This window comes from Phaseolus vulgaris, chromosome 8 (genome assembly GCF_000499845.2).
Source record: "Phaseolus vulgaris cultivar G19833 chromosome 8, P. vulgaris v2.0, whole genome shotgun sequence".
NCBI classification, from domain to species: domain Eukaryota; kingdom Viridiplantae; phylum Streptophyta; class Magnoliopsida; order Fabales; family Fabaceae; genus Phaseolus; species Phaseolus vulgaris.
In genome coordinates this window covers 29342719-29414807 of record NC_023752.2, presented here as the reverse complement: position 1 = coordinate 29414807, position 72089 = coordinate 29342719, and the positions used below count along the sequence as shown (strand labels likewise).

Sequence of the window (72089 nt, the reverse complement as noted above, 5' to 3'; positions counted from 1 at the left end):
TATCTTTTCAGTAGTTGTTTTTGTTCTCGCCGGTTGACTCAATTGCCGGTTGACCCGAACGACAGCTTCAGGCCCCGCCTGTCTCCTCCTTAGGTGGCTGAAGAACACTTTCCTGCAAAGACAAAGGGCGCCCTTACGGTCGTTTGCACTTTGACGCTCAAGTCAGTAAGGGCTAAAGAAACAGTAGTGTGTGTAAAGCAGTTTCAGTCTTAGAAATGGCGTACCTTGCTAGGGTTCTTACCACCCTATTTATAGGTTGTGTCTAGGGTTACTTCTGCGATGCTCCCACGTCTCTTAGTGGGCTTAGGATTCCTGGGAGAATGTCCTTGCGCCGCTAGCACAAAATCTTAATGTAATCTGGCGCATAGGACTTCCCTTTTCTAGAGTGCATAAAGCTAATAGCGTAGCCGCCAATGTACCTACTCACGAACCAGCGTTGCGGCATCACTGTTCTTTTGGTGCCCTAAGTATTCACGTGCCATGCATGCAGTCTTTCCCTGGAAACCCTAACCCTAACGGTCCTTAGCGCCTCCAAGGAACACTTGCTTGTGTCGTACCCGAATGTACCATACACACCCCATGCATGATCCTCTCGTGACTTAGGTCTCTTTTGATATCGGCGTGTTAACTCATACTGTTTACGGGGCCCAACTTACATGGCCCATCCTTATTGTCAGACCACCGATGTCCAATGTCCGATGTCTTTCTCTCAGGCCGATGACCGAGGTCTGGCCTGTACACAAGCCCCCCAGTTTCGAACTGTAACTTGTTTTAGTGAAGAGACTAAGTGATCACCCACAGTGACCTACGTGGCATTGGGGTGACATGATGTGAACAGTGCATCAAACTGACGTCTCACTATACTTTTTTAAATAGCGTACACGTGGCAATATCAACGGCTAAGACTCGTTGGTGCTTGCGTTTCTTCGTATACGTTAAACCTTTCAAAACCCCTATGCTCGTTCACTGTTTCATTACTTCACTTAAGCAATTCTCAAGCATTTCCTGCTCTCAAACGCTCTCTCTTCTCGTTCGGCCACTTCAAACTTCAAACCCTAACTATCTAAAGGTATGATTTTTGATTCATGATCGTCCTTGCTTTATGATTTTGATGCTCATTGTTAGAATATATGGCTTTAAACTAGAGGGGGTGAATTGTTTAAAGAGAGTTTTCGTATACTTTTCAGCCTTAAATGAAATTACTTCAAGAAAACCTTGATTAAGAAATCAGTTTTTCAAAACATAAAGCAAAAGGCACAACACTAGTAAAAACAATCGGTTGTTTATACCAGTTAACAAATATCAAAACTGAATTTAAAGAGTTAGGGATAGAGAGAATGCACACAAATGTTTATACTGGTTCACTCCAAATCCAGAGCTACATCCAGTCTTCTCAAAAACCCTCTGAGGAAATCCACTAAGCAATCACAACTTGATCACATACACCACAACCAAGAAAGTGACCTTGAACACCTCAAGACACACACTCTTCTTGGCCAACACACCAACACTAAGATTGTTGATCTTGATCCCCTTAAGAACACACAGCCAATCTCAGCAAACACAGAAACGAAACTTGTTCAACAGAGTACAAGGATTACACTTGTTACAGAAGATAATCTGAAATCAATACAAGCAGAATCCTATTCCACACACTTTGATCAATCACAAACTCTTAAGCAATCTCAGCTCTCTGAAAAACTCAAAAACTCTTTTCAAAATCTTGTAAAAGATTGTTACTCAAATCTATTATTCTGAATTTATTCAAAGATGTTGTTTGTTATCAAATCTTAACAAACTCTTAAATTGCATTAAAAGATTGGTCAAAGCATTTAATGACTGGAGCGTAAGCAGTTAAATCATTTAAAGCTCAGTCAAAGATAAAACAGTTTTTCTGTTATGGTCCCAAAATGAACAATCGGTTGTTTCCTCGAATCAATCGGTTGTTTTGGTTTTAACAGCTCAACCATTTGAAAAACAGTTTTCAATCTTTTCTCAAAACATCTAAGTATAAACAATCGGTTGTTTCAACAAAACAATCGGTTGTTTTAACTTAGTTTGAAAAACATTTTACTTTCACAAAGATTGAGAATGCCTATGCTTTAGATTCGATCAAGGGGTGGATTACAACACTCAAACTACCCCAAAACTAAACTAAACCAGCACAGCAACAACAAGCACAACCAAGGCTTCAACATCCTTCAAAGGGTTTGGATTCTTCAAAGCTTGAACACCACTTGGTTCAACACTCATAGCATGCCATAACTGTTCTGAGACTGTTTATATTTATGCACTTTATGTTTTCTGCTCTTTCGCTTTTACGCACTCTCTGTTTTCTGGGTTTCTGAGTCGCGCCATCTTCTTCCTCTGAAGCTTCATTTTCTCTCTTTTTTAGCTTCCTTATTTAAGATGGCTCAACCGAATCCTTCTCTGGCCTCAACTCCAAATTCTACCCCAACTTCAACTCCACCCTCGACACCAAACCCAACTCCTTCTTCCTTTGAGTATAGGTCTTTGTATCGTTGGGCACCCGATAATCTTCTAGAGGAAACTTCCAGTTTTACTTCCCTTGCGAGCATAGCTGCTTATATGAAGAAATAGACTTGTCATAAGTCTCGTGTCTTCGGCAAGGACCACGATAAATATGTGAGGATTGTGCCCTGTAGGGTAGGTGAGCCTGTGTGTTTTGACCAGGCATCGAACCCTGAGGGCCTCTTTTGCTTTATCTACTCCACTTTTTTTCGAAGACTTGGCCTGCGCCTCCCCTTCACCCCCTTCGAGCAAGCCCTTCTGACTGAGGTGATTGTTGCCCCCGCCCAATTGCACCAAAAGAGCTGGGCGTTTGTGAAGGCCTTCGCCATCCTGTGCCACTGTCTTGGCCATACGCCGTAGTAGACGTGTTCCTGTATTTCTTCGAAGCGAAGAGCCCGGGCCTGAAGCAGTGGGTTAGCTTCAACAGTGTTGCTGAGAGGGTGTTGCTGACACTCTTCCAGCAGTCCTATAAGGGCTTCAAGAAGCACTTCTTCAATGTTCGATGCAACAGGAGGGACCCCACATTTTTGGACGGGTTCCCTCTTTACTGGGCGGAGAACCCAATCTCCAGAAGCCCAGGTGCCTCGAGGACCTACCTTCTCAAGAACGGGAGGTGTGCAATCTCCTTTCTGGTTTTCAAGCAACGTTTAACACGGTGGAGCTGCTCAAGCTTGAGTTCAGCCCTAAGGCTCTCAAGGGTTATACTGGTACCTTGTTTGACTTTGCTCTTACTTATCTACTTGCATACTGTGTTGGTTTTCTTATGCATTGTTGTTTTCTTGTACAGGCATGGTGCTTAATGCGGAGAAGAGGAGGATGTTGGCTGAGGCAGCCTCCAAACGTAAAGCTGGTGTTGGCCCATCTGACGTCAATGCCTTAGCTCCTCTGTTGACGCCCCCACTGCGGCTACCCATGCCCCTAGCTCTTCTGCTCCAACTCCTGTGGATCAAAGGCAGAAGGGGATAGTGGAGGCTACTGCCTCTGAGGATGAGGTCATTTGCTTTGGCCTTGTCTTCAAGAGGAAAAAGGTTGCGGATGTCGCGATCCTAGCCGAATCAGCCTCAGACGGTCGCGCCTCCTCCTTCAGAGAGAACCCTTCAAGCGCTTCTTCTCCTCGTGTCATGGTGGTACACGAAGGCAGGGGGAGAGTGCCCCTGGAGCCGATTACAGCACGCCTTCTGTTGTTGAACTTCTTGCTTTCCTCCAATAGGCCTTGCAATGTTTCCAAGACCAGAAGATAATGGAGAGCCTGGGCGAAGACCCCCTACCAGGGCGTGCAGCCAAGGGCCTTGGGGAGTTCCTCGTCGCGTCCAGTCTTGCCTTTACTAAGGTGCAAGAGTTGCAAACTGAGATGCAGGAGCTAAGGGAGGCAGTAGGTCGAGACGCCCTCCAGATCAAGAAACTCACTCAGCACGAAACCGCATTGCATCTGGAGTTGGCAGACCTTCGCCAAACTGACAAGGAGACCAAGAGGCTCCCATTCGAGAAGTCTCTGAAGGCCCTGAGTGCTCATGTGAAGGTTCTACCTCTCCGAAACAAGGTCATCGCCTTGCAGGAGAAAGCTGAGGAGTCACAGGCTAAAATGGCCAGGCTGGAGGAAAGGGCGATCCAGCAAGAGGTGCAACTAGGCCAGCTGGAGGGAGAGCTAGTCCGCAAGGACGAAATCTTCAACCAGATAAAGGAGGAGCTCACCGAGGATGTCGTTGGGGCTTACGGTGTTGGGTTTGAGGATGCCATGGCCCATGCTGCCTGCATGCATCCTGGGGTGCACCTATCTCAAACGAGTCTGACAAAGAGAATCGTTGATGGGCAGCTGGTCAACGCCCAGGAGTAACTCCTTCCTTATTGTAACTTAACTGATTAACAAACAATTTCAATAACTTGTATATATGTCTGTTTATCTATGAAATCTGTTTTTAACTTGCTCTTCTTTCGTTGTTAATTGTTTTGCCTGTCTCGCTTAGTCTAACAACGCTTTAGGGCCTTCACGACTTTGGTAGCACGCTTCTTTACCGCTCGCTTGACTTTATTCTTCATCGTCTTAGGGTAGAGGCAGTGCTCCATTCGAATTCCTTCTTTGCCCCATCCTTTGCCAATCAAAGGTAAGGGAAATGTTGCTCTCAACCTTGGCTCATAGGTCAAGGGAGACCTTTAACTAGGTACCGCGTCACTCTCAACCTTGTCTTACAAAGGGAGACCTCTGGCTGGGGACCATACTTCTCTCAAACTGGTCTCACAAGACGAGGGAGAGGTTCACTTAGTTAGACTCAACCTTTCCACACAGGGAGAAGGGAGACGTATAACTGGAACCCAAACTAACCTTGCCTTACAATACAAGGAAGAGGTCCTTCTTTTTGTCCACGCCATAACCGTGTAGAGGCAGGGGAGGATTTTAACTGGCAACTGTTTTGTTCTCAACCTTGGTGTTCCCACACAAAGGGGAGGCTCACTAAGAACCATGCTACTCCCAGTCTTAGTGTTTCTAACCCAAGGGAGATGCTTGTTTTACCGACATCGTCCATGCCACATAGGGGCAGGGGAGGGTTTCTTTGGTGAACCATATTGTTCTCAGCCTTGGTGAACTCACACAAGAGGGAGGCTCATGAGGAACCATATTATTCCCAATCTTGGCGAATCAAACCAAATGAGAGGTTTGTTTTACTGACCTTTCCCTAACTATACAAAGGTATGGGAGGATTTTAACTGTTGAACCATACTGTTCTCAGCTTTGGTGAACTCACACAAGAGGGAGGCTCACGAATAACCATACTATTCCCAATCTCGGCGTATCAAACCAAAGGAGAGGTTCGTTTCGCTGACCTCGCCCTAACTGTACAAAGGTAGGGGAGAGTTTTAACTGTTGAACCATACTGTCTCGATTTCGGTGTTCTTACTCAAGAGGAAGGCTCACAAAGAACCGTACTATTCCAAATCTTGAGGTTTCTAACCCAAAAGAGAGGTTCATTAATTGCACTGTACAAAATATTTCTCTTTAACTGAATAACTGAAATATTTATTGGGTGACCTCATTAAAAAACCCTTATGAGGAAAAAGTGTGTCCCCTAAAACTGCGTACAATGTCATAATCTTAACTGAAATAAAACTTAAGGTTGGTTGTGTTCCACGTACGAGGGATTGCTCCACCTTCTAGAGTCTCGAGCCTGTATGCTCCATTCCCAATGACCTCTGTCACGCGGAAGGGACCAGTCCACTTGGGAGACAACGTGCTTTCTAATTGGTACGGGTGGGCTTTCCGCATCACCAGGTCGGTGACCTGGAACTGCCGACCACGATCTCCCTCTCAAGAACCTCTTCTGCAGGCTCGGGTCGCTGCTCCCGGGCGATCTCGAGATGGGTGACCACTTCTTCCCTTGGAGGTTGGATGGTGACTAAACACACTTCTATCTTTGTCTTGAGGCTGTTCTCATATCACCTCTTGGCCTCCTGCTTGTCAGACTTCATAGTGATCACGACTCCTTCGAGAGAAGGCAACTTCATCTTCATATTCCTTAACGAGGCTACGACTCCAATCCTGTTCAAAGCAGATATGCCTAAAAGAATGTTATAGGCTGAAGGAGCATTAACAACGAGATACCTGATGTTGGCGGTGCGGGATGCGGCGCTGTCAGTGAAGGTCGTCCTCAACTCTATGTGCTCCCGCACTTCCACCTGGGGTCCCGCGAAACAATACAGGCAGCCAACGTAAGGCCTCAATTGGTCATGGGACAGTTGCAGCTTGTTGAAGGTCGACCAGAACATCACATCGGCTGAGCTTCCTTGAACGCCTTCGTCAGGGCCCCCTGTGGCTCTTGCAAGTAGTCTTCCAAGAAACCACCTCTTACCAGTTCATCCAACTGGAACCCCAACGCCAGACAGCTGTGTAGGTTATGGCCAATTGCTTGGTGGAATTCTCACCAAGCGGTCTTACTGGGCCCTAGCCTCTTATCGATTTTCGGCAGAGGCTTTAGTTTGCTGGCCACGTCAGAGATGGCGATCAGCTCCTTAAGGTCCACTTAGAAATTGTGCCTCGGTGGAATGTTCTCTCTTGTGCGCACCCTGGTTTGGGGCTTCCTTGCTTTGTATGGCGGTTGTGCTTCTAGGGCCTTCGTTTCCGTCGTGGCCTCATGTACCCTCATGGGCTTTGGACGAACTGTTCCTCGAGGTCGGACAGCGCCAACAGTACTGCGTTTTGTTGTGACCCGATCCTCTGCGACAATGTGTGCCATAACCCGACGCCTAATCTCGCAAAATGTCTTCGGGCAACATCTTAATAGTGAGTCGCTGAAGGCGTGCACCGTCATGCCTTCGTCCTTGGTGTGTAGCCTCACAACTTGTACCCCAAACCTGTTTAAGAACTCTTTCAAGGACTCTCCCTGGTATTGCTTTACGTCAAAGAGATCGTAAGAGATCGGAGGGGGAACCCTGTTGACAATGTAATGTTCTCTGAACAACATTGAGAATTGGTCAAATGAAGTAATGTGTCTGTCAGGGAGACTGACGAACCAGTCCAATGCTACGCCTGCCAATGTGCTCATAAATAGCTTACAGTACACCGCTTCAGAACCTCCTAAAAGCATCATCTGGGTATAGAACATCGTGATATGCGCCTCTAGATCCTCTACACTTGTGAAGGTGACCTTCGGGCCCATGAACGGGGCTGGTATCACGATGTCCATGATTACCTAAGAGAACGGAGTGGAGGAAGCCTTAACTAGCAGAGGCAGAGCTCGCTCATCCATAGTGTGTTCTCCTACATTCAGCAAATTCTTGCACAGTTCCTCATTGGTTCTGCGCAGCTCTTCATTGTTTGCTTGCGATATGGCCAGATCAACCTGGAAACGATCCTGGTCGACTCTGGACGCTGTTATCGCCTCCTGAAGGGCGCGTATGGTCTCCATGATTTGTTGCATGGTTACGTTGTCCTCTTCTGAGGGCGCAACAGATCCTTGCCTCGCGCTCCTCATGTTGCTGGTGGCTCTCAACACGATTGCGAATGAGACCTAGTTTTATCGGGTCCCACGGTGGGAGCCAAATGTTCTTGCCGGTTGACTCGATTGTCAGTTGACCCGAACGACAGCTTCAGGCCCTGCCTGTCTCCTCCTTAGGTGGCTGAATAACACTTTCTTGCAAAGACAATGGGCGCCCTTACGACCGTTTACACTCTGACGCTCAAGTCAGTAAGGGCTAAAGAAACAATAATGTGTGTAAAACAGTTTCAATCTTAGAAACTGCATACCTTACTAAGGTTCTTAGCACCATATTTATAGCTTGTGTCTAGGGTTACTTTTGCGATGCTTTCTTGTCTCTTAGTGGGCTTAGGGTTCTTGGGAGAATGTCCTTGCGCAGCTATCACACAATCTTAGTGTAATCTGGCGCATAGGACTTCCCTTTTCTGGAGTGCATAGACCTAACAGCGTAGCTGCCAAGGTACCTAGTCACGTACCAGTGTTGCGACATCATCTGTTCTTTTGGTGCTTTAAGTATTCACGTGCCATGCATGCAGTCTTTTCCTAGAAACCCTAACCCTAACGGGCCTTAGCGCCTCCAAGGAACACTTGCTTGGGCCGTACCCGAATGTAGCATACACACCCCATGCGTGATCCTCTCGTGACTTGGGTCTCTTTCGATATCGGGGTGTTAACTCATGTTAACTCATACTGTTTACGGGGCCCAACTTACATGGCCCATCCTTACTGTCAGACCACCGAGGTTCGATGTCCGATGTCTTTCTCTCAGGCCGATGACCGAGGTCTGGCCTGTACAGTTTTAATGTCTCTATTGACACTTGTATAATTTTAAAGAATGTACTTCGAATGATTGTTAGGACTAAGATCCTTTGGATGTCGCTCAGGCTTTTGAATTGCTTTATAATTTTGAACGCTGAATGTATGCTTGAATCAATTTAACTTAAATAAGTTGAGCCTTTAACATATTGAATGTTGACCTAATACTAGAATCAATATATGTTAAATAATTTGAGTCTTTAACTGATTTAATGTCGACCTGATACCTGAACTATTATGATTTAAAGAAGTTGTGTTGAGCTCTAAATATGTTGAATATCGGTCGGGCATTGAGAATTGTTGTTTTAAGACAGTTTCCTTAACCGATGAAAACTTTATTTTAACCATTCGGGAGGGTTGGCCTCATGGGGGAAAAGCTTCCTTAGTTGAAGGGTATACATTTAGGATATCGGTAGGGATTTTTGTTTTAAGGAAAAACTTAACCATATCGGCTCAGTACACATTCATTTGGGAAGGGTTGTTAATTGTTAAACAAGTTGCCTTGGTCGAAGAGTTGCATGTAGTGTGATTCTTTAACCGTATCGATGCATTACATGTTTGTTCAGGAAAAGCTGTTAATTGTTAAGTAAGCTACCTTGGCCGAAGAGTTGCATGTAGTTTGATTCTTTAATTGTATTGACACATTACACGTTTGTTCGGAAAGGGTTGTTAATTGTTAAGCAAGTTGTCTTGGCCAAAGAGTTTCATGTAGTTTAAACCTTTAACCGTATCGGGACATTACATATCTTGGCCAAAGAGCTTCTACGTGTCACTTTTGAATTGTATCTTTTGGTTGCCCGAATCTTGCATGTTTCCTATCTGATTCTGCTATTATCTCTATATTCATTGATTAGGTCTAGGTTGACTGCTAGGCTCCCTTGATTTAGACTAACATCAAATAGTTGACGCTATAGGGAAGGTTCCCCAATCTCTATTGGGATCATGGCTTCAGTACCATACGTCAGGCTATATGGTGTTTCTTGAGTGGTGGTTTGTGGTTTACACTGGTAAGCCCATATAAATTTTATGAACTCCTTTGTCCTCTTGCCTTTCACTATACTGAGCATTTTCTTTAATTCATTGAGGATTACTTTGTTCGCGACCTCGACTTGTACATTGGTTTTGGGATGTTCCACCAAACTGGTGATGTGTTTGATGTTAAGCTTTTCGTAAAACTCTGCTAGCGTTCAGTCAATAAACTGTCAACCGTTGTCAGTGATTATAACATGAGGTATGCCAAAACAACATATGATATTCTTCCATTCAAAATTTTGAACATTCCGTGTTGTAATCACCGCTAAGGGTTCAACCTCTGCCCATTTAGTGAAATAATCAACTCCTACTAAGAGAAATTTGCATTGTCCTTTACTTGGGCTGAAAGGCCCAATGATGTCCATTCTCCATTTTGCAAATGGCCAGGGGGAGAGGATGTACTGAAGGTTCTCGAGCTTTTAATGGGATAATGTGTCATACTCTTGGCATTTCAAACATTTGCGTACAAACTCGACGCAGTCACTCTGAACGGTCGTTCAATAGTACCCTACTCTGAGTACCTTAGAAGCCATAGTCTTTTCTCCTTAGTGACTACCGCATATTCCTTCATGGATTTCTCCCATGACGTAGTCGGTCTGATCTTTAGAGATAAATTTCAACAAAGGTCGAGTGTATCCTCGATGGTACAGGTCATGACCAATGAGGAGGAATCGCGCGGTTTGCTGCATTATGGTTGTTTCCTCTTGTGTTCCACACTCACAACTCTCTAGGAAGCGTCAGATAGGTGTCATCCATGTTTCTTCTTCATTAATGGTCATGCACTTGTCCATTTTGACACCAAGACTCTTGAGAACTACATAGATCACCTAGCGGTGGAGCCCTTTCTTTTTAGTTGTAGCTAACCTAGAAAGCATGTAGGCTCTGACGTTATGCTCTCGTTGATTATGCTCAATCTGAACCGACTCGAACTTGGTGATAAGATTCTAAACAAGGTGGCAATAGTTTTGCAATAGAGATTTTTTAACCTCGAACTCTCCTTTTACCTAACCAACTACTAGCTGACATTCGCTTTTACAAAGTACCCGACGATCTTCTATATCATGTCCTAGTGTCAGTCTGACCAAAATAGCTTCGTATTTTGCTTGATTGCTTGAAATTTTTAAATCAAACTTAAAAGATTGTTCAAGGAAGATCTCACCCATGCCCTCGAGGACTACTCCTGCCCAACACGATTAGTCATTAGATGATTCGTCCACATGTAGTGTCCACTGAAGAGCTTCATCTTCAACCGATTTAGAACTAAGTTTGGCCATAAAGTCATCAAAACTTTGAGACTTGATTGCCCCTTGGTTGATACTGGATTTCAAATTCAGATAGTTCGACTACCCATCCTATCATTCGTTCGGCTAAGTCTAGTTTAGCTAAGATCTTCATGATGGGATCGTAAGTCTTGAGAATGAAGTGATGATTTTGGAAATACATTCTCATCCGTCGAGCGGTGATTACAAGTGCCAAAGCCACTTTTTCAATCATTTGGTACCTGACCTGGACACTATGTAGAACTCAGCTGATGAAATAGACTGGGCGCTCCTCTTTCTCTACATCTAGTGCTGACAGCTTCTTTGGAGATCAAAAGATACACCATTACTGGACGTTGTGCATCCAAATTTTGTATGACCAGAGGTGCTGTCAAAAAGGTTTTGAGGTGAATGAATATATCTTCACACTCGGTCATCCAGTTGAACTTTGCTATTTTTTGTAAGAGTAAGACGATAGGCTTTGCTTTTTATGTCAGCTTGGGCACAAATCTTGATAGGGTCGTTAACCGGACGATTAGTTTCTGATTCGTTTGTCTTTTCAGGGCTTCACATTTCAGTGATTGCCCTACATTTCTATGGATTCGCTTTGATGCTCCAATGTGTGAGCATGAGGCCTAAGAATTTCCCCCTTCGACCCCAAACGTACACTTATCGGGATTCAATTGCATGCCATGATCTCTTAGTGCTTTGAAAACTTCCTTGAGATCCTAAATGATATGATTCCAATAGCACAATATGAATGATTCTTGACATTCTTAGGAATCATCTTGAGTTGGATATGAGATAGACACTTTATCATAGAATTGGATCAAGGTTCTATGAACAAGAACTCACCAAGACTAGTACCAAAACCCAAACTCATATGGAAGTTCCAAGTATTGTCAAATTGAACCGATTAAAATGGAACAAAAGGCAAGATTACCGAATAGAAATGCTGGAAACTTAAAAGCACCGAACCAAAATCAAACAAAAGAAGAACAGCCAGCTGAAAATTGAAAAAAACCGAACCAAAAAAGGCAAGAACACAAGCTAAGACATGAACATAAAAAGAGAAGGAAGGAAGGAGAAGAGAAAACTCATGAAGATGGAGGAATGGTTGGATGATCACGCCACTTAGAGGATGGTGACTCCAAGATGAGTGTGCAAGCCGCCACTTGAGGTAACCATTGAACTCTCAAGATAAGACTAGTGAGGAAGGCACAAAGCTCTCTAATGCTCTCTCAAAAATTGAGTATAGTTTCTCTAATCAAAATTCAAATTTGAATTGTACAAGCTAAGCACCTTTATTTATAGCCTAGAGGTGCTGAAAAATAGGTGGGAAAATTCAAATAAACTCATTTGAAATTCCCACCAAAAACAAGTCACATGGGAGGTGTGACCTTTTTCTACTATGACACCTCCTAAAAACTACACCTACACCACTCTCCTAAGTCACATGGACAATGTGACTTTATTTTACATTTTCACACTCCTTTATTTAATAACCACACCTCCTAAAACTATACAAGAGTATTTTCAAAGCTTGGCCTTGCCCCTCATGGGATGGACTTGGGCTCTTTGGGCTTTGGCCTTCTTGGGCTTGGGCTTGGGCCTCATCTTTATTTTATGTCTTCTTTTAATTTTGAGAAGACTAGAAGGAAGAACTTCAAATGTGAGGGTGGATGTCCTCTTCCTCCATTAATAAAAGCCTCCTTTATTTGATTCTCATCACTAAATGTGTTGTGTGCACGAGTCATATTTCACGACTATATCGTCACGTAAACCTCGACATTTTGATCGAGCATTCCCTTGAATATTTGATCCATTAGTCATTGGTTGGTTGCTCCGGCATCTTTCAGGGCAAATGGCATGAATTCATAGTTAAAGTTATCAGAGTTAGTCATGAATGCAATTTTTCCTTGTCCCTCAGATGCATCAAATGTGATTATAACCAGAGTATGCATCTAAGAAACTCAAAATGTGGTGATCGGCTGCTCCATCAGCTAAATGATCAATACTCCACAATGGGTAAGCATCCTTCAGATAAGCCTTATTGAGGTTAGTATAGTCCGTGCACATCCTCCTTTTACTGTTGGACTTTTTCACCATAACCACATTTGCAAGCTAGGTGATATATTGTTCCTTTCTGATGAAACCGACTTTCATAAGCTTGTCTATTTCATTTCATACGGCGTTGAGCTTCCCTTCGCCCATCTTTTTTTTCTTTTGGGCAATAAGTCCTGCCTCTTTATACGATGTCTAATAATATCTGGACTTACCTCCGACATGTCGGAGGCGGTCCAAGCAAATAGATGAGCATTTTCTATAAGTATTTGACTTGCCATTCTATTGTCGGTCAATGTTAGTGATGTACCCATATGTATTTAATGTGCATCATCTAGTAGAGGTAATGGGCAGAGATATGCGCCAGGCTCGATACAAGCATCATTCAATCTTGGATCTAGATCCACTAGTGATGGCATTTCATGAAGTTCTTCTTGAATCAATGTGGAGTATGGGGCGGAAGCAATGAATGAGAGTGAGCAAGATCCTCCTAAGAGTGGTGTTGATCTTGTAGGTGCATGATAAGTGTGGGTATTGAGTGGTTCGGCCAGCTCAAGGGAAAAGATGAAGGAATTGAAGTTTAGAGCCTAGGATTCTAGGGAGAAGCAAAGTTGAGCACAAATTGGCAGCATAACTTTACTCACAATAAACTTGAAAATACAAGGTGTAGGCTCCTCCTTTTATAGGCTAAGGAGGACCATAATGCAACCCTAATGCTAGCCAAATGAAATGTAAATGTGAAGCACATGGGTGCACAAATGAGCACATGGGGAGGGGTGTGTCTAGTTTTTATGCTCACCCCCCTCCATGGTCTTTCTAGAATGTTCACACAAATATGCTTTCTACACTACTCTAATTACTAAGCACCCCTAATGGGCCTTTATGTAACAATTACAAAGGTCTTCTCTTCCCAAAACCGTAGCTTTGACCCATGTGTATGTGAAGCTAGACGGTCTAGAAGGAATCCTCATCATGGCCTAGACGCTCCTTATGTAGCCGCTCCTCATCATGGCCTAGACGCTCCTCTTCATGGGCTAGACGCTCCTTTTTTAGTCTAGACGCTCCTCATCATAGGCTAGACCGTCTAGTCTTGGAGGCTTGGCTTTCATCGTGTGGTGAGCTTGGGCCCTCCTCCATCAACTAGAGCAACCATGCGCTCCTTCCTGGTAGCTCTCAGTTCTCGGGACCGATATCTGCTCCGCCCTCGAGATCTTTGCGATTCTCATATGCGATCGCGGGATCTTCCCCTTGGAGATTCTCTATGGTGGGATCAGTTGGTTGGCTCGACCTTTAAGCTGACAACACAACACTCTTCTGCAACCTTTTCATCCACATGTACTGTGACTATGTTGCCCGAAGCAGATGGAAATTTCATGGCAAGATGCAGAGTTGAAACTATTTCTCGAAGATGATTTATAGACAACCACTCGAGCAAAATATTGCAGGAAGTATTGGCATCGACAATTAGATACCTTATCTTCATAGTTCGGCAAAGGTATTCATCGAAGGTGGTATATAAGTCAATATAGCTTAGTGTGTCCACTCGTTCTCTCAAAAAGCCAACGATCTGGTTATCGTAAAGTTGAATTTCGGTCTCTGGAATCCTTATATTTTTTAAGGTTTTCCAGTAAATATTGTCGACCGAGCTTTCTTGATCTACTAGTGTTTTTGTGATGGCAAAGTTTCCACTTTCAACAGTGATGACCATGAGATCATCTTGTATTAGGTCAATAGTTGTGAAGTCATCATTGTGGTTGATTGCACCGATTGAATAGATTGTAGATGTTTCTTCCGAGAAGAGCTTGAGCACCCTTCACATGCAATCCTTCAGTTATTCACCTCACAACTGTTTCTTCGTGAAGGCTCAACCCTTCTAGGGGTTTCACTATTTTCTTATTGCTTTGTAGGGCGTCGGTCATTGTCGTGATGAGGCCAAGAGTAAGGTTCCATTCATTCACCCCTTCAAGGATACTTCTCCCTCTAAAGGGCTCTATGAAGACTCATGTTCGTACCTTGGACGAATTTGTACAAATGGTCAGCTTGAATGAGCTCTTCAATCTTGTCTTTCAATACCTGAAACTCTTTGATCGTGTCGCATTAAACGAGAGGGGGGATGAATTGTTTAAGAGGAATTTTTTAAAACTTTTTCAGCTTTAACAAAATTCTTTGTGTGAATCCAGAACAGGAATCAAGTTTGACATGAATTTAAGCAATGAAACAGGAAAGCAACAGAAAAACAATCGGTTGTTTCTTCAAAAAAATCGGTTGTTTATATCAACAAAGCTTAAAACAGTAATTAAATGAGTTCAGAGTAAGAAAGAGATACACCAACAGTTTATACTGGTTCACTCTTAAGCCAAGAGCTACATCCAGTCCCCAAAAAACCACTAGGTAATCCACTAAGCAATCAAACCAGATTACAACACACAAACCACCAAAGTAACCTTGAACCCTTCAAGAAACACACTCCCTTTGGCAAAACACACCAAGAGTATTGATCTTGACCACCTCAAGAACACACAACACTCCTTGGCAACATAACACCAGAAATACCGTAAGTTTAGAAGGGATTACACTTGTTCACAGTACAAACTGAAATCAATACAATTGTAATCCTATTCCACTCTCTTTGAAAACCCAAAGCTTGATGTGAATGTTCAAATCTTAGAATCAACTTTGTCACACCTGAAAAACTCAAATATGTTTCTCTTGCTTGTTTGAAAACATAAACAAACCATTTATATTTTCCAAAGATTGCTCAAAGCAATTAATGAAGGAGCATATTCAGTTGAAAAACATTTAAAGCACATTCAATCATTCAAAACTGAATTCTATTAGGATTTTCAAAGAAACAATCGGTTGAAACCACGAAACAACCGATTGTTTGGTTTGACAGTTAATTTAACCAAATTAAAACAATTTCAACCTTTTCAAAAACTCCTAAGAATAAAACAACCGATTGATTCGACAAAACAACAGGTTATTTTTCACTTAGTTGGAAAAACACTTGATTTCAAAAAAAGGTTTTAAATCACATCAGTTTTAGATTCAACAAAGGAGTGGATCACATTCTATTCTACCCAAATCCCTTCCAAACACAGCAGCAACACCATCCTTTCATCAAACACTTTGGATTTGAATTCTTCAAAGCACTTGATCACTCTTGATCAACAATCACTACCTATTTGATGAAAACAATCTATGGTTTCTTGTGTTGATCTTGATTGAATCTGAAACTGCACCTGCAAAACAAAAAATTATGCAATCCAGAGCATCTCTCATAGCAGGTTATGATCATATATCAACTAGTTTTCAGCATAAATGAAAAAGCAAAAAACCAGCAAAAAAAAACAACTATATCAGACAAACAACCGGTTGATTCCTCGATTCAATCTGTTGTTTTTATCAGCAGAAGCAAAAACTGTTAGAATGTATGGCTTTAAACTAGAGGGGGGGTGAATGGTTTAAAGGGGGTTTTCACAAACTTTTTAGTATAGAATGGAATTCTTTGCAAGAAACCAGATTTAGGAATTCAGTTTGCCAAGAACAAAGCTCAAAACAGAAAAGCAACAGAAAAACAATCAGTTGTTTCGCAGAAACAATCGGTTGTTTATACCAGTAAAATAACAGCAACTGAAATTAAAGAGTTTAAGGAAGAGAAAATTGCACAAACAGTTTGTACTGGTTCACTCTTAACCCAAGAGCTACATCCAGTTTCCCAGAAACCACTGGGAATCCACTAAGTAATCAAATCCAGTTTACATACACACACCACCAAAGAATTGACCTTGATCCCTTCAAGACTTACACTTCCTTTGGCTCAGCACATACACCACCAAGAATGTTGATCTTGACAACCTCAAGAGCACACAACCCTTCTTGGCTTTACAACACCAGAATGTACACAAATCACAGAACGAATTACACTGTTACAGAATCAACTAAAATCAATACAAAGTAATCCTATTTCACTTCTCTCTTAAATAACCTAAGCTCAAAGTTCAAACACAAATGCTTCAAAACTCTTTGAAAAACTCAAATCTATTTTTCTTTCTTGTTATTTGTTATAAAACATTAACAAACTATTTATAGTATTTAAATCTTGGTCAAAGCATTTAAAGCAGGAGCGTATTCTGTTATGAAATCAATTAAAGCTCTTTTAACTAACAAAATTGTTTTTGTTAGGATTCCAAACAAACCATCGGTTGAAATAGCGAATCAATCGGTTGTTTGGGTTTGACAGCAAGTCAACCATCCAAAACAGTTTTCAAACTTTTTCAAAAAACACCTAAGTATAAAACAATCAGTTGTTTCGACAAAACAATAGGTTGTTTTTCACTTAGTTTGAAAAACACTTTAAACTTAAAAGATTTGAAAACACTTAAGCTTTAGATTCAACAAAGAGTGAATTACAAATATAATCTACCCCAGATTCTATTCTAAAGCACCTCAGCAACAACAAGCACATATAGCCTTCCATCAAACACAAAGGATTTGGATTCTTCAAAGCTTGAACACACTTGATTCAACAATCTCCCCCTATTTGATGAAGAGAAATCCCTGGTTGCTTGTGTTGGACTTGTTTGAATCTGAAGCAGTTCCTACAAAATAAAGTTTAAGCAAAGCACAATATTTCTGATAGAAGGTTAGATCAGTAAAACAAAACATGTTTTCTTTAACAAAAACAGCATCTAAAAACCACTAGAAATACCAGCATATCAGCAGCAAAGCAGCATAATTAAAGTTCACTTAAACAGAACATAGAGTTTGCAGAAAATCTCCCCCTATTTGTCTTCAAAAATAGACAATAAGAAGAGATAAAAAAGCAATTGTTCCAGATTATACAGAATTTAAAAGCAAAAGCACTTAAACTGATACAGGACAAAAACAATTGGTTGTTTCGATCATTCAACCGGTTGTTTTTCCTTCAATCATCCTTGTCATACTGAAGTTCAAAGATCTGGTTTTGAACACCTTCAATTTGTTCATCTAGGGTCATAAACCGAGTTTCCATGTTATTGAATCTGTTGTCAATGCTCTTGAAATTGGTCACACAAAGATCATGGAGATTTCTTTGATTTTCAGGAAAGCCGTCAAGCCTATTCACTATGTATATTTCAAAAGAAGACATAGAAGGCATGTCATCTCCTTGATGTCCTGCACTTGTTCCAGCTTCAAAGGTAGTTGCAGGATGATCTTCATTGTGAATATCCATATCAGCAGCTTGATCTTCTTCATCAAAATCAGCAGCTGCAGCACTTGATGAACCACCATGATCACCATCTTTGCTCATCCATTTTCCACTTATTTTGGCGAATCTCATCTTGTTAGAGAGCCATTGTTCATTTCTTGTGTTGATTTAACCAACTCAGAGGTCTCATCTTCAAGATTCACTTCAAAATAGTGCAAGAATTTAGAGATTAAAACAGCATAGGGATAGTGGTAGTCACTTAACCTCATGGATTTTTGCATATGTTCTTTGATGATATGAATCCAGTTGATCTTGATCTTCTTCATGATGCAGTAGATGTATACAAGATATTCTTCTGTTAAGACAGAATGGTTGCTCCCTCTTGGAATTAGAGTCCAAGTAACAATAAGAGCAAGTACCCTTTCATCCAACTTCAAGCCTCCAACAGAACAAGTTCTCACTTGGGCTTGTTGATTCTTCAAGTAACTCTTGTAGTATTGGACTTTGTTGAAATCCTCCACTACACCAAGATTTCCCTTGTTAATCCTTAGACCAACATACTTTAAACCCGTTACTGCAGTCCACACATCATGGTTAATCTCCATGTCTACACCTTTCACATGAGAAACAAGGTTGTTTCTTTCAAACTTAAGGTTGGTGTAGAATACCCGAATTAAATCAGGGTATATGTTTCCCTTCATCTCCAAGAATCTTCTCAGCAACTGATCTTTTAGAAGCTTTCTCACATTGTCAAGCTTTTGAATTTTCAGCCAATCAAAGGAAACAACTTTGGGGTTGTTGATCACCTTTATGCTTGTTTCAAAATGATATCTCTCAATGAGCTCATTATCCCCTAAAAACCAGCCCTCAAGTCTCCCTGCAGACCTCACAACTCTTGTTTTGATCCTCTTTGATGTAGGAGGAGTGGACTCCCTGATAGCAGAAAAAGAGGCAAAGGGTCTCACACAAAGAGAGCAAAAGATGTTGCAAGAGGTGGCTCAATTGATTGTTCTTGTAGAGAGAACAGCTGCACCAAAATTTATAGAAAAGTTGAACCTTACTGCAATCAATTGATGTGAGTGGGTTTCAGTCTTCAAAGAGAAAAGACTTGACCAAGACCTGCACAAAAAACATCATAAAAAGCAGAAAACCACATGGTCATCACATGTGATCTTTGACTAGTCATAAAGGCTCTTGAATTTTCAAGATTATGGAATATATTCCTTTATGACATGTTGTAACTTCCTCCATAACATAATCAGGCTTTCAACACAGCTTTATTGACTCAGGATCCTTTCATAATTGAGATCTGCAATAGAAAAAATGCAAAAAAGAAATTAAATTCATTCTTTCACAATGCTGCCAGAGAGGAAACAATCGGTTGTTTCGAGAAAACAATTGGTTTTTTTTCTACAGCTAGTAGACAGATTGAGATTTTTCAAATATTGACTTAGAGGTATTCAAAAACATATGTAATTATTCAGAGAAAGCGTTTTTAAACATGAAATAGTAATTAACAAATCAAAGGCAGAGTTAAGGAAGGTCTTATCCTTTTATGAGGTCCCTTGAATGAGTCATTTGTTTGTGATCAAAAAGCTTCTTTTGACTCTTGAAAAGACTTGGACTGGTACATAACATTGATTCAGTTCCAGTGTTAATCTTTTCCTTCCAAGAACCTGATCAGATGACTCAGAGCATCATTTTCTTCTAGATTCCCTGCATAAACATAAATTCAAGCAATAAGGTTTGGTCCCCTTACAAATGTGGGTCCATTTGATTTATTTTTATCATTTGAGACCTCACAACCTTTGGGAATCCATTTCATAAAACCTCTGGGAACAGAATATTTCCTTATTTTGCAGAATCTGACAGAATGGCCTCTCTTCATGCAATAAAAGCATGTAACAACCGGTTGTTTCAACTTAACAATCGGTTGTTTTACAGGCAGTTTTGAAAATTTCTTTGAAAAATTATCTTGCTTGTTTTGTGGATTAAAACTTAATCCAACTCTTCCAAAAACACAATTTTGAGATGCCAAGACATTCTCAAAGTTGGATTTCCCTTTTGAAAGCTTATCCACATTACTAACAAGATAATGTACTTTCTTTTCAAGATTTTCACAATTTTCACAAACTAGATAGTCACACATATAAGAAGAGTTTTTGCAATGATTTTCCAGATTTTCAAAATCAATTTTTGATTTTTCCAGCTCTTCTTCAAGTGTCTGAACCCTCTTTTCAAGCCAGTAGTTAAGCCCTTTCAAACGGTTGTTTGAGAGAACCAATCGGTTAGCTTCTTCATGTGTTTCTTGAAAAGCTTCAAGCAATTTACTATAATTTTCAACATTTAGAGAAGCACATGAACTTACATCACTTGAGCTACATGACTCATCATCTTCTTCTGCAATCAATCATATGTTTGCTTTTTCTTCTTCAATTGATGATGAGCTTGATGAGGAGACTTCATTCTCATCCCAAGTTATGTATGCTCTTCTTGACTTTCCCTTTTTCTCCTTGTGGCTTGATTTCTTTTCATTGCTTTCTTTGTTTGGGCAATCTGCTTTAATGTGCCCTTGTTCACCACAACCAAAGCAAGTATAGTTGTTAGAATTGAAATCACTAGTTTTCTTATTGCCATACTGATATGATTCCACTATCAAAGTAGAGATGATTCTTTGACATACTATGGAATCAACTTGAGTTGGAGATACCTTAGGCACTTTTAATAGAATTGGATCAATGTTCTATGTTTCAATAACTCACCAAAACTTGCACCAAACACCAAACTCATATGGAAGATCCATCTATTGTCAATTGAACCGAACAAATTGTGTATAAAATCAAAAGGACCGAATAGAAAGCTACAAAACTGAAATTGAACCGAACAAACAGCAAGAAATGAAGAAGAAACAACTAGGTACAGCCAAGGCAAAGATGAACCAAAGCAAATTCAGAAACAAGATAGAATACCGAATGAAAATGCTAGAAAAGTAAACTAAGACATGTTTTAGCTTCAAATGAACTAGGAGATTAAAGAAAGAAGAACTTATGGAGATGGAGGCTTTGGTTTGATGATCACGCCACTTGGATGGTGAAGGCTCCAAGATAAGTGAGCTAGTTCCGCCACTTGAGAGAACCAAATGCACTCAAGATAAGACAAGGTGAAGGAGAAGACAAGTTCTCACAAATTCTCTCTCAAATTGAGTAGAGTTTCTCTATTACTAATTTCCAATCTGATTTTTACAAAGGCAAGCACCTTTATTTATAGCCTAAGAGGTGCTGAAATGAAAAACTAATTAAACTCAAATTACCCCCCAAATGACATAAAAGTGGCGCCAACTTAGATCATGAGGAAGGTGTGACTTCCTTTCCTAGATTGGCACCTCTCTATTACGTCTACACCCCTATACTAAGCGCACACCCCCCAAGCTTCCTATAATTTTCCTAAACTAAAAACCTAAAGATGCTTTTACAAAAGAGGTGTCTTATGTTTCCCTCTAAGCACCTTCTAACACAAAGATATTACAAAAAGAGAAAACAACCTTCCATTATTTCCTAATGCCTTGAATTGACTTCTTGTAAGCCTTTGAGGTGGGCTACCAACTCCTTGAGCGTCTAACACTTGAGCCTCTTCATCTTCTTGTCCTTGAGTATTGGCCTCCATTTGGTCTTGATCTTGATCTCCATCACATGCCTTTCTTTGTTGGCTTCTTTGTTGCGATTTCTCTTCAAAAATCTACTAAATTTCTTGGACAACAAATTAAGGTTTTCTTCTTCACTTTCATCACTTGATTCTTGCTTGCTTTTGCGTTTGACAGCTTTCAAGGCAATGCTTCTCACATGCTTGTCTTCACTCTCTTGAACATTGAGTCTATTCATTTCTAACTCATGTTCTCTAAGCTTACCAAATAAAGAAGCCGTTGTCAAGGATGTCAAATCTTTTGACTCAGAAATTGTTGTCACCTTTGGTTGCCATGATCTATCATGACACTTGAGGATCTTGATATTTAGCTCTTCTTTATCAAAGGTTTTCCCAAGGCTCATAAGGTGGTTGATGATGTGTGTGAACCTCTTTTGTACTTCAGCGATTGACTCTCCATTAAGCATTCTAAATATTTCATATTCCAGAATTAGAGTATGCTTTCTAGCTCTCTTCACATCATTGGTTCCTTCCTGAGTCACCTCCAAAGTGTCCCACATCTCCTTGGCTGAAGAGCATTGAGAAATCCTGAAAAATTCATCCAAATTCAAGGCAGATGTTATGATGTTCTTAGCAATACAATCAAATTTGGTCTTCTTGTTTTAAGAATCAGTCCATTGAGACCAAGGTTTTTCAATGGAAGATCCATCTTTTTCAAATTTTGGAATAAAAGGACCATTTTCAATTGCATCCCAAATTCCCTTGTCAAGAGATTCAACAAAGATTTTCATCCTAACTTTCCAGAATTGGTAATTCAAACCACAGAAAAGAGGTGGTCTGTTGACTGATGCACCCTCTCCAAAAGGTAGTTTTTCAGCCATTGAAAAAAGATTTTAGGATCAAACTTGAGTATTTTTCAAGTACCAAGCTCTTGATGATAATTGTTAGAATGTATGGCTTTAAACTAAAGGGGAGGTGAATGGTTTAAAGGGGGTTTTCACAAACTTTTTAGTATAAAATGAAATTCTTTGCAAGAAACCAGATTTAGGAATTCAATTTACCAAGAACAAAGCTCAAAACAGAAAAACAATCAGTTGTTTCGCAGAAACAATCGGTTGTTTATACCAGTAAAATAACAGCAACTGAAATTAAAGAGTTTAAGGAAGAGAGAATTGCACAAACAGTTTATACTGGTTCACTCTTAACCCAAGAGCTACATCCAGTTTCCCAGAAACCACTGGGAATCCACTAAGTAATCAAATCCAGTTTACATACACACACCACCAAAGAATTGACCTTGATCCCTTCAAGACACACACTTCCTTTGGCTCAGCACATACACCACCAAGAATGTTGATCTTGACAACCTCAAGAGCACACAACCCTTCTTGGCTTTACAACACCAGAATGTACACAAATCACAGAACGAATTACACTGTTACAGAATCAACTAAAATCAATACAAAGTAATCCTATTTCACTTCTCTCTTAAATAACCTAAGCTCAAAGTTCAAACACAAATGCTTCAAAACACTTTGTATTGAGGGGAATCAATCGGTTGAAATAGCGAATCAATCGGTTGTTTGGGTTTGACAGCAAGTCAACCATCCAAAACAGTTTTCAAACTTTTTTAAAAACACCTAAGTATAAAACAATCGGTTGTTTTAACAAAACAACATGTTTTTCACTTAGTTTGAAAACATTTTAATCTTAAAAGATTTTAAAACACTTAAGCTTTAGATTCAACAAAGAGTGGATTACAAATATAATCTACCCCAGATTCTATTCTCAAGCACCTCAGCAACAACAAGCACATCCAGCCTTCCATCAAACATAAAGGATTTGGATTCTTCAAAGCTTGAACACACTTGATTCAACAAAAACAACTTCAAAACAAAAATTAAAGAGTTATAACAGTTTGTAGTGAAATACAAAAACCATATTCTCCCCATATTTGTCTTCACATAGACTTTAGGAAGAGATAAAGACAAAATAGTCCAAAATAAAGCAATACAAACATAGAAAGAACAATAAAGACTTGATTCCTCAACTTCACAATCAGTTGTTTCGTGATATCAACCGATTGTTTTTCTTCAATCTTCTTTCCCATATTACAGCTCAAACAATTGATTCTGAACAGCTTCAATTTGTTCATCAAGGGTCTAGAAACGTGTATCCATGCTTTGAAATCTATTATCAAAGTTCTGAAAATTTGTAACACAAAGATCATGAAGAATCCTTTGGTTTTCAGCAAAGCCATCTAGCCTATTCACCATGTAGCTCTCAAAGGAAGACATTGAAGGAGTCTTATCTCCTTGATGTTTTGTCCCAACACCAAAATCAACAGCAGGTTGTTCTTCATCTAGAACATCCATATCAGCACCTTCAACAGCTTTTTGATCTTCTTCACCATGTTCAACATGAAAGCCACTTGAGGAACCACCATGTTCACCATCCTTACTTACCCATTTTCCATTGATCTTGGTAAAACCCATCTTGCTTAGCGATCCATTGTTCACTTCAAATGTTGATTTCACCAACTCAAATGTTTCATCCTCAAGGTTCACTTCAAAATAGTTTAAGAATTTAGAAATCAAGATAGCAAAAGGATAATGATAATCACTTAACCTCATAGATTTTTGCAAGTGCTCCTTGATGATATGAATCCAATTAATCTTGACTTTGCAAATTATGCAGTATATGTAGACAAGATCTTCCTCAGTTAGAACATAATGGTTGCTCCCTCTTGGTGTTAGAATCCAAGTGACAATGAGAGCCAACAACCTTTCATTCAATTTCAAACCTCCAACCGAGCTTGTTCTTACTTGTGCATGAGGATTCTTTAAACAAATTTTGTAATATTGAATTTTGTTGAAGTCTTCCACCACACCAATTTTCCTTTTTTTATTCTCAAGCCAGCATACTTTAGGACAGTCACAGTAGTCCAAACTTCATGACTGATCTCCATATCCACACCCTTGACAAGAGAAACAAAATTGTTACCTTCAAACTTTAAATTGGTGTAGAAAACCCGAATAAGATCCAGATAGATATTCCCTTCCATCTCTAAGAACCTTTCAGCAGTTGTTCTTTAAGAAGCCTTTTCACATCATCCAGCTTTTGACTCTTCAACTAGCTAAAAGAGACAAATTTTGGGTTGTTTATCACTTTTCTACTTGTTTCAAAGTGATATTTCTCAATCAATTCATTGTCTCCTGAAAACCAGCCTTCAAGACGTCCTCCCAATCTTACAGCTCTGGTTTTAATCCTTTTTTATGATGGAGGAGTGGAATCCATGAAACCAGAATGTAAGAAATCAGAAAAATAGAGGAGGATATGAGATGCAGCAAGAGATATGCCAATGAGTTGTTTTTGTGTAGAAAAACAACTGCAGAGGGTTATATAGCAAAACAAAAATCCTTTTTGATCCTTTGGCTACAATGGGTTTCAGTCTTCAAGAAGAGGAATTTGGTCCAATCTTGCACAGAAGCACGTCAGCCCTTACCAGAAAATCACATGGTTACCACATGTTGTTTTGACTAGTCATAAAGGCACTTGAATTTCCAAGATATGGAATATATTCCTTTTCTGACAAGAAGAAACTTTCTTCTGGACCAAATCAGGTCTCATGACTGCTTTATTGACTCATAATCCCCTTAAAAAGAAATCTAAAACAGATAGAGTGCATAGAGAAATTAAATCAATTTTTATGCAGTGCTGTCAGAGAAGAAACAATCGGTTGTTTCGAGAAAACAATCGGTTGTGTTTCTGCAACAACAACCATGTTCAGGGTTTTTAAAACAAAAACAGAGAGGAATCAAAATGTAATTGTATACACACATATAGATGAAGATTTTAGCATGAATTTATAACAGAGAAAAAGAAAACAAAGACAAAGAAGGTCTTATCCTTTTGTCATGAAGTCCCTTCAATGAGTCATTTATTTATGATCAAGAGTGCTTCTTTTGGCTTTCAAGACACCTTGAGCTGGTACAAAATCTCAATTCAGTTCCAAACAAACTCCTTTTCTTCCAAAAGCTTGACCAGATAACTCAAGACCTCATGCTTCTTTTAGTATCCCTACAACACAAATAAATTAAAGCAACAAGATTTGGTCCCCTTACAAATGTGGGTCCTTTTGATTCAGCTTTATCATATGAAACCTCACAACTTTTGGAAATCCATTTCATAATACCTTTAGGAATAGAATATTTCCTAATTTACAGAATCTAATTGAGTGGCCTCTTTTCATGCAGTAAAAGCATGTAACAACCGGTTGTTTCGATCTTTCCATCGATTATTTTTCTGACACTTTTGAAAAAGGCTTTGAAATCCCATTTTTCTTGTTTTGAGGATAAAACCTCAAACCAGATTTTCTAAAAACACATTTTGGGATGCCAAGACAGTTACAAAGTTGGATTTACCCTTTGAAATTTTATCCACAATTCTTACAAGATAGTGGACCTTACTCTCAAAAGTTTTACAATTTTCACAAACTTTAGAGTTACACAAATGAGAAGAATTTTTGCAATGCATTTCAAGATTTTCAAAATCAGTTTTTGACTTTTCCAATTCTTCTTCAAGAGTCTTGACTCTATTTTCAAGTCAGTTATTCAACCTTTTCAATCGGTTGTTTTAGAGAGTCAATCGGTTAGCTTCTTCATGAGTTTCTTTAAAAGCTTGAAGTAATTGACTATAGTTTTCAGCATTTAAGGAAGCACAAGAACTAACACTGCTTGAGCTGCTTGAATCATCATCTCCTTCTGCCATTAAACACAGATTGGCTTTTTCATCTTCACTTGATGAGGAGCTTGATGAAGAGACTTCATTTTCATCCCAAGCAATATAGGCTCTTTTTGATTTCCCTTTCTTTTCCTTATTGCTTGAATTCTTTTCCTTGCCTTTTTTATTTGGGCAATCAGCTTTTATATGCCCTTGTTCTCCACAACCAAAGCAAGTATAATTGTTAGAATTAAAATCACTAGTTTTCTTTTTTCCATACCTTTCTTTGTTATATTCTTTGTTGTGGTTTCTCTTCAAGAATTTGCTAAACTTTTTGGACAGCAAGCTAAGATTTTCTTCCTCATTTTCATCACTTGAGTCTTGCTTATTCTTATGCTTGGCAGCTTTCAAAGCAATGTTCCTTACATGTTTATCTTCACTTTCTTGAACATTGAGTCTATTCATCTCCAACTCATGTTCTCTAAGCTTTCCAAACAAGGAGGTTGTAGTTAAAGATGTCAAGTCCTTTGATTCAGAGATAGTCGTGACTTTAGGTTGCCAAGATCTATCAAGACACTTGAGAATCTTGATGTTTAACTCCTCTTTGTCAAAGGCTTTTCCAATACTCATTAGATGGTTGATGATGTGAGTGAATCTCTTTTGTACTTCAGCAATTGATTCTCCCTTGATCATTCTAAACATCTCATACTCTTGTATTAGAGTATGTTTCCTTGCTCTCTTCACATCATTTGTTCCTTCATTGGTGACCTCTAGAGTATCCCACATTTCCTTAGCAGATGCACATTGTCAGATCCTGAAAAATTCATCTGAATTCAAAGCAGAGGTTATGATATTCTTGGCAATGCAATCAAACTTGGCCTTTTTATTTTCAGCATCAGTCCATTGGGACCATGGTTTTTCAATAGAAGATCCATCCTTTTCAAATTTAAGAATAAAAGGGTCACTTTCAATTGCATCCCAAATTCCTTTATCAAGAGATTCAACAAAGATTTTCATTCTAACTTTCCAAAAACTGATAATTTAAACAACAAAACAAAGGTGGCCAGTTAATTGAGGCACCCTCCCCAAAAGGTAGTTTTTCAGCCATAGAAAAAAGATTTTAGGATAAAACTTGAATATTTTTCAAGTACCAAGCTCGTGATGCCAATTATTAGAATATATGGTCTTAAACGAGAGGGGGTGAATTGTATAAGAAGGGTTTTGAAAACTTTTTCAGATTTAAAAAAATTCTTTGTGTGAATCCAGAACAGGAATCAAGTTTGCCAAGAATTTAAGCAATGAAAAAACAAAGCAACATAAAAACAATCGGTTTTTTCTTCGAAACAATCGGTTGTTTATATCAACAAAGCTTAAAACAGTAATTAAATGAGTTCAGAGTAAGAAAGAGATACACCAACAGTTTATACTGGTTCACTCTTAAGCCAAGAGCTACATCCAGTCCCCAAAAAACCACTAGGTAATCCACTAAGCAATCAAACCAGATTACAACACACAAACCACCAAAGTAACCTTGAACCCTTCAAGAAACACACTCCCTTTGGCAAAACATACCAAGAGTATTGATCTTGACCACCTCAAGAACACACAACACTCCTTGGCAACATAACACCAGAAATACAGTAGGTTTAGAAGGGATTACACTTGTTCACAGTACAAACTGAAATCAATACAATTGCAATCCTAATCCACTCTCTTTGAAAACCCAAAGCTTGATGTGAAAGTTCAAATCTTAGAATCAACTTTGTCACACCTGAAAAACTCAAACTTGTTTCTCTTGCTTGTTTGAAAACATAAACAAACCATTTATATTTTCCAAAGATTGCTCAAAGCAATTAATGAAGGAGTGTGATCCTGTCGGTTGACCTAGCGTAAGAGCGTTGCCTCGTCCCGAACCTCCTCACCAGCTTGACTCCACGTGGCTCTCAAGTTCGCACCACAGAAAATCTCTCTGAGAACCTGAAAACACAAGGTGGCGCTCCGACGCTCAAGTCAGTGACAAGAACACCCAAAAATCAGAGAAAATATGCTCTGTAGAACCGTACTAAAGGCACACAACCCTAGCAAAATGAGCCGTAATGAAAACATACCTCTGCAAATTCTGTTAAGTTTACCTTTATAGCTAGGTTTCTTCTCTCTCCAGGCCGTTATGCTTTTGGACGCGTGGCTCGCATCCAGCCCTGCACGTGTCGCCATCTGGGCTGGGATAGCAGGTAGCGCCCAGCCCTACACGTGTCATCATCTGAGCTAGGATAGCTTGAGCGTCATTTCTCAATTGCATCCAACCTTACACGTGTCATCATCTGGGTTGGAATAACAGGTAGCATCCAACCCTACACGTGTCGTCATCTAGGTTGAGGCAACTTGAGCGTCGTTTTTGTGTAGTAACCAGTCGCGCGGCTAAGTCCTCTACTCAAGGAGTAAGCTAGCACGCGACATGCTCTAGAACACCACCCGACAAGGCGAGTATCGGGTGCAGCAAAGTGCACCATCCCTGTGATATCGCTTGTCGCTAATGGCATCCTCCTTATCGCCGCGCCATGCATGTTCTGGCTGAGGAAACCTTGCCATCAACGAATGTCCATTCTGGGAATCCTGTCGCTGATAGGCAAGATGTTCCCTTCAACCCACACGCCCTATGCTGGCGCAACAATCACCTTACCGAAGTTATACGCTTGAACTTACTCTTCTGAGCCTTCAGTAGCTTCAACTGAGTTTTCTGGGAAATCCGGCGATGTGCTCCTCGCGGCGGCGTCAGACCACCTGATCTCCCATTGCCAAACACGTCGATGACAGATAAACCCAGCGACAACCGACCATGTTTACTACAGAACGCCAGTTCCCTGAACCAGCGACTATGCTCACCTCTGAACCATCCATCTTTCTCTTGCCCACGTGTTCCGTTGAGCACGCCCCACATAGTCACGTGCTAGACACGTCATCACACCCGATGACCTGGTCGGTACAGAGCGTATTCAATTGAAATACATTTAAAGCACATTCAATCATTCAAAACTGAATTCTGTTAGGATTTTCAAAGAAACAATCGGTTGAAACAACCGATTGTTTGGTTTGACAGTTAAGTCAACCAAATTAAAAAAGTTTTCAACCTTTTCAAAAACTCCTAAGAGTAAAACAACCGGTTGATTCGACTAAACAACAAGTTGTTTTTCACTTAGTTGGAAAAACACTTGATTTCAAAAAAAGGTTTTAAATCACATCAGTTTTAGATTCAACAAAGGAGAGGATCACATTCTATTTTACCTAGATCCCTCCCAAACACAGCAGCAACACCAGCCTTTTATCAAACACTTTGGATTTGAATTCTTCAAAGCACTTGATCAACAATAATGGTATTGGCATTGCCTGGACATATCAACCTCCTTTGGGCTTTGTAGCTTTTTTAGTTTTGGGATGAGATCGGAATTCAGTGCCTCATCCATAATTTTCCCCTTATCAGCATTCAAAAGTGTATAAGTGTGAAACTGAGGACCTCAATTTTCTTTGTATCTGTTGGATCTTCCGGGCGCATGTCCGCCACCTCTATCCCTATCTTTTCCTTTATCTCCACCATGGTCTACTCAGACATTATTGCGATAATCACACAATCCTTCTAGTTGCATGATATTAGTCGCATGTTGCCTTCGTTCGTCTAAGTTTTTTGCTAGTTTTTTACATAGACTATCAGCAAACAAACCTGATCTAAGTGCAGTGACCAAATGATGCATGGCCACATCTGGGTTGAGGTTCCTGATGTTCATAGATAATTTTTTGAACCTCTCCATTAATGCTTGGAGTGATTTTCCTTTCTCCTATCATATGTTGATAATGTTGAATCAAGTGTGTTCAAGCTTTGAAGAATCCAAATCCTAAGCATTTGATGGAAGGCTGAAGTTGCTTGAAGTTGCTGATTTGCTTTAGCATAGGATCTGGGGTAGATTATATTTGTAATCCACTCTTTGTTGAATCTAAAGCTTAAGTGTTTTCAAATCTTTCAAGTTTAAAGTGTTTTTCAAACTAAGTGAAAAACTACCTGTTGTTTTGTCGCAACAACCGATTGTTTTATACTTAGGTTTTTTTGAAAAAGTTTGAAAACTGTTTGGATGGTTGACTTGTTGTCAAACCAAAACAACCAATTGATTCGCTATTTCAACCGATTGTTTGTTTGGAATCCTAACAAAAACAGTTTTGTTAGTTAAATGAGTTTTAATTGATTTCATAACTGAATACGCTCCTGCTTTAAATGCTTTGACCAAGATTTGTATACTATAAATAGTTTGTTAATGTTTTATAACAAACAACAAGAAAGAAAAACATATTTGAGTTTTTCAATGAGCTTTCACTTTGAGCTTTGGTTATTCAAGAGAGAAGTGGAATAGGATTACTTTGTATTGATTTCAGTTGATTCTGTAACAGTGTAATTCATTCTATAATTTGTGTACATTCTAGTGTTGTAAATCCAAGAAGGGTTGTGTGCTCTTGAGGTTGTCCAGATCAACATTCTTGGTGTGTGTGTGCTGAGCCAAAGGAAGTGTGTTTCTTGAGGGGATCAAGGTCACTTCTTTGGTGGTGTGTGTATGTAATCTGGATTTGATTACCTAATGGATTCCCCAGTGGTTTCTGGGAAACTGGATGTAGCTCTTGATTTAAGAGTGAACGAGTATAAACTGTTTGTGCATCTCTAACTTCCTTAAACTCTTTAATTTCAGTTGTTGTTATTTTTACATGTATAAACAACCGATTTTTTTTCTGGTGCTTTACTGTTTTGAGCTTTGTTCTTGGCAAACTGAATTCCTAAATTTGGTTTCTTGCAAAGAATTTCATTCTATCTTAAAAAGTTTGTGAAAACCCCCTTTAAACCATTCATCCCCCTCTAGTTTAAAGCCATTCATTCTAACAGATAAGTGTTATGAATCTAAGAATGGTCGGCTTGTTGCAAAATGAGTGCCGAAGTTAGATAATAATGTTTTGAAGTTGTCCATCGAGTCAGATGGAAGTCTTGTCAACCAACTGAGCATTCCTCCCTTTAATGAGGTGGGAAATACACGACACCACACCAATTTTTCTTATGTGTAGAGGCTCATCTCCATTTTGTATACGTCGATGTGCTCGTCTGAATCTGTGGTACCGTCGTACCGATCGATAACCATTTTCTTCCAGTTAAGAGGGAGTTATGCTTCCATGATTTCATCAGTAAAAGGGTGTCCTTTTGGCTCGTGTTCTATGATGATCGTGCATTCTATATGTGGTCTAAAAGACTGATAAGTCTAAGTTCGAGTTGTAGTTGTTCTCTCCTGATTTTGTGTGTTCACTCCTCTGAGGAGGAGTTTGTCTACGCTATCCACACCTGGCTACGAGTATGGGCTCGGCCAGCTGCAACTTCATTTATTCATTTTTCTCCTTAAGGATTTGCATCTCCTCTTCGTTTTTTCGACGAAGGGTGACCTTCTTTTTGTTCTTTTGGCGCATTTCTTCCTTTTCTTTTTGTAGAGCCTAGAACGTAGCGATTTAGTTCGCCTCTAGCATCCTACCGTTTGTCATCTATCTTGTTGAAACCATTTGATGTGAGTTGATTTTTAGATGTTTTCATTTATGGTGACATTTTTACTTAAGGTTGAGATTTTAACAATTAGAGGTGAGGACCTAAGGAAGATTCCCATTGGACACGAACTTAACCAAGTGGTTAAGTAAGTGTGGATGTTCACTTCACAGAGGCAAATATAAAAAAACAAGATAGGGTGAGGATGAGATGCAATTACGGAATTGAAATGGGCAAAGGCAAACATTAATGGTGGTCATGGCCTCCCAAATGATGCACCATACTCATGATTATGAGTGATACGCAAGAGCAACAAAGAAGAGAAATTAAGAGACAAACACATAAAATGGAATGGAGAAATGGAAGGAAAATGGAATGAGAAAACTTATGATGGTGGGTGAGAAATGTCACGCCACTTGGAGGGTGATGTGCTCAAAGATGAGTGTGTTGGCTGCCACTTGAGGCTTTCCAATCACTCAAGATAAGACCTCAAACCTAAGAGGACATAAGCTTCACTAAGAGTTCACACAATTTGTGCAGAGTTTCTTTACTTCATTCAAATTCAACTTGTCAAATACAATGGGTAGGCCTCTTATTTATAGGTGAAGGAGCCTTGGAAAACAAGCAAGAGGGGTAGGATGAGAAAAGGGAAAAATGGGCAGTCTTATGGTCTGACTAAGTCAAACTCGTACCCTAGGCTTGTTTTTTTAGAATCTAGGTCAAATTGTCTTCCTAAAGGGCTAGGAACAAGCTAAAATGATAACTACACCCCCTGTTACGCTAAAGGCACCTTATTCTAGCCTATCTTTGCTATTTGGACCCCTAAAGTGAGCCCAAATTATTTACAAACATATTCTATTTGTTAAGAAGACCAAAAGGAAGAACTTCTGATATTCGGGTTTATAGCTTCTTCTTCTTTTGATGATTCTTTCTCGAGGCTTGGTGGGGCCTGGCTTTGTATCTTGAGATGACTGACCCTTTTGGGAAGTGCTTGTTGTGTCCTTAGTTATCTTTCAGTTTGTATCACCATTGTTGCTTGCTTTGACTCTATCTCGACCCCACGGTGAACTTTAATTGTACTTGTATAGACAAAGCGGGCCTAGATAGTACCTGAGATTTACCGTAACAATTGTTGTTGATGTTAGTCGTACTCCAGTAGTTGCGTCTTTGATCGTGCTCCCTTGTACTCCAGTTCTTTAAACTCTTCTACTCCTTTAGACTCCAACCCTTCAATTCCTCAGCTCCTTATTGCTCGGTTGGAAGTAAACCTACAGAAGGTTCTCCAACTATCAAGTAAGTACTCTGTATTGAGGGTGTATGATATAAAACTGATAAAAGCGTACCTTACTCCTTTGTAAAAGGCTTATTTATAATGTTTGGTAATGTGTCATTTGATTCATGGGTCATATCTAACACATATATTCAATAAATCACTGTTAGCTTATTTCTTAGGGTGTCACCCAGATTTGGCGGGATGTGGTCTGAATTTACAGGAAAGTTACCTTGATTTATAAGATGTTTCCTTACTTGTCATTTACTGTCAATTTGTTCTTTAATGTAGTTGATCACTGGTACATTACTTTTTTTCTATAAAATTATGTAATATATTTAATTTTTTATTATAACATGTTTAATAATAAATTTTATAAAAAATATTTATAATTTTCTTTTTAAAAAATATTTAATAATTTTATAATAACAAAAACTTATATATCGAAAAACACAAATTGGTTTAGCTGTGTTAAAATTTTATATTAAGACTGAACAAAACTGAGATAATTCTATGTAGTTTAGATGACATTTAACCCAATGGCGTGATTATGTGTACCTACTGCTGTTTGTGATTTGTCCAGTAGTGCCATGGTTTTTAGATGCTATTGATGCATATTTATAAGTAGGAATGTTAAACAAATTAACTCATATTTTACCCTTTTGGCTGAAACCTTCTCATCAAAGAACATTCCATTATCTACAATGAGTGTCAACATAGAAATGTGCAAAATGTTGGACACTGTTTATTCACTAGTCAAGAGAATGGTAAAATATGCTATCTTTGGTACAAAGAGATATTCACTAGTCAAGAGAATGGTAAAATATGCTATCTTTGGTACAAAGAGAAATCAGGAACAACAGCGGCTACCTGGTCGTATTCTATTTTCCATCTTGGACTAATGAAGCTCCCAAAGAAGGCTAAAGGAAAGAAATGGTGCAACTTTTTCCCAAAATATTAAAAAAGACAGAAGATAAGTTCAACTATATGAAATTTATACTCATAGACAACTTCAACTATATGAAATTTATACTAAATCGTGTTATACATCTAAACTTTTTAGAATTTTTTTCTATAAAAATTATGTTATACATGGATGACATCTTTGCAACTATTTCTTCAAAGTTGGGTTTCTGCCTCACAACTTTACCTATTTTCGTAATAAAAAAAAATCTGTCTTCTGCATTTGTGTGCTTTTGGCCCCAAAGAACGTCAGGTAACAACACCATAAGTTGAATGATACAAAGTGAATGTGTGTAGGGCTAACTCTCCATTCAACCTGAAAAATTGTCCTTTTTCTTTTGGGTTTTGTTTATGGGAAACACCATCAAACAAATAGTGAATAAGCACAATCTTCAGTAAGTCAATGGAACATATTCCTTAACTATCCCTTTGGAGCTTGGATACTTGGAAAGAGCCTAACACTCAAAGCAAAGATGCCATCTCCCCTTTTGGAATCCACTAAACTTCTCTTTTTCTGCTTTCATCTTTTTCTTTCCCTATAAATTTCTAGCTGCTTCTCTATTCTTCAAAATTTTGCTTATTTAGAAATTGCTTCCTTCTGAACCTTTGGTTGTCCCAAAACTATTTTATTTGCTTGTCATAAGCCAAGAACCAGGAAATTGGCGGGTAGGTTTCTTTTGCTTGTCTTATTCGTTTCTCTTGTTTAATCTATTTCATATCTTGTGTTAGGCATTGGATAACATTTGGAATTTCTACTTTACTAAAACATTATCTGACAAAATTATTTGAAAAATTGCAAGAATTGAGAATTTTTCGTGTACCTTGTATATGCATACTGATGATAGTTTTAAGAAAAAAGTAAAAGTAATTCGTTTATCCCCCTCCCCCCACATTTTTTTTACTTCTGATATTTATCAAGTTAAAGATATAAAAGACACTATTGTTAGATTCGTGAAAATTAACACCTGATTAATTCTTTTTTTTGTTTCCTTGTACCTCATTCCAAGGATTGTTACTCTTACATTTTGCTTTCTTCAGAAGTCTTTGCCAATAAAATGGGAGTAATACTGTCATGTATTGGTAAGTCAAGCAAGAGTATGAGCTTGGATGATAAAATTGAAAGGAAAATAGTTGAAATGAGAAGACATAAATTTGGAGAAAGCAAATTGAAATCAGTTGATGGTATAGTTATGATGTTCCCTATGTTCAAGGAGAAGCTGAAAACACTAAGAGGAATGTTTGAACAGTATGGTAAGTTTCAATAACAGCCCCAACATGCTGTTTTTAATAAGCTACAGCTCTTAATTTTTGGCAGAAAAGTAACGTGTTTTATGTTGTATCTTTCACAGATGAGGATTCTAACGGATCTATAGAACCCAATGAACTAAAGAAGTTCTTAGAACATCTAGATCTTCATCTTAAAGAAAAGGAGATTGAGACTCTTTTTGAGTACTGTGATATTGATGGAAGCAAGGGCATACAGTTCAATGAGTTTATAGTTCTTCTATGCCTCATCCATCTACTAGAAGAACCTTCATCCTCTAATAATGTACTCACTGGAATCTTAATTTTATGCTTTTGTTGATCTTGAAATTGTTATATCTGCTTAACTATGCAATGACTTCATCGTGATTATATTTTTCTCTCAGTCATCTAAAGCAGGGTTAGAACGGGTTGGAGAAATTTTTAATGCCATAGTTGAGACCTTTGTGTTTTTTGATAAAAATGGTGATGGGAAGCTTAACAAAAAGGACATGGTCAGGACACTGAATGAGACTAATCCTCGTGAAAGATCCCCGGCCCGCATCTCTAAACACAGATTTCGTATTATTTACTTCAATTCTATAGCATGATCTGTTTTAGATCTTTCATTTCTCCATTCTCATTTCTATGTTACCTTTCTGATTTCCCTCTCTGATTTTGCTTCCTTGCAGAAGAAATGGACTGGGACAAGAATGGTCAGGTCACGTTCAGGGAGTTCCTATTTGGTTTCATTAATTGGGTTGGCATTGATGCAGATGAATAGATGCAAGAAAAGAAGTTATACTGCAGAAAGAAGAGTTTGAAGTTAGATTGTGCTAAATGTGTGTGAGCTTGACTTGTCTCCATTTTCTTAATACTGTGTTGGGGAAATTTATACACTTTGCTTGTGGAATTGAAAACTAGAAAATTGAAGTATGAATAGAAAACACATGTTTTTACCGTTCTTCAGCATAAAAATACACCGATACATTAAGCTTCTTTTATATACAATACAACCTAGTGTAGAATAAGTAGACAAAATAGATAAAACATGGAGACAAAAAACAAGATAGAGGTTTCTCTACTTTACAAAAAAATTCAGTTCCCATTAGGTAACTTCAATGTCCTACATATTCTTACTGTATTCCTAGAGCTTGGATTCTCTTAATCATTGACAAAGAACAGTAATTTCTTTGTCTCCATTCTTCCCTGCTCTCCTTGTTATTATGGACAAGTAATTTGTCATTGCCATCAAGAATGCTTACTATTTGTCTCATGCTTGGTCTTAACTGCGGGTTGCAACGGGTGCAAGCAATTCCTAACCCCACTAATCTCATCAATTCTTGGTCATTGTATTCTCCATTGAGTCTAATGTCAGCTAATTCCTTCAATGGTCTTTTTCTCGTCTCAAATTCATGAACCTTCTTCACCAAAAGCACCTCTGGTTGCCTAAAATCTACTGCCATCTGTCCACTGACAACTTCAAGCACCACTACACCAAAACTATAAACATCAGCTTCAGTGGTTGCTTCACCTGATTCCACGTATTCTGGAGACATGTAGCCGAAAATCCCACGAACCGATTTTCTAGTGTCAGCAACTACATGATGACCATGCTCATTCCTTGACAAAAATTCTGCTAGAGCAAAAGAGCTGAGTCTTGGATTCATATCTTGTTCAAGAATGACAGCTGAAGAGGTAATGTTTCTGTGGATCACTTGTTCATCCCATTCCTCATGTAGATAGAGTACTGCAGAGGCCAGTGCCTTCACTATGTTGTACCTGTGATGCCATTGGAGGAAAGAAGCCCCACTTCTACTTCCATTGTTATGATGCATAAGCAGTTGGCTGAGAATTCTACTTGCCGAGTAATCATAAATAACAAGCATCTCTCCTTGCTCAGTGCACCATCCACGAAGTTGAACCAAATTCCTATGGCGAAGCCGTCCCAGATTTCGGAGTTCGTTGGAGAATCTATCACGCAGTGCGGGACATGTCTTCATCCCAAGGCGTTTCACCAAAACATGGCATTGGTCATCAAGGATGCCATGGTACGCAGTTCCAAAGTCTAGCTCAGCCACCCTTCTTGAATCGGAGAAGTTATCTGTAGCAGAAATAATCTCCTTGTATGATATTTCTCTTGGAGTTTCTATCACAGGAAATGGTCGGTGGTGGTTCATGCTCTTAGAAGAGATGATTTCACTGTTTTTGTACTCAGCGGTTACATACACAGTTTCACCTGTGGCTGTTACATAGTTTGATGAGGTATTGGTGGTGATTATGCTTGCATTATCTGTGGTAGAGCTAGTGCCACTTGTGCTGCTTGGACTATGACTAGTATCAGATGGGGAAGACAAAGAGATATATAAAGGGTGGGAGAGAAAAGAAGGGAGTGCTGGTAGTTTAAAAGAAATGTCAGAAAGAGCTTCCACAACCCATTTCATGTTTGGCCTCGATTGTGGGTCATGGAGTGTGCAGAGGAGGCCTGTGTGAATGAAATGCTGCATCTCTGAAAGCATGAAGGATCCATCTGGTAGCCTTGTATCAGCTGCTTCCAGAAGCTTCCCTTCATCAGAAAGCCTTCTAATCCAATCAAGCAAAATCATTTGTTCATCTGGCTGCGTAAGATCGATTGCTCTCCTTCCAGACGCCACCTCTAGTACAACAATCCCAAAACTGAAGACATCAGATTTGGAGGTAGTATTGCTTGGTTTCTGCAAGCTTTCAGGAGGAAGATACCCAATTGTGCCCCCAATTCTTGATGTCTCTCCCAATCTGAAATGGTCATTTCTGATTGATGTTGTTTTCCTGTTGTCATACTTATACTCATACTCAAGCTCATGCTCTAGCCACCTTGCCATGCCAAAGTCACCCAACCGAGCATTGTAATGGGAATCAAGCATCACATTGCTGCTCTTAACATCCCTATGAATGATTTGAGTCTCTAATTGCTCATGGAGATAGTACAATGCAGCTGCCAAACCCTTCACAATCTTCCCTCTTTGTCCCCATTGAAGAGGCTTAGCCTTCAAGTTCTCATGCCTGCGAAATAGTACACGGTCAAGGCTTCGGTTTGGCATGTAGTCATAAACAAGATGCAACTGATCTTCATTGACACACCAACCCCTCAGCCTCACAAGATTCTTGTGGCGAAGATCAGCTACAGCTGTTAACTCTGCTGCAAAACTTTTCTCAAACTGCTTGCCTTTCCCTGCCAAACAGCACTTCACAGCAACCACGGTTCCATCACTGGGCAAAACAGCCTTGTACACTTTGCCAAACCCTCCACTCCCTAAAACTTGGTCTTCACTGAAACCATTGGACCCTATGAACAGCTCTGCATAGCTGAAAATTCTGGGGTTGTCCCTGCCAATGTTGACAGAAACTTGCACACCGTCCATATCATGAAACAACACACCAGAGTTGTGCTTCTCTTTGTGCTCTCCTTTCTGGCAAATTCTCCACCACCCTGAGTCATACAACTTGCCCAAAAAATCACCAAGAGAAGCAAGAACTTGCCCCCCACATGCCCTGTGAAGCTGTTTGGCCTCAACTTGTTTCTTTGGTGTTTGAAAGGGTTCTTGTTGGACACCCTTTTCGAGTGGCACCACCATTTCACCAGAATTTGGTGGTAAAACTATGCAGAAGGGATTCAGCTTCATGGCTGAGGTTTGGGTGAATGGTTTGTGAGAGAAAAAAGGTATTTTTGAACATGAATATTTGAACTTGGTATTGAAGTAGATATTGAGGAGATCCTCTTGTATTTGATAATGACATTTAATTGGTGTTGGGGTCGTGCTATATTTTTCAACGCGTTTAGTTTGAATAACTTTATTTCTATCCGGCTATTGTCCAATTTGGAACCTACCTCCAAGGCCATGTCAATGTTTTCTATAGACAATTATTTACATTTTTAGAAAATTATATCTTAAAACCTCAACCACTTTATAATCAATGAAAGACATGTTTTTAATAATAAATTATAATTGAAGAAGAAATAACTATAACACAACTATTTTTTCTTCAATCAAAAAATTGGAAATGATTTGTAGCTTGATCTTCTATAACAATTCAATAAGTGGTTTAGGGTTTCATATTTTGGCATTAATGTGAAACAATCTAGAAAGGAATACAACAAGATGATATGAGTCACGGTCAAGGTCCCAATATACATTCCTAACTTTTACTTGTATAAAACTAGGTGCTAAATTTTGACTTATATGAATATAACTTAATATTCATGTTAGATTTTATATATTCATGTTAAATTTTTATTTTTATTTTCAAAACCGTCATCAAACTTAACTTTTACAAGCATAAGACTCAGTTGAAGACATTTTTTTTTACTTTTCTCAAAAAAAATAATCGATTTTATTGAATGATGCTACAAAAACACGTTGGTTAAATGAATAAAGAAAATAATGATTCTCCAATAAAGTGTTTATAAGAATTGACTTGCAAAAGCATTTTTAGTAAAAGAAATAGCTTTTTCAGCGTAGGTTTTGTGCATAGAGACAAAAAAAGTTGTGTATTACCAATAACTTTCTTGAAAACAGACAAAAATGTGCAACTATTAGGTTGAATTTAGGTGAACAGCGCTAATCAGTGAAAACATATTCCTAAAAGGATGGGCCAAAAACACGAGAAAAGTGCATCAAGAAGCATTAAAAAATTGAAATATATTTGCTAAACTCCAGTTTAGCTAGTAAAAGTGACTTGATTTTATAACAACTATTGTAGTAGGTTGGGAGATACCTTATCTCTACATTTAGGGAGAAATTGGCGCAACTAATAAATGAGGTACATGAAAAAAGGGACCATCAAGAAATGGGTTCTTAATCATCCATGTCACTTTTGCTAATCACTTCTTAACCTATTTATCTAAAATATACAAATTGGATATAATCTAATCAAAATACAATTCTAGAATTTAATATTTAAAAATAATACATTAAATATAAATATTATTTATTTTAAATATTTGTTGAATGTCTTTTCAATTAAATTTATGAATATATATATATATATATGTGTGTATTAATTTCACTTACTTATTCAATTCTCTTGCATAAAGAAAAATTAGGAGAATTTCCAATCGATCTTCATCAATAACTTATCAATTTGTTTTTAGAGACACAACTTGACTTCTCAATAATACCATTTTTTTCATATTGGAAAATGGTTTGGAGTGATTTTTCTTTTCCGATCAATTTAATTTTGTAGTTAATCCACGTGATTAAGATTGATAGGGCTGTGTTTAATGCGTTTTTTTAAGGTTGAATTTATTTTCTTGATATAAGTTTTTTTTAAATATATAGAGTAATTTGATTTAAAAACGTGTCATATTATATTTTATAGTAAGATATGTTTTGAACAACTTGACAACCGTATCACTAAATATGTTAATATATATAAATCTTTGAGTAGGCCAACTATTTAAAAACATTAAACATCAACAAGTGTAATTTTTCAAAATATTATAGTAAAATTTAATAGTAATAATAATAAGAATAATATATTTTGTGCATTGTGAAAGAGACCGGCTTATTAAATTTAAACAATTTTTAATTTTAATTAATTGTTTTCATTGAAAAAACTTAATCAACATCAATTTTTTTAATTCGTTTAGGTTTCAGTTTCAGAATTTATATAATTCGCCGTTTATAGAACATCATATGTTATTTATCTATAAAAATAGGTCAATTTCACTTTTAAATTATGTATGGTCTAATCTACATTAATTGAAATTATTTATATTAAAGTATTTTTTTAGAAAACTTATTTATTACTCTAGGCGAGTTTATTTAAGTAAATAACAATGTGCTAAGTTTTAAAGTATAGTCTTTAGACATTATACCGTAGTCAATGATAATTATTCATTTGTTAAATTTTTTGATAAGATTTTTGCTCTATATTCTCTCTTCGAAGGGTTTTGGTACGATTAGGATTTGTGTGGGTGGTCGTTTATTCTTCAACTTGGTGGTGGACCGTGTGCATGTTGGTCGGTGGCGGCGGGGCAATCTGTCGAGACGCTACTGGTGACACAGCGGCTCTCTTCGTCTACATCAAAGGCGTATTCTTTCCTTAAATTTCTTCTTGGAAATTCTATTGCACACAATCAAAGTTGTCACCTTTTTCATGTAGTAAGTTCTAATTTGTGGTAAAGTCACGAATTTTATCGAAATTTATGGTACAGTCACGATTTTTATCGAAATTTGTGGTAAAATCACTATTTTTATCGAAATTTGTGGTAAAGTCACGATTTTTATCAACATTTGTGGTAAAGTCAATATTTTTAGGTGGTGCGCCAGTGGGACGGTGGCGGCTGGCGTGGGCTAGTCGACAACTTGTTAGCCTTTGAAAATGACGGAGGGCTCTATGTGTTTCCTCATCCCATGGGCTTGTTTGATGGATTGAGAAGTGTTCCCTAATAAGAAAGTGTTTGTTATGCTAGGACAAAGGAAGACTTTTACTCTGGCTATGGGAAATACATGTGACATTCCTTTGTTCCAGCTACCTACTCCTTATATTAAAGGAGACAAGATTGTTGTCCAGATTGATGAGACAGATTACTTGATTGGTCTTAAGGATTGCAAGATCCATCTTCATGGTCAGATTATTCTATCTAAGGGGGATAAACCTCTCACATACCTGGATTTAACTCAAAAGTTGCAGCCAGTGTGGAAGGCTCTTGAATCGTGGAAAGCAATTCCTCTTGGGAAGGGTTTCTATAAGTTTGAGTTCTCATCTTTAAAAGACATGCGATGGACCCTCGGGATAGGTTCCTCGAAGTTATCTCCTGGTTTCTTGAGATTGTTTGCCTGGACAAAAGACTTTGTTCTAACTACCATGAAGAGTACCAAAACTCAGGCCTGAATTAGAATCTACAAATTGCCTTTTGAGTATTGGAGACCAAGGGCGATATTTTCCATCATCGAAGGTCTTGGTCCTTTGTCTTTGGATAAGCATACTGTGAGAAAGAATAGGGGTATGTTTGCTAGAGTGCTAGTGAAAATTGATTTGTTGTCCCTTTTTCCCTATCACCTCTTGGTTAAACGTCCAGACTTTGCTTTTGTAGCTGATGTGGAATATGAATGGCTCCCTCCATTTTGCTCTCATTGTAAGGGCATGAGCTTGCTCAGTGCCGAGTGATTCATGATTAGGGTCATGTTCCTAGGCCTCAACATAAGCCTTCTCAGAAGAAAACTTTATGAACAAGAACAGGGGAGGACCGTGGTTCCTAAACAACGTAAAGACTATCAGAAGAAAGATCTGCAGTTGAAGCTCATGGAAGGCCCTACTGATAAATTGAACATTGATACTCATGGCGGGGTAACACATGGTCACTTTTGGGTCACCTTGCTTTTGATAAAACAGGTGGAGTGGAAGATGATTTTGCAGATATGCCTCCTCTCGAGGATGCCTCGGACGCAAGGGTTTCCACTCTCACTTCGGATTTCTCAAAATCGAGGATGTTAAGGAATTCACCTGTTGTTATGCAAGTCAAGGACTCAGAGTCACATTAAGTTATGACTCCTATTGATGATCATCATGTGGAGGTCTCTGCTCTTGTGGTTGTACCATCTCTGTAGCGTCCTACCTCTCCTCGGAAGGCTAAATCACTTGCAGATTCTAAGCACCAACTAATACTCCAATTGATGGTCATCATGTGGAGGTCTCTACTATTGTGATTGTACCATTTTCGTCGCCTCATACCTCCCCTCAGAAGGCTAAATCTCTTGGGGATGTTAAACCACTATCGTTGGTCCTGTAAAATAACTTTTCCTCTCTTGATAGTTTGGAAACTACAAATGTTGTTGCAAAATTTTGGGTTGATCCCAACGAGATGGAGGAGGATGCCAGTGATACTGGGGAGGAAATAGTTTGCACTAAAAGAAAACCAAGGAGACCACCTAAGGAGACTGATAAATCCAAAAAAATTGCTAAGGCGGTTCTCTCTACAACGTCGCAATGAAGGTCTCTTCATTTTTTGGAATGTTGGAGGACTGGGAAACCACAAAACTGTGGAGATGTTGATTAGTTTACTTAAACTACATAAACCCCTCCTGGTTTTTCTTGCTGAACCAAGATGTTGTACACTGATGCTTCCGACGTCTTTTTCAAATCTGATAATATGCATTTAGTGGCTATGTCTCCTATTATTAATAAAGTTGCTAAGCTTTGGTGTTTGTCGATTCCTAATCTTGTCCAATATTTCTTGGTCAATGATCAATTTATTTTTGTAACTTGTCTTCTGCATGATAAATGTTTCTAGCTTTGCAAGTGTTTATGGTGCCAACACATACTTGGTTAGACAGTTTTTGTGGAGGGATCTTAATTCCTTCACAGGGCCTTGGTGTATTATGGGAGATTTTAATGTTGTGCTCTCGGGATTATTGTAAAGGGGGTGGCTCCTAATCAAGTTTCTTGTAATGGATTCCTTGATTGGATTAATACTAATGATCTTTGTTGTATTCCTTTTACGAATCTTGTTATACTTGGTGTAATGGAAGGAGGGGGTTGCATTGAATTTATAGAGGACTGGATAGGGCTTTATGTGATGGAGTGTGCCTGGATGAATTGGATTCTTGTACTTATCAGGTTCTGGTTAAAAATTGTTTTGATCACTCCCTTATTCTTGCTAGTCTTGCTAGTAATTCTTTGAGGAAGGTTAGCAATTTTCGTTTCTTTTCTATGTAACTTTAGGAAACTTTATGTCTGAAGCTTATTCATGACTCTTGGGCTAATAAGGTTGTTGGTTGTCCTATGTTTATTTTGCAAAATAAGTTAAAAAGGTTGAAAATTGAACTTCGATACTGGAATAAAAAATTCTTTTGGTAATGTTCACAATGCAGTTCTTCTTAAGCAAGGTCTATTCCTTGGTATTCAACAAAACTTATAGACTGTTAGTTTGTCTGGTATTGATGGGCTTCTTTGTCAAGAAAAGATTGCTAAGGAGGAGCTTGATCATGCTCTTCAATGTCAATATTTGTTTTGGAAAGAAAGAGCTAAGATGTTATGGTTCAAAGATGAAGATCGAAATACGGCTTTTTTTCCATGTTGTGGTCAAAAGGAGAAATAACTCTAGTGGGATTCATCGTCTACGGATTGATAATGAGGTTACTGAGGATCCTAAACTCATTAAGGGTTTTATTTTGGACTTTTATACAAATCTTTATACTAAGTCTATTTCTAATGTTTCGGATACAAGTAATATAAAGGATTTTATTGGTTCTTATATTCCTGAGCTAGTTTCCTCTAAGGAGAATATGATGTTGATTAAATATCCTGATTTTGTGGAAACCAAGAAAGTTATTTTTAATCTTAATGGTAATAGTGCTCCTGGTCTTGATGGGTTTGGTGGTGTTTTCTATCATTCTTGTTGGGACATTATTGGGACAAATGTTTGCAATGTTGTTCAAAAGTTTTTTAAACAAAACTGAATTCTCCCTGAAATGAACAATAATGTGGTATCTCTTATTTCTAAGATTCAGGGTTCTGACACCATTAAAGATTACAGGTCAATTGTTGTTGCTAATTTAAAATTTAAGATTATTTCCAAGATACTGGTGGATAGGCTTGCACTTGTGGCTGCAAGAATAATTTCTCCTAATCAATATGGGTTTGTGCATGGTAGACAGATTCAGGATTGCATTGGTATTGCTTCTGAAGTTATTAACATGCTTTCTAAAAAGGTTAGAGGAGGTAATATGGCTTACAAAGTTGATATTCATAAAGCCTTTGACATTATGAGTTGGAAGTTCTTAATATTAGTTTTGACACGCTTTGGTTTTCACCCCTCGTTTGTCGGTTGGATTAGTACAATTCTTCGTTCAGCTATGCTTTCTACCAGAATAAATGGCAGTTTGGTGGGGGTTTTTCCTTGCAGTAGAGGTGTCATACAAGGTGATCCTTTGTCTCATTTACTTTTCTGTCTTGCAGAGGAAGTTCTTAGTAGAGGTATCTCTAAGCTTGTGAATGATAAGAAAATTTTACATATGGCTAGTCCATAAGGTTATCTCACTCCCTCTCATATTTTGTATGCTAATGACATATTTGTTTTCTGTAAGGGGGATATTAAGTCTCTTAGAAATTTGAGTATTTTTCTTAAAATATATGGTGATTTTTTTGGTCAATATGTTAATAACTTTAAAAGTAGTTTTTTCACCATGTATTTCTGCAAGATTTGTCACCAAAATTCAACGTATTTTTTCTTATAGTCATGGTTTTTTGCCTTTCAATTATTTAGGATTGTCTATCTTTGTTGGTGTTCCAAAGTGTAGATTTCTTCAACCTTTGGCTGATAAAGTCAAATTGAAGTTAGCATCTTTGAAAGGTAAATCTCTTAGCATGATGGGTCGGATTTAGTTGGTCAATACAGTGATTACTGAATTTCTAGCTTTAATATGTATAAATGGCCTATTTCACTTCTTAACCAAGTTGAGTAGTGGTGTCAAAATTTTATTTGGACTGGTGATATTCTGAAAAAAGGCATAGTCACCGTGAATTGGGATACGATTTGTTCTCCTCTTAAGAATGGAGGTTTGGAGATTATTAATTTTCATCATGAAAGTAATGCATATCTTCTTAAGCTTGCTTGGAACTTTGCTTATAGCAACAGACCTTGGTATTTTCTCTTGAAAGTCAGGGTTCTTAAATCAAAATGCGAGTTTAGAATGGTTTATAGATCCTTATCTCTTTGGCCTAGAATTAAGCAAGCTTATTCTTCTATACTTGATTATACTTCTTGGACTGTTGGTACAGGTTCTTTTATTAATTTCTAGAATGATAAATGGTGTTCTACTACTTCTTTAGCAAATATTGCAAGGTTATCTGATGGTGTTAGCATTCCGGATACAGTCTCTTAGTTTTGGACAGGTTGTGATTGGAATATTCACTTATCTTTACAGCACATGCCTCATTTTTTTAATCATATCATTGTTAGGGAGGAACAAGATATTCCTAATTGGATTCTAGATGAGTCTGGTCGTTTCACTCTTAAATCGGCTAGGACTTTTTTCTTGGAACCAGGAGTTTCCTGTGGTTGGGGTAAATTCATTTGATCTTCATTTATTTGGCCTTCCAAAACTCTAGTACTCTGGAAATTTTTTCATGGGCGGCTTCCTACATATCAACATATTCAGAATAAAGGTTTCAATATATGTTCTATGTGTACGCTTTGTGAAAAACATGAGGAATCTATTCAGCATTTATTTTTTGAATGTTTTAATGCTTTGCATATTTCAAGTTGGGTTCGGCAGATTTTTCTTACTTCTCATTTCTCTAATAAGGATGATCTTATTTCTTTTATTAAGAGTGATGGTAGTCCTTTCGTTAAACTGATTAAGCTTGTTGCGATAAATTTTTCTGTTTGGATGATATCGCGTATGAGGAATTATGCTAGATTTCAGGATAAGATTGAGGTTTCTAGGGCTATTTTGGTAGTTAAAGATTTAATTTGTCTAGTGGGAAATTCGTCTAAAGCTTCAATGAAGAATGACATGTTGAATTTCAACGTGATTAAGTTTTTTGGTATTAATACTCGTAGTGGTAAAGTTCTTCGTCCTCTTCTTGTTAGATGGGAGTTTCCTTCACTAGGCTGGGTTAAAATTAACACTAATGGGACTGCTAGGGGGTATTCTGGTCTTGCTACTTGTGGAGGTATTTTCCATGGGAGTATGAGGGAGTTTATTGGTGCTTTATATGTGTTTCTTGAAGTTCAAACTATTATGGTTATTGAGTTTTATCGAGTTATACATGCTATGTAGGAAGCTCAAAAGATGGGCCTTACTAATGTCTGGCTTTGAATGTGATTCTGCCTTGGTTTGTGCTGCGTTTACTTGTCTTAATTACTGTGGGAAAATCAGGTTTAGGGTTACTCATATTTTTCGTGAAGGGAATGTGTGTGCTGATAAGTTGGCTAATTTAGGATTTATTCATGGAGAATCATTTCATTGGTATAATAGGCTTCCATCTAGTATGTTCTTATAATTCTTTATGAATAGGTACAAACCCTAAACCCTACATATGTATCGGTTTTGTTAATATATGGGTTTTGGTCTAGTCCCCCCATATTTCTTTTTTCTTTTTTTTTCTTTTTTTTAATAATAATACTTTTTTGATGTGATGATAGATGATTTTGTTACTTGATGTGTCAGCCTAGCTGAGATGTCAAGTTGCACAGTGATGCCTAACATAAAAAAATTTATAAAAAAAAAATAGATACCCATATTACATGGCATAAAGATTTGGTATGATATTTTATGTAATAGATTATTTATTAACATATTTAAAAACTCCTACTATAAAATAAATTTTAAAAAGATTGATCAAATTATTAAAAATGTTAAAAGAGTAAAATAGATTTAAACCAAACTTAAAATAAGTTTAAAAGGCAAGTTATATATCTTAATTATAAAACTTACCCTGATTTAAAACCTACATTAAATCATGATGAACATTTTCGACTTCAAAAGTAGTGTTATTTTTAGGTAATAACACGCACACGCACACACACACTCATGCACACACACGCACACACATATAGAGTTATTGATATCTAAAATAATTTCTATTATTGATAAGTATTTTTAAAATTGGTATATAATTAGCTACTAAGGTTTTAACTACCAATTCTTTAGACTCTAAAGTTGGTAGTTAAAACATTGGTAGTTAATTAGATACTAATTTCAAACATATTTATCAATAATAGAAACTAATTTAAATATCAATAACTTTTTTAATCTTTAAAATAATATCTAATTTACTTAGTAACTAATTATTTTTTATCTTTAAAATTAATTTAAATTTAAATTTTGCTTGTAGTGAAGAGAAACTAAAGAAATTTCAAACTTAAATATTTTTAATATACTTTTATGTTCCTACTAGGGAGATGGGACCTAGAGAACTATTGAAGTCTTCTTCTCCTTCCTTCGGTCGGTCAGGTTGTTGGGTGATGAACTGGGATTCTCCTCGTCCTCCTGCTTCTCCTTCGACACTCGGTCTCGGGTGGACACCGGATGGTGGGGGTACCTGATAGAGATCAAATAAGAGAGGATTTTACTAATGGAGGAAGAGGTCATTCACCCAAACATTTTAAGTTCTTCCTTATAGTCTTCTCAAAAATTAAAGAAGAATTAAAATAAAGAGAGGACCAAGCCTAAAGCCAAAAGAAGACTACAAGCTTTCAAGAATGGGCTTCAATTAATATCTCTCTTTATAGTTTCTTTTGTATAAATTTTTAAATAATATAGAATAGTGTTTAGGTAGGTGCTAAGAGGGAAACCTAAAGATACCTCTTGTGTAAAGCATCTTTAGATATTAGCTTTAGAAAAATATAGAAGGTATCCCTTCTATTCTCCACTTTAGGCGCTAGAAGTGGAAGAGTGCAAGGTAACCTTGGATAGCTTCCTTTGTAAGCTTCTTGTACACTCATAACCGGTCCTTCTCCCATAAAAGGAGGGCTTGAGTCTTTCTAATACAGATTTGATATTTTTTAGTAAAGAAATTCTCCCAAATTGGTGAGTGATTGAGAGACTTGTGTCTTCTCCTATTCTAGTCTTATCTTGAGTGCACTCTTGGAACCTCAAGTGGCGGCATCTACACTCATCTTGAAGCTTTGCATCCTTCAAGTGGCGTGCTCCTCTCCAAGGACTCCAACCACATAAGTTTCCTTCTTATTTCCATCTTATTCATCCATTTTCATTCCCAAACAAACTCTAAAACATGTGTTTGATGTTTCTAGTCATTTTAATCGGTAGAAATTGCTTTTTTTGTGTTTCTGTTCGGTAGTTTCTGTTATCTTGTTGTTCTTGTGGTTTAGGTTGAGTTTCTTTGTGTTTAATCGGTGCAATTGTGTTTTCCTTGCTTTAATCGGTTCATATGCCATATTATGGGTTTCTAAGTGAGTTTGGCTTGATTTCTTGAGTTTTGGTGAGTTCTTGAATGAAAGAACATTGATCCAATTCTAGAAAAGTGCCTAATCATATTCCAACTCAAGTTGAATCCATAACATTTCCTTGAAATATCTCTATCATGTTATTGGAATCACATAAGTACCTGCGAAGGCACTCCGACGCTCAAGTCAGTAAAGCGGGTGGTCAGCTCTCAGGTAGGTGAACAGTAATAAATGACATACATTTCTCCTTGGGATGTGTGCTATTTATACTATTTTAATGGGCTTACCTTATTGGGCCTGATTAGCAGAGTGGATCTCGCTTAGGGTTGTATTACCTAATCCTTAATGACGGATTAGCTACACTGACCTTGGTTTGAGCGTTAACGATAGTATGGGTGCCGACGGTGATGATTCCACTTGTCTCGGCCAAACTTTCCTGGTCTAGGTCGTCTCGGCCAAGTTTCTGTGGGTTCGGCCAAGTCTCTCGGGTCTCGGCCAGGCTTCTCTGGTCACGGTCGTCTCGGCCAATTTTCCCTGGTCTCAGCCAAGTCTCTCGGGTCTCGGCCAGGCTTCCCTCGTCTTGGTCGTCTCGGCCAAGTTTCCCTGGTCTCGGCCAAGTCTCTCGGGTCTCGGCCAGGCTTTCCTGGTCTCGGTCGCCTCGGCCAAGTTTCCCTGGTCTCGGCCAAGTCTCTCGGGTCTCGGCCAAGCTTCCCTGGTCTCGGTTGTCTCGGCCAAGTTTCCCTGGCCTCGGCCAAGTCTCTCAGGTCTCGGCCAAGTCTCTCAAGTCTCGGCCAGGCTTCCCTGGTCTCAGGCAGCTAGGTGGATCTCGGTCAGGGAGACCGAGTGTCGGTCTCGCCCATACCAGTACACTTGCCCCCCATTCTCGAGGGCAGTTATGTCCGATGAGTCTTAAATGGTAGGTGTCGGTCGGTCGGATTGGTCAGGTGGACTGGAATACGTCAGCGCGTGTCTCGGTCGGTCATACGAGTACACTTACCCCCTAGGCTCGAGGTCGACTAGGCCGACCGATGCCGAAGAGGGTGAGTCTTGTAGTTAATCAAAAGTAGGTTAGCCTCTGGTCGAGATGTGGCCTTCTCTTGTTTTTATATCTTTCTCTCTCCTCCGATGTCGGGGTGTGACCTCCCCCTTTGATAATTACCAATGTATCACCCTTCGTTTTTGTATCTAAGAAGAATTTTCACGAGTTAAAATGTCGGTCTTTAATTGTTTAGGCGGTCGGCCATTAATTGTGATTGCTTTAAATCGAACAAGTTGAATGGGCGGTCAGCCATTAACTGTGATTGCTTTAAATCGAACAAGTTGAATGGTCGGTCGGCCATTAACTGTGATTGCTGAATCAAACAAGTTGAATGGTCGGTCGACAATTAACGTGTGAGTTTGTTTGTACCAAGTTACGATGTTAACTTGGGTGTGTGTCGATCGGTCTCAGTCGGGGGTGTGCCAGTTGAGGCTTCGGCCAGGCCGAGTCGAGAGAGAGGTGTTGGCAGGGTGTTCCTGTTGAGGCTTCATCCAGACCAAATTTGATGGGTCGGCCTCAGTAGGGTATGACGGTTAAGGCTTCATCCAGACCAAACCTTATGGGTCGGTCTAGGCAGGGTATGTCGGTTAAGGCTTAATCCGGACCGAGCCAAGAGAGGTGTTGGCAGGGTATGCCGGTTAAGGCTCCATCCAGACCAAACTTGATGGGTCAGTCTCGGCAGGGTATGCCGGTTAAGGCTTCATCCAGACCAAGCCGAGGGAGGTGTTGGCAGGGTATGCCGGTTAAGGCTTCATCTAGACCAAACCTGATGGGTCGGTCTCGGCAGGGTATGTCGATTAAGGCTTCATCCAGACCGAGCCAAAAGAGGTGTTGGCAGAGTATGTCGGTTAAGGCTTCATCCATACCAAACCTAATGGGTCGGCCTCGACAGGGTGTGTCGGTTAAGGCTTCATCCAGACCAAACCTAGCTCATCGGTCTCGGCAGGGTATGCCGGTTAAGGCTTCATCCAGACCGAGCCGAGAGTTGCAGGAGAACAGTGCTTTGATGAAAATGCCTCGTCAAAACCTCCCTGGTAGGGTGAGGAAAGAGTGTGTGACTTTATTTAATTCAGTTGTAATAAAACTTGAGGTGCGTGACGTTCCACGTCCTCGGTACAATTTTCTCGAAAGCCACTTTAACTGATAAGCTCCCCCCTTTACGACTTCTCGGACTCGGAAAGGTCCCTCCCAGTTGGACGAGAACTTGCCTTCCTTTTTTCTCGCATCGCTGCGCATCCTCCAAACGAGGTCGCCCTTCTGGAAGCTCCTCGGCCGGACTTTTGTGTTGTATCGCCTTGACGCCCTGATCTTTCAGGCAGCCTCCTGAATCCTGCTTTTGTCACGAAATTCACTTACCAAATCGAGGTTGACCGCTAGACTTTCCTTGTTTAGGGTGAGGTCGAGCATCTGCCTTCGTATGGTGGGCTCGCCCACCTCGCCCGGGATCATTACCTCGGTCCCATATGTCAGGTTATAGGGTGTCTCCTGCATGGTAGTCTGGGGGGTGCATCTGTACGCCCAGAGTACTTCTATCAGCTCCTCGGTCCATCAGTTTTTTGCCTTGCCCAGGCATTTTTTCAGCTCATTGAGTATGACCTTGTTGGCAGTAATCCACGCCTTTGAAGTCCTCGTCCGTGAAGGTGATGGAATGTCATCGCGTTCACTTGGTGCACCGCCTGCAAGTGTTTCTTTCGGGCGTTGTTGGTGCTTGCCCCCCAGGCGAAGCCGCCAGCTATAGTGTTGATAACCTCTCAGTTACCTCTTCTATCGGCCTCCCTAGGGGGGTCGTCCCTTCGGGGGGGATCGTCCCTTGTGGGTTGTCGGTCGTCTCTGTTATCCCGGTCATTTCGACCGCGTTGAGGTTACCTCGTCCGCTTGGGTGGATCCGCCCAGCGGTGTGGGTCTCAGTCATTCCTGACGAACCGGCAGAGATGCCCAGCCTAGATAAGTTCCTCGATCTTATCCTTCAGGGCCTGACACTCCTCGGTCCGGTGTTTTGGTGGTACCGACACTGCTTTGTCCGGTCGGCATTGTTTGGGCTAGCCACCTTCCTTGGAGGAGGGATCAACGCGGCGTTGAGGGTCTCGTCCAGAATCTTCCCCCTCTCGGTCGTCAAGAGTGTGTACCTTGAGAATTGGATTGGGCGGTCCCGGTTATCTCGGTGTTGGTCATTTCTTTGACTCGGCCGCCCCTGGCAGTCCTTTGACTAGGTCGCCCCTGGCGGTTCTTCTCCTCTTTGTTTTTCTCCCAGTCGGCATCAGCACGGGCCTGGTTGTGAAACTCTCTGAGCTCTTCCAGCGGCATGTATTTAGCGTGTCGCTTCCTCAGCTCGTCCAGGCTGTCGGTCGGCTGTATGCATAGGTTGTCGGCAAAGGGCCCTGGACATAGGGTTGTCAGCATGTGGTGCATGGCAACGTCCGGGCTCAGATTCCGGATGCTCATTGCCACCTTATTGAACTTATCAACAAAGGTTCTCAGCGACTCTCCCTTCTCTTCGCGGATGCTTACCAGGGCGATGGAGGTTAGGTGGTGCGGTCGGCTGGTCGCGAACTGGGTCTCAAACTTTGCTAAAAGTGTGGCAAAGCTATCGATGGAGTTGGGTGAGAGCGTGGTGAGCCAACTAAGGGTTGCTCCCTTCAAGGATGTGGGAAACACTCGGCATAACACAGCGTCATCCGTGGTGTAGAGACTCATATGGGTGGTGTAAGCATCCATATGCTCGTCCGGGTCGGTGGACCCGTCATATCGGTCTCGGTTGAAACCCTTCCACTTTTCAGGCAGTGGGACTTCGATGATGGTGTTGGTAAAAGGATGTCGGCGGGTCGAGTCGGCCGTCACGGTCGATCTGATCAGGCACGACTCGTCGTCCATCTCGGTTTCTCGAGGAGGGGGTCGGCCTCTCGTCCCCTCGGTCATGTCTGGGTTGGGGGGAGAGGTGTAAGACTTGCTGACAACGTTCGTCGGTATGACAGAAGGTCCTCCCTCCCCCAGCTTCCTTTTCATCTCTTCGTTCTCCCTACAAAGAACTTGGAGCTCCTACTCGTTTTTCTGAGCAGTCTCCTCGGTCTTCCTCCTCATCTCGGCCATCTCTCTCTGGAGAGACAGCAGCAGTGGTCGGCTTCGGTCATTCTCTCCATGCTTCTGGTTGAGACCATCTACTTTTTTCCTTCAGCTAGTTTCTCTCGGCCCCACGGTGGGCGCCAATAGAGAAATATTGAAGTCTTCTTCTCCTTCCTTCGGTCGGTTAGGTTGCTGGGTGATGAACTGGGATTCTCCTCGTCCTCCTGCTTCTCCTTCGGCACTCGGTCTCGGGTGGACACCGGATGGTGGGGGTACCTGCGAAGGCACTCTGACGCTCAAGTCAGTAAAGCGGGTGGTCAGCTCTCAAGTAGGTGAACAGTAATAAATTACATACCTTTCTCCTTGGGATGTGTGTTATTTATATTATTTTAATGGACTTACCTTATTGGGCCTGATTAGAGGAGTGGATCTCGCTTAGGGTTGTATTACCTAATCCTTAATGACGGATTAGCTTCACTGACCTTGGTTTGAGCGTTAACGGTAGTATGGGTGCCGACCGTGATGATTCCACTTGTCTCGGCCAAACTTTCCTGGTCTCGGTTGTCTCGGCCTAGTTTTCGTGGGTTTGGCCAAGTCTCTCGGGTCTCAGCCAGGCTTGCCTGGTCTCGGTCGTCTCGGCCAAGTTTCCCCGGTCTCGGCCAAGTCTCTTGGGTCTCGGCCAGGCTTCCCTGGTCTCGGTCGCCTCGGCCAAGTTTCCTTGGTCTCGGCCAAGTCTCTTAGGTCTCGGCCAGGCTTCCCTGGTCTCGGTCGTCTCGGCCAAGTTTCCTTGGTCTCGACCAAGTCTCTCAGGTCTCGGCCAGGCTTCCCTGGTCTCGGTCGTCTCGGTCAGGCTTCCCTGGTCTCGGTCGTCTCGGTCAAGTTTCCCTGGTCTCGGCCAAGTCTCTCAGGTCTCGGCCTGGCTTCCCTGGTCTCGGACAGCTAGGTGGGTCTCGGTCAGGGAGACCGAGTGTCGGTCTCGCCCATACCAGTACATTTTATAATAAAAAAAACTGTCGAAGGATGGATCACCTTAGTTGTATTAAGGTTATCTAAATAGAAATTCACATACTACCTCCATAACCAACAACTTGTTATGTGTAGGTGTAGGTTTTTTTTTAAAGTTAAAATTTAAATGTAGATTTTTAAGATATGATTTGCATTATCTATGGATTAAACGAGTTTTATTAGTGAATTATACTATTACTTAGTTTTGATTAATTGTTTATCCACCAAAGTGTAAAATATGAAGATGTTATGTCTTTAAGATGATGTATTTTGGAAACAACAGGTCATCTAATACGGAAGTACATCTCTTGTGATGTGAGTTAAAGTTGTTTTATTTCAATAATCATTCTGAAACAAGCTTATGTTAAATCTGGTCCAGCTATCTGTTGTGTTCGATCTTTTTTTTACTTCGTTTTGAGTAAAAAGCTGTCTAACGTTGATAATTATTGTCTATTGTAACATCCTATATTTTCTCATATCTATAACCATAATTTGTATGAAATATTAAAATAAATATATAAACATAATACAAATATATCTACAATTCTTTCATATAATGTTTCAAATTATCTCTCTCTTCATAAGACTTGAAACATTTAAATAAAATTAAAAATAAAATTTCAAAAGAAAATAAACATTTTCCATCATCGATCTTCTCACTGAGAAACTTTATCACCAGTAACATCATCTGCTCCCGTGTAAAATACACGATCATCATAGATAAAAGAAAAACAACCACAAAACAGAAAAAAGGGTAAGCTAGGTATTTTTAAAACTTAAAACATAAATATAACTTCAAACATCCAAATAAATCCATCATTTCTCATGCATTCCACATAACCATCAAGTGTCTATCAACAATTTCAATATTCATCTTTCTCATGTCAGACTTCTATTGACTCATAACACATAGACACTTGACTCTACTTTCGGAAGACTCGTGCATTGACTTAGACTTAGAGATCTGCACTTGTCATACTACATCACTGTGAAATCCACACAACTATGTGCATAAATAATCTCAATATCATCTCTCTCCCAGTATAACAGGGTTAATTCATATAGCAGGTCAAGTTAATTATCTTTCAAACAACTTACCCATTCATATGAACCTCCTTCGACTCTCACCACGTGAATAACTTCGTCTATATGATTCCATTATCTCAGAAGAGTCAGGATATCTCCTTCTAGACGAATCCCTAGTCAATGCACATCCTAAACAATCTTAACATGGTATTTTCTTTCTTGAATATACTATGTCTTTATTAGAATTCATATTTTGAACCTCATAATATCCACCATCAAACAATCAAATCATACCAATGTTTAGAAATTCCAAAATACACAACAATTCATTGACTAATCATATAAATGTCTAATTAAAGAGATTTTCAATTAATTATACATGAAATAAAAGTTTACATACTTTATAAGAAAAACTATATAGAAATAAATAAATCAATCTTTTAAAAGAAAATAAAAATTAGTTTAATATTTTTATTTTTATTTATTTATTTATTATTATTTTTAGACTCTAGCTTGAGCTAGAAATTGCTAGCTTGAGCTAGAAATTGCTAGCTTGAGCTAGAAATTCGCCAGAGATCAACCATAATTTTAGCTTGAGCTAGAATTCGCTAGCTTGAGCTAAAGTCCACCAGAGAGCACCCAAAATTTTAGCTTGAGCTAAAATTCGCTAGTTTGAGCTAAAATCCTCTAAAGAGCACCCAAAATTTAAGCTTGAGCGAGAATTCGCTAGCTTGAGCTAAACTCCTCCAGAGAGCACCCAGAATTTTAGCTTGAGCTAAAATCCTCCAGAAAGCACCCAAAATTTTAGCTTGAGCTAAAATCCTCCAAAGAGCACCCAAAATTTTAGCTTGAGTTAGAACTTGCTAGCTTGAGCGAAATATGCAGAAAAATTCTGCATAACTTAATATACTTTATTAGATTATAAATCAATATCTCATTCAATTCATAAATTATAAATCTACACATTACATTGACAGTTCCAGTTCAACATGATACAATCACTCTCATTGAATCATTGAGCTATATGTCCATTTATACATATATATATATGATTTCTAATTCCAAAACCATTTAAATCAAACAACCAATTTCAATCACAACACTTTCAATTTCAATCAAACTACAATCTACTCAAAACAAGAAATCTTGCAACAAAATTTGGAATTGGTGACCAGTCACACTCGCATTCAAATCTTCTAACCTAGGGTTCTATTGAAGATTTTAAACTAGCTTCCCTTACCTGGACTTTAGCAGATGCTCACTAAGAGTTCCAAACCCACCAAAAGTTTAAGGATACCCTAACCTACACCATAGAGTCTTGATCACAAATCTAACTATAGCTCTAGGACCCTGAGCTAACAGAGACTAATTCTGAAGATAAAAACCTCACATGCAAACTTAAACTAAAAGGCAACCTAACCAGATCAAAACTAACTCAAAGGAAAAAGAGCCAAGAATGAACTTACTCTATCTAAGATTTTGATCGATCAATCTTGTAGAGTTCAATGGCGGACTCCGATCGTTGATCTGATGAGCGAGGAGGTCAAAATTTTAGAGAGAAAGCATAGGAAAGGAAAAAGAGTTTTTAGAGAGATGATGGTTCTTTTAAAATGAAACCTGAATAACTAAATTTATATTTATATAGCCTTTTCACTTTAATAATAAAATATTCATGTGTCATTTTAATTGTACCATTTATACTCTAAGATTGTTTTTCTCGGTCCTTACATCTATTACTAAAACAAAATGACTTGATTTAAACAAGAGGGGTGAATTGGCTTTAAAAAAAAATCTGAAAAACTTAGTCTCTTTAAAATCTTTGCATACTTTAAAGGAGAATGCAATTATTAGAGAAATCAAAATTGGTTCAAGAATTGGATTCAACAAACTAAAAAAAAAAAGCAAGAAAGAAAAGCACAAAAATATTTATATTGGTTCACATCCTCTAATCTTACATGTAGTCTCAACAATGCAACCTTAGAATTGTTGATTTCACTAACTTTCAACAAGTTATACTAGTATTAACTCTTGAACAATTTCAATAAGATATATAACACCCTTGAGATCAAGAGGATATTAACCATTATCAATTCTTACCACTTAAGAAGATATTGATCACCAAGTCCAACAACAACACTACTGGAATAATTCAGTTACAGTACCATAGAAAACAAAGAAATATTATACCATTTTCACGTAGCAAAAGAACTTTTAAGATCAACACTAATTCACACAACCTTGATTTCGAATCTTGACAGCAGGAGTATTTGGAAAGCTTAGAATGCTAAAAAAAGATTACTTTGAATGATTCATAATTCTTGTGTAAATTATAGAGTCAAGTGCTCTATTTATAGATATGAAAATCATTAAATGAAAACAACCTCTAATGCATTTAATTAATTATGTTAAGTGTTAATTGATTATTTTATGTATTTTTTTAAATCAACTTCAATTTTAATCAATTAAAAGGTGTGTTAATCCATTAAGTCAGTTCAGTAATTAATATTGAAGTGTTTTTAATAGATTATGGAAATAGTGTAATCAATTATCTCACTTAGAACTCTAAAATAGTAAAATGGTTCTCTAGTTTAATCGATTATTATTAATATGATCGGTTATCTTGTTTTAAACCTCATCAAGAATATTGAAACGATTATATAAAAATGTAATCAATTATTTTACTTAAAAAAACCTTTTATACCATTTTTTTTCCTTCTTTTAAATTCATTTTAAATTGTTGTTTGTTGATCTTGAGAATACCCTTGTATGAGAGAATTAGAAAACAATTACATAGAAAGCTAAAACACTTTTCATACATCTGTAACATTTTCATCTTCATTCTTCATCCTCAAAACACCATCTCTTTGAGGCTTGACCATCTTCAAGTCTTCTAGACTAACATTGCTAACTATCGGGTATGTTACTTGAAGAGAAGATTAGCATTTAATTTTTCATGGAACACATTTAATACATATCTACATTCACACTCGCCATATGCTAGAATATGAGTTACTCAGTTTAAATCTCTCAACGGTCAAAAAAGGATTTGAAACGACTCTTTCTATCAATATCTATATAAAACTAACCTTTAAAGAAGAAGAAAGAAGAAACAACTTGCTAAGTGCTAAAACACTTCTAAAATCTTTTTATGCTCTTAAAACAACTTTGTAAAGAACATTGTTGTCAGGCGCGCAAAGTCAATGAAGACTCAAGTGCATATGTATGTCCCTTTTAACAAGAATAAAAATGGTAAGAAAGTAGATCAGATAATCTACAAAGTTATGATCAGATTCCTTCTTTACCTTACTACAAGTAGGCTTGATATAATACATATATGTGCACAAGATTTCAGTCAAATCTTAAAGAGTTTCATTTGAAGGTTGTAAAAATGATTTTTCGGTATCTTGTGGTGTCAACTAATAAGTTTTTTGTGTTACAAGAAAAATATTAGTTTCATAATAGAAAGCTTATGCGATGTAGACTATGTTGGAGATTATGTTGACAGAAATAACACAAGTCGAGGATGCTAGTTCATTGGACCCTGTCTAATCTCATGTTTAAATAAGAAGCAAAACTCTATCACTTCATCTACAACAAAGGCGAAGTACATGTTAGTTAAAATTTGAAGCTCACAACTTTTATGAGTAAAATATCAATTAGAAATTACTCTAGTTTTGAGAATAATATACTTGTATATTGTGATAATACTGTAATCAATTTATCTAAAAATTCTATCCAACATTGTAAAACTAAACATATTGAAGTAAGATACCACTTCTTTCGTGATTATGTTCAGAAAAATGTTTTTGAACTAAAGTTTGTCAAGACAAATCATCAATGAACTGATATTTTTACACAGGAATTTCCTATAGATCATTTTAATTTCATTAAAACAAATTAAAATATTATTAATTTTATAGACGCGTGATTGGTCAAATGATAAGGCATCGTTTGTATAGTAGTTATGTGTTTGCTAAGTTTATTCAGGATTATAATACACTTTAAGTGAAATTTGTTGTAGGGTGCATCAATTGTCACATGGCGTAGGCTAGGTGGGCCAAGTCACAATAGAATTATGGCATTTGAGCTTTTACGCTTGATAAGTGCCAAGTTTCAGTAATATTTCATATTAAAATAATGGCACTTATGAGTATTAATTTCTAAAATAAATATAAAACAACCCTTAATTTATGAATGTATACCTTTTTACATATTTTATGCTTTGTAACTGAATAGGAACAATTTATTCCCAAATTTGTGTTAATTTCAGGATTCTAGGGGAGAATGGAGATAATTAGGCAAAATAAAATATATAAAGCTAAAAGAGAAAGTTGGATTGTATCAACACTTAGCAAAGTGGCCCAAACGCGCAAAAAACATCAATTGCCACCAGGGGAGCTCGCTCAAGCGAGTTATATCTTGCTTGAGCGAGATAGCACCAGTGAAGTTGGGTTGGACGACGTTTTGCTTGCTCAAGCGAGTCCATTCTCACTTGAGTGAGAATCCACTTAAGCCCATGAAAAGTAGGTTAAATAGGGGGCTTTAGGCACAACCCTAGGGTGCAAGATTGAGAGGAAAATATCATTGAGTGAATTATAACCCAATTGGGAGAATAGAAGGTGTTAGAAGATGTGTGGGTAATTCTACCTTTTAGAATTGGGAGTAATCTGTTCAAACTGTCCTATATTGAGGTGATCTCTGAACATAATATTTTGTTCTTGATTGATTATTGGATTATTGTTTTACTTCTAATTCTTGATCTAGAATCTTAAATTTGACTGGAAAGTATTGTTAGGGTTCTGACCTAATCAATAATAATTAACATATTTGAGTGTTAGAAATAGACTTGAAATGTTAATTGTTATCAATGTTTGATCTGAATACTAAGTTGCTTTTATAAATATACGAGGAATCGATATTTAGGAAACACCTTGATAATTTTATATGTGAGGAATTGATATAAATGATTTTTATACAGGCATCAATATCAATCAAATGACATAATATTATCAGACTCATCTAAATACAAAAGAGTGAGAAAGATGAAATTCAATCCCTATCTTTCCAATTGAAGCAACAATTATTTGCCTTGTTTTCTTGTTAATCATTGTCATCACAACAAATTTCAACAAACTTTTATTATTTTGTTTTATATTTAGTGAATATTTACTTGATTATTCAATTGTTCCTTGTGGGTTTGATATCCTTCCTTAGAGACATATTATTACTGTTGACAACGTGGTGCACTTGCCAGTAAAAAGTCATCAACACTCGTAAGTGGAAATAGTTGTGCCCTGAATATTAGGTAAGTTATCAATCTAATTAAGGCATTTAAGAGTATTTATGGTGAAACGGCAAACCCCTTAATGCACATTTCTCTAAGCATATTGACACATTACAATTGTCATGCACATTTAATGTGACACAACACCACATCACCACACATGAAAGAGGGATCATAAGCACTTCTAAAAATTTTGAATTTTGAATTTCCTTTTATATTGAAGAACTCTTTTGTATTCCTTACTCTGTCTCTCTGCCCTAATTGCACCTTCAGCCTTTTTTTGCATTCTCTGTTCTCACTTTTCTCATTAAGATTTTTTGCAAAGCAATAATGGCACGTAAGAAACAACAAGTTTTTTGTATGTCTAATCCAAGTGAAGTTTCGTTAATGTTCCCGGTCTAGTAGTTCATCCTTGGATGCTTTCTTAACTTTAAAGACTTGGAGTGTGCTAGCTACCCATACGACAAAGTGTTTTGTCCAATTGAGTGGCTGAAGTTCTTAGCCCTTTGCAAAAACTAAAACCATCACACGTACAATTGTTCTGGTCCAGCGTCTAGATGGTGGATGATGGCTTCAAGAGCAAAGTTGAAGGGAAAGTGGTGAAGTGTGTGATCAACATCACTAAAAGGGGTGAAGGTCCCTTCTTTACTAGTTCATGGGACACCAACTTGGATGACGTAAACAACGTGGTCTATGGGGAGGCACGACTTGCCTCTAGAACAAGCACGAAACTAGGGAGTTTTTTTTTTAAGAAATCCAATATCATTGGGAAGAATGATCCACAACATTCTTTTCAACATAATGGTGTCACACATCATATCAAGAGACCACGTATTGGAGAATGTATGATTTTTGCTTTATCATATATTTATTATATATCACATTTATATACAAAACTTATTTGTTTAGTCAAGATTATTGTCCAAACAATACTATGTTTTATTTATGTCTTAGTCGGAAGTCATTACGTTTCAAACAATACTCAATGGATTAGTTATGAGTGGTTATGGTCCAAATAATTCTTGGATTTTTAGTCAGGAGTGGTTGTGTTCTAAAAAAAATTACTCGGGTTTTAGTTAGGTATCAAAACAATACTTGGATTTTTAGCCATAGAAATAGTTGAGTTCCAAATAATATTCAATTTGTAACTTACAACACTAGTTTGTATAGTGAAACTCAATTAATTGATTGAGAATTGAACGTAGTTTGTGATATCATACAAATTAATATAAAGATTAGAATGTAAATCTTTATTTCCTTTATCTTTATTTATTGCATATTATTATTCTGCACTATCGAAAGAAAGAGAGTTTTACAAATCTAAGTTTTAGAAAAAAAATTAACAAATCCTTTATCAAATAAAACTATGATTTGATTGTGAATCATGAAACGATACATTACGAAGACAACAAAAAGTTTAAAAAACACAAGTGAATCCTTTCTTTTTGTGTTTTTGGCTTATTTACTCGAATTTGCATCCAACTTCCAATGTTGTTAGCCATCAACTCCACATCTCGAAAGAGGTTTCTTCCATATGCTTCCAATTGAAAGATCCAACTCACTCTCCAACAATTGTTCCACGACTTCAATTCGAACACGGAAATTTTTGCTTTCCTTAGTATCTTCAGCCACACTTAGCTAGGTTCCCTCACACTTCTCTATTCATTATTATTTTTTATTAGTCCATATTGTTAGTTGGATTTTCCACTGTTTTTTGAATTAAAGTTTTTATGTATTATAATTTTGTTATTTATTTATTCACAATGAATGAAAGCAACTATTTTTTACATATTGTATTGCGGAGGAGATGTACAATGATGGAGAGAATGAAAAGTATCAAAATTATTATTTGAATTTAGTTTAATTTAAAGAATATTTGGTTAAGCTCGTATAACTTGTAGGTTAATCACATTCACTAATATTTTCTTAAGTATATATAAATGATTTTTTTTTTAATTTTGATCAATTTCACCCAATTTCTATCTCAACAATAATGTGGAATTTTGTTCTCTTTTAATAAAGCGGTATTCCGTTTCAAAAGAAGAAGAAATTATATAGTGAATGGTAGAGTCTTACTAACACATTGAATTAACTGTGACGTTGAATCGGAGAAACCCTAGAAACATGTCAACATAAGTTGAAAATTGGATCACAAAACCCTAAAAGTGCAGTTGATATAGTATAATATAATCAATTGGATAAGAGTCACAATCACTCAAAGAGTCCTACTTTCTAACACCTCAGGACAGCCAAGCAGAGAAAATCAACGAACCAATATATTTATATCTATGAATTTAGTGTGCCAATTTACAACCATTTGAAAACATAAACGCAGCATCACTGTTAATATTAAATATATTTATAATAGAGTAAAAATATACTATACATTTATAATAAAATTAAAAATATTATATATATTATAACAAAAATTAAAAATATCATATATTTATAATAAAAATAAAATATTAATTATAAAATTTATAACACTACTATAATATATAATTGTTATAATTAATCGATAATCGATTACGTTATAAAAATTGTAATATATTATAAGTAATCTTATCAATTTTATAATATAATTAATTGTATTATATGATATAATAATAAAATAAATATTTATACAGTAATAATATAAATTTATTTATATAATAATAATCATAATAATAATAATAATAAAATAAATTAGTAATATAAATGTGAAAGTTATAAAATAATAATATATTTAAAATTTAAAATAGTAATAGTATATAAAAATATCTAATAAATAATAATAATAATAATAATAAGTTTAAAATAATAATATTAATAAAATTATAAATAAATAAAAATATTCATAATAATAAAAATAATAATTTTTAATTTTAATGTTTATTTTATTTATGAAAATATTTTTATATGTATTTATAATAAAAATAAAAATATTAAATATTAAATAAATTTATGTACTAAAATATTTAATAATATTATTCATAAAAATAAATAATAAATAATAATAGGAATATATTTATGATATATAAAAATAAGTATAAATTGTTAAATAAAATACAATTTATATAATAGTAATATATTATACACTACAAGAAAAAATATTTTTAACAGAGGTTATATTTAGTGTTTCTGACGGTTTTCACCCCGTTAAGTGTGTTACCCGCGGTTTGTTTTTTCCTAGAAGATCCAGCATCATTAATGGATTACCAACGATTTTGAGTAACCCTTGGAAGATCAATTATTTCCCGGCGGTTCTGTAAACCCTTGTTACTTTCAGGGGTTTTCTAAACTCCCGTTACTTTCAAACCTCTATTACTTCCAAGGGTTTTCAAACCCCCGCTAATTTCATTTTTTTGTGTTTTTTTAATGGGTTATTTTTTTTAATGCACGTAAATTCTGAAGCAAATGAAAAATGATAAAAGAAAAATATTCTAAAATTTTTAAAATTCAATTGACTCTAACTTTTACATTTTTTTTGTTCTTAAATGAAGAACCTAAACAAGTTTCTAAAATACCACATAAATGTCTGTATGAAATCATTATTTTAATTAAAATACCCACTAACATTGCTTTATCTTAAAACAAGTCCAAACCAAAACAACAAAATATTGTTTTTCTTCTAATACTTTCAATTTGCTAATAGCAAAAGTAAGTAACCATATCTTTATGACACAAAATAAAACCAGATAATCAATGTTACATATCACATAATCAATGTTAAATATAGTTTGATATTAACAATAACACACACAAAAATGCACAGCAATACATATAATACTATTCATATTATCAAATCACATCATTTACTAAATTAAAATCATTTGCAAAATAATAGCATGAGATTAAGTAGCATGGTATAGTAATTATCCACCATATTATATACCTATAGATGCATGACTCTAATCATTAAAAAAAAAAACTAAATGTATACTTCTTATTTAGTTGTGATTATTTAATAATTGCAAATAAAAGATTGGGATGAAAACATAAATAAAAAAATTCATGGAAGATAAAAAATTTGAAATTCTTTTTTATGAAGTACCACCATAAACATAGTATATAAATTAACGAAGAACCAATAATTTATTTATGCCAAATGAAAAGTTTTTTGTTTGGACCAAGTGTGTAAGTGTGTACCATGTTGGTAAACATACTAGAAGATTGTCCTTTTTATTTTTCTTTTAAAAGGAAAAAATAGGATATTACTAATGGGCATGCATAACGTAAGAAAATTCAGTGTCATGACAAAATCATAATATTTTCAACCTTATCCCCCACTGATTCACCTTGCTGACCAAACTTTGCATTCTCTATTTATTCACTATTACATTTTTAACTGGAATTTTATTTACTTTTTTTGTTATTTCTTAGAAGTAATGATAATGACCTAATTATTTGTATAATTAAAGCAATAAAATTGGTAAATATTAATTGACTGAGACCACTAGCTTCTACAAGTAGCTAGATGCACAAGTTGAATATCCACATTTTACAACTTTTATAGAAGTGCCAATACAATTATCAGTTAAAGTTATAAGACTCAAAACGTAGATTTTCAGACTTCCAATTATTCTTTGTCAAGCCTAATTTAGATCTACAGTGGCATCCCTTAACTCTTGAGTTCATATTGCTTAATTAGACGTACTTTTGTTCTCCAAAGGAAAATAGTGTCATGCTCTGGTGCTTAAGATTTTTGTCATCCTTAGTTCCTAAACAATGCCAAGTTTCAATGAGAGAGAAGTGTCCTTAAGCAGACTTTTTTGTTTCTTCTCGATGATCATACCTTAAAAATATAGAAAAGAAAATTTTAAACACAATTTTGTGGCTGATTCAAGTGAACTAAGATCCATACTCAAGTCTGCAAGATCAAATAGTACATGAATGAATTTTTTCGAAGATAGGACTTTACCTCACACTAGTTATTGTAAGCTCATCTCTCATTGGATGATAACGCTTTCCAACCATTTCTTTGAGGGCAGTTTCTTCCTGCACCTCCGCGTTTTTTTCTTCCTGCACCCACACACTTTTACGCAAAGACTACATCGCCCTTATTAGTTTTCAAAATTCCAAAAATACCCCTAATCTAATAAAATCCTAAACAACGTTGTTTTTCTTGCACAGTCAGTCTTCATCTTCTTTGTTTTGCAGCAATGGCACCTCTAAACTGCAAAAGTCCATTCTTCTTTCAATCTCATACATCTCTTGTGATTTAGAGTTCTTTTGGCAAATGTAAGTAAATTTTTTTTATTTTCAGATTTGTACATCCGTTTTTTCAATGGATTTTTGTTTCTGTAAATGGATTTTCACATTTCCGATTGTAGAATTTCAGATTATAGAATATCGATAATTTTCGGCTTATGAAATCCGTAAAAATCCCAGATTTATGTTTCCGTAAAAATCCCAGATTTATGTTTCCGTAAAAATCCTAGATTTGTGGTTTCGGGAATGTTCCAAATTTGTAGTTCCAGGAATGTTCCGGATTTGTGGTTCCAGAATAATAATTTGTTGTTTCGTGTTTGTGTTGACTCAAAATAGTAAATCAAAATTGTATTGGGTCGAACTAGAGGAGTTATGGGGTTGGGTTAGTATGCATTCATTCATTAGTTTGTAATTTGGTTTAACTTGAATGGTGTAATTGAACAGAAATGGTGAAGATTAGGGGAGGAGGTTCACAAAGTGATCAACTACGTCCCACAACCTTTGTTAGAAGAAGAAGAAGACATGTTAATGAAGATGAAGAACATGTTGAACACGAAGATGCAGAACATGTTGAACCTAAAGAAGTTGAATCCCAAATGGAGGAGGAGGATGAAGGCGAATCTGAAGTAGAAGGTGAAGGTTATCCGGAGGTCCACTAGATGGGACACTTTTAACAGGTTATGAAGACCATGTGGCCATGCAATAATGGAATGGTGTGGTAAGTAAATATGTTGTAATATGATATTTTTTCATTGTTAATTTGATATGATTTTGGTTGATTAAATTGTATATTTTATATGATTTTGGTTGGTTAAATTAGGATCGAGGGAAGTTAAAATTGGTGTCTCATGGCCGAAAAATGAATAAGATGGGTGCTCTTCATCCTGGGATACTACCTCCAATGTAGTTGTCAGGTTTAGTTGGGCTTGTTAGGGCAAGCTATGACACGATAGACAAAGAATTGTTGTGTGCCTTTGTAGAAAGGTGGCACGCAGAGACAAATTATTTTCATCTGCATGTAGGTCAGTTGACCATCACATTGGATGATGTGTCGAATTTGTTGCACCCCCCTATTATTGGTCAATTTTACACGTACCCGAGCTTAGATGCAGCTGCGACGACCGATTTGCTTGTTGATTCACTTCATGTAGATCGGGGAGTAGCAGCTGCTGAGACTCGTCATTGTCGAGGTGGACATGTGCGTCTAAGCTGGTTGAGGGAGGTGTATGAGGACGCATGTACCAGGAGACAGTGATTGTGGCTGCACGAGCATATTTGCTACACCTAGTAGGTTGCACCATCTTTACAGAGAAGAGTGCTACGTCGGTTAATTTATCCTACTTGGGATTATTTGTAGATTTGAGGCACACCGGGGGATACTCGTGGGTAGCAGCTGCTTTGACCCGCATGTATGAGCAGTTGGGAGATGGTTCCTATGCAAATACTAGACAGTTAGTTGGGTATGCCACCTTATTTTCATCATGGATATACGAGCACTTTTGACTATTTGACACCAATAGCTTCGGGATGACTATGTTGAGGATGAGCCACAGTGTATGAAATATGTGTTCGGGAGTAGGTTGTCCACGTTTGCATATGTTCAGATGCAATTAGATAGCCTTTGTATAGGTGTTGTTCAATGAATGCCCTATGAAGAGCATAGAGTGGTGCGTCCTTTCCAGTGGATTTCATTATTTTTAAGGTACATCCGGTTGAGGGCTTGTAGGCAGATGCATTTGCCTGAACGTGTACTCAGACAGTTTTGATATATACAATGTATCCCTTGTCACCCAGGCATTGTTCATCATGGCGATCCCTCCAGATCTGAGATCGACCAACGATTGTTAGATTTTAATGTTAACCTCTTACAGGATGTTGTATTAGCAGTTGATGTTGGAGCCTGTGTTCCTACATATTTGGAGTGGTTTCAGTCTATATCACACTCATATATCATTCAAATGGATGAGGATAATCGACCTCCGGTGATTACCCCTGATGGACGACGTCAAGACGGGAATGATGCTATCTCTGAGCATCCCGTAGTGGTAAAATACCTGCCTATTTAAATAATACATGCTCAGTTGTAATCAATGTAATTTGTTTATCATTGTAGGGTCTTTGTAGAAGAATACCATCCACCTTGCAGTTGATTATAGATGATGGTCATCTAACAGAGGATTCACCTGCATGGGAAGGGATACAGACAGCCTTGATGCTAGCCTGATCAGCCACCAAGGACATGTATGTGTATGTCCGCAAGCAACGACACAGACGATGATGATGATTTTAGTTATTGCTATGTTTTGTGATTTCGTGAAGAAACACTTAGTTTACAGTTATTTTCTTGAAGAAACACTTAGTTTTGTGCATTATAAACTTGCATTATTGTGGTCATATTTTTCTCATTATGTTATTTCATTGTAAGCAAAATATTTTTGGGCTTCACCCAACTGTCTATCATGTCCATAAACATTGACTTCTCACTACATGTGAACCTACCAGCATATGGATGACCAACCAATGTATTTGTCAACTCATGATTATGAGACCCACTAATTAATTTCAGTATCCATCCGTCACTACTTTTTACTTGATACCCTCGTAATCTGAAAGGACAACCAGTTCCATTCTCAGTAACCTCTAAATCCTTCTTATATCGTATGTATTTACCTCCTTTCTCACAACCTAATAAAACAAATGTCTTCCTTCCTCGTTGGCCAATTGAAGTAATCAATCTCAATATCACAATAACAAAACCAAAGTGAAACGCAACTTTTGTAACCCACATCAAGAACTCATCCCGACTACGAAATACCTACAAAAGTTATCATAACAAATTATTTCATTTACCAATTAACAAACAACCTAATCATACTTTACAAACTTAACTTTACCTCATCTGTAGTAAACACATTTGTACATTCATATCCCTTCGATATATTGTCTATTGTTTTGTTACATAATGACTTCCCAATATCATCATCATGTAGACCATCCCATACATCAACCCCATCATATAGTTCTTGTTCAAATTCTTCACTATTGTCCATGCTTCTACAAAATAAATAACACTAAATCATTGCATTCTGGATCCATGAATCCATAAGTCAAACATTTCATTCTGGATCCAGTAATTCTTAATTCAAAAGAACCATTCTGAATCCAGAAATCCATAACTCAAAATATGCATTCCGGATCCAAAAATTCGTAACTCAAACAATTCATCCCGGATTCATAAATCCATAATACAAAAAAAAAGGATCCACTAATCTGTAACACAAATTAAGCTTCCGGATTCAACAATCTGGAAATCAACAATGTAAGATAACTTAGCTTCCAGAACACCCACTCATTCAGAAAACAAACTTTAATCAATTATGGATTCATGAATCCGTAGCATATTACGGAATCCCAATTTCTGGTAACCACAAAATCTCCATAACCGCCAATGCTCGTAAAAAAAACTTATTTCTTACCTTTATAACCCAAGCAACACTTTCGCAACATACCCTACTCCTCCACCTTGCTCCCAACAACTACAAAAACTCTCCACCAACGGTTGATACTCAATGATGAGGATGAACAGTGGCAAAGAGAGTTCAGCACGGTGCCCCTTCTCAGATAATAGGTTAAGGTCAGTTTTGGGATATTTAAAATTGTGGGGGTGCAAGAAGAAAAACATGGAGGTGCAGGAAAAAGAAACCTTCTCTGAGACAGTGAAACTGATATTTTGAAAGCCCTAGCTCCTTCACAGTAACAAAGAGTTTCACTTTCCTATTTTTCGGATGCCAAGCATCACCACCAGAAGCAAAGACTACCCCAGTTTGCACAAATGACTACTTCTGTATTTTGGGTGATTCAATAGTACTATCCACCAATCTACTTATTGGAACTCTATCACATATAAAGTATTTAGACTTTATAGAAGCAATGGGTCACAATAGTATTAAGATTCAAACCACCCACAGTCGCCTGGTTTATGAACCTTCACATTAAGGTTGTTTCTTCCTGCACCTCCATATATTCTTCATTCACCTCCATAAATTTTCATATTTCCAAAAATACTCCTCTGTAAAATTTCATATTACGTAATCCAAAAGTTTTTTTTTAAAATTCGTAATTAGCTTCTGGATTACATAATCCGGAAGATTTTTTTCAGATGCATGAATAGTTTCCGGATTATGTAATCCAGAAGTTTTTTTTCAAATGCGTGTCCGGATTATATAATCCGGAAGCTACTTTATGGAGGTGGTATAAGAAGGATAAAAAGGTATTTTCACATTTTGTATGGGGTGGCAGAAAAACCTATGGAGGTGCAGGAAGAAATAGTTCACATTAATAGTTTCTTTCGGAAAGGTCGTCCATCACTCCTTAAATCTAAGTAGGTGTAACTATAAAGGAAAATAATTTATAAAAAGAGACACAAGACGACATTGCATAAACTTATAACGGTGGTGAAAACAAATAAAATGATGACCTCTTTAGATCCGAAGATGAATGTTGAATTAGCAAAGCCATGTATTTAAGTCGTATAAGAATACACTGGGTAAATATCATAGGATAACTTGAATTTCTTGATCGAAACGTGATGTACCTGCAGATAAGGGAGGGCATAACTTAAGAGGAAAAAATATGATAATTGAGGTAGTCTTACAGACATGTGATGCAATGTGAATATGTGTGTGTAGAATGTAGAGTAATTCAGCAGCACAAGTAAGAGTAAGTAGTAACCTTAAGAAGAAAGTTGTTGAGTGCAACAAATTCTGAGAGAAAGAAATTGTTTGAGGGTTAGAGAGAGTGGAATGTTGGAAATAAAAGATAAAATAAAGAAAGGCAAGAACAAAGTAAGAAAAAAGGTGGAAAGTGGATAATAGGGTAGTGGAATGCCATAGAATGGATGAAAGTAGAATTTGAGAGTTAAAAGATAATAAGAGGAATTAAAACGGAGAAGAAGAAGAAACCTGATCATCTGTGATTCATAATTATAGACTTTACTGAACTTAACACCAATTTTCCTCGCTTCATTTATTCACAAATGCTATAGAAGTAAGTTTATGAGTAGCGATTCATACATTTCTTCTACTAACCTTGTAGCCAATAGTAGAGTCTAAAAAATCCAACATAAATACTAAAAAAAGCAGCACAGGAAAACCACCGTATGTTGACTGTTTCAGTAAAATAAATTCAATGATTTTAGTACAAAACTAATTTCAGCGTGAAGGAAAACATTTTATTTGAGGTAAGAAAGCTGAGGCCTTACTATCAACATCTTAATTTGTTTTAATTTGTACAAGATCGGATAAAAAAATTCTAAAGAAAAAGAATTGATTATCAACATCTCTCTATTTAACAGTAGAAAGCAAGTCAGTTGGGTAGGCATTTTATTTTTTAACTGTTCATCAACCAAAAGCCCACAAATTTATGCGTCTCTATAATAAGGGGAAAAAATAGATAAAAGAAACATGGAAAGTTCTTCAACAAATAATTTGAAATTACAAATGAGAGGATAATTTAATTATCTAAGACTTTGGAATCAAGGGAAGATATTCCGCCACTACTTAGAAGCTTTCATATAAAGTTTTAAAGTTTTGCTTACTGTTTTTGAATTATATTTGAAGGAATTTTGCAGTCCAGGGTTCTACCTAGTTGATTTTTCTACTTGATCAATCATAAGTTTTAATTTATTCTAAATTTTAGTTAGATAATTATAATACCAAGTCTGATTGTTTGGGGTTTCATTTGATGTGGCTGCCATTAGTACTGCATGATCCTCTTTATCTTGTTCATGATTACTATCTTCTTGAGCACAATTGGCAGCATGATTATCACCTTTTGATCTGCAGTCATTTGCATAATAGCCGCATTTATGACAATTATAACACTCAACATTTGATTTATTATAAATGTCTCCTCGTCCTTCGCGACCACGTTCTCCGCGCCAAGAGTTATTTGAACTTGGATTGTGATTGGATCCAATGTTGTTTTGCTCAGCGACTTCATGATTCTGGCCACCACGAACTTTGCTGGAATAACTACCACCATGTCCCCGTCCTCTGCCTCGTGAACTACCGAGTTTATGATAGGAGCTACCAATTGAGGCTTGTGCTTGTAAAGCTTGTTCAATTGGTTTTTCAATATTATTGTCATTCATCTGTTGCTCATGCGCTTGTAGGGAACCAGAAAATAACCTTACTGTCATTTTTGAAATGTCATTGGCCTTTTCAATTGCAACAACATGTTCAAATCTGGGAGTTAAAGATCTCAAAATCTTCTCCACCTTTGCCTGTTCCGAATGTGTTTCACCATTGGTCTTCATTTGATTTGTCAAGGCAAG

General features: G+C 37.6%; 3 protein-coding genes across 4 annotated transcripts; 1 reads left to right on the top strand and 2 right to left on the bottom strand.

Moving 5' to 3' along the window:
- The first annotated feature begins 34276 nt into the window (after positions 1–34276).
- LOC137825651 (probable calcium-binding protein CML22) lies at positions 34277–36213 on the top strand. 2 transcript variants are annotated; one of them, XM_068631375.1, is made up of 5 exons: positions 34277–34678; positions 35051–35263; positions 35362–35561; positions 35662–35836; positions 35947–36213. In XM_068631375.1, exons 2-5 carry the CDS (start codon positions 35068–35070, stop codon positions 36036–36038), a joined length of 663 nt encoding a protein of 220 aa, XP_068487476.1. In that variant the 5' UTR covers positions 34277–34678; positions 35051–35067; the 3' UTR covers positions 36039–36213. The 2 variants fall into 2 exon arrangements, with proteins under 2 accessions (XP_068487476.1, XP_068487477.1); XM_068631376.1 differs by having other exon boundaries at positions 34308–34678; positions 35020–35263.
- LOC137825650 (receptor like protein kinase S.2) lies at positions 36191–39115 on the bottom strand. The gene has a single exon (XM_068631374.1). The coding sequence runs from the start codon at positions 38914–38916 to the stop codon at positions 36391–36393; it is 2526 nt and encodes an 841-aa protein (XP_068487475.1). The 5' UTR covers positions 38917–39115; the 3' UTR covers positions 36191–36390.
- Positions 39116–52302: 13187 nt separating this feature from the next.
- On the bottom strand, positions 52303–53061 carry LOC137824903 (uncharacterized). Its single transcript, XM_068630581.1, has one exon. The coding sequence runs from the start codon at positions 53059–53061 to the stop codon at positions 52303–52305; it is 759 nt and encodes a 252-aa protein (XP_068486682.1).
- Between the last annotated feature and the right edge of the window lie 19028 nt (positions 53062–72089).

What these genes read in the sequence shown, in the direction of transcription:
- LOC137825650 (XM_068631374.1), bottom strand. Translation starts at nt 38,916, where the DNA reads ATGAAGCTGAATCCCTTCTGCATAGTTTTACCACCAAATTCTGGTGAA.
- LOC137825651 (XM_068631375.1), top strand. Translation starts at nt 35,068, where the DNA reads ATGGGAGTAATACTGTCATGTATTGGTAAGTCAAGCAAGAGTATGAGC. An exon ending in AGGAATGTTTGAACAGTATG is followed by an intron (nt 35,264 to 35,361) that starts GTAAGTTTCAAT and finishes TATCTTTCACAG; the next exon opens with ATGAGGATTCTAACGGATCT. An exon ending in AACCTTCATCCTCTAATAAT is followed by an intron (nt 35,562 to 35,661) that starts GTACTCACTGGA and finishes TTTTTCTCTCAG; the next exon opens with TCATCTAAAGCAGGGTTAGA.
- LOC137824903 (XM_068630581.1), bottom strand. Translation starts at nt 53,061, where the DNA reads ATGGACGACGAGTCGTGCCTGATCAGATCGACCGTGACGGCCGACTCG.